The 70,802-nt window shown below is 42.5% G+C and overlaps 2 protein-coding genes, 2 long non-coding RNA genes and 2 other non-coding genes across 11 annotated transcripts; 1 reads left to right on the forward strand and 5 right to left on the reverse strand.

Annotated features, from left to right (window-relative positions):
• Window positions 1–15,766: 15,766 nt before the first annotated feature.
• Window positions 15,767–18,381, reverse strand: LOC131813522 (ras-like protein family member 11A). The gene is made up of 4 exons (XM_059143849.1): window positions 18,097–18,381; window positions 17,617–17,673; window positions 17,432–17,511; window positions 15,767–16,485 (listed from the first exon to the last, which is right to left on the reverse strand). The coding sequence occupies exons 1-4, from the start codon at window positions 18,218–18,220 to the stop codon at window positions 16,018–16,020; spliced, it is 729 nt and encodes a 242-aa protein (XP_058999832.1). The 5' UTR covers window positions 18,221–18,381; the 3' UTR covers window positions 15,767–16,017.
• Window positions 18,382–26,888: 8,507 nt separating this feature from the next.
• On the reverse strand, window positions 26,889–32,168 carry RPL21 (ribosomal protein L21). Of its 3 annotated transcripts, none has more exons than XM_059144037.1 (6): window positions 32,038–32,168; window positions 29,842–29,920; window positions 29,518–29,579; window positions 28,826–28,938; window positions 27,214–27,364; window positions 26,889–27,016 (listed from the first exon to the last, which is right to left on the reverse strand). In XM_059144037.1, the coding sequence occupies exons 2-6, from the start codon at window positions 29,906–29,908 to the stop codon at window positions 26,927–26,929; spliced, it is 483 nt and encodes a 160-aa protein (XP_059000020.1). In that variant the 5' UTR covers window positions 29,909–29,920; window positions 32,038–32,168; the 3' UTR covers window positions 26,889–26,926. The 3 variants fall into 3 exon arrangements, with proteins under 3 accessions (XP_059000020.1, XP_059000021.1, XP_059000023.1); XM_059144038.1 differs by lacking the exon at window positions 32,038–32,168 and adding an exon at window positions 31,767–32,031; XM_059144040.1 differs by lacking the exon at window positions 32,038–32,168 and adding an exon at window positions 31,781–32,030.
• On the reverse strand, window positions 28,655–28,781 carry LOC131814227 (small nucleolar RNA SNORA27). The gene has a single exon (XR_009347218.1). It is a non-coding gene; the product is annotated as a small nucleolar RNA SNORA27 (small nucleolar RNA).
• On the reverse strand, window positions 29,054–29,124 carry LOC131814218 (small nucleolar RNA SNORD102). Its single transcript, XR_009347209.1, has one exon. It is a non-coding gene; the product is annotated as a small nucleolar RNA SNORD102 (small nucleolar RNA).
• A 147-nt stretch (window positions 32,169–32,315) lies between the features above and the next one.
• On the forward strand, window positions 32,316–55,577 carry LOC131813669 (uncharacterized). Of its 4 annotated transcripts, none has more exons than XR_009346883.1 (7): window positions 32,316–32,395; window positions 38,270–38,365; window positions 43,522–43,613; window positions 44,990–45,106; window positions 45,226–45,470; window positions 52,488–52,556; window positions 53,321–55,577. It is a non-coding gene; the product is annotated as an uncharacterized LOC131813669 (long non-coding RNA). The 4 variants fall into 4 exon arrangements; XR_009346882.1 differs by having other exon boundaries at window positions 53,347–55,577; XR_009346885.1 differs by lacking the exon at window positions 53,321–55,577 and adding an exon at window positions 52,738–53,295.
• Window positions 55,578–56,636: 1,059 nt separating this feature from the next.
• LOC131813670 (uncharacterized) lies at window positions 56,637–59,071 on the reverse strand. The gene is made up of 3 exons (XR_009346886.1): window positions 58,921–59,071; window positions 57,990–58,113; window positions 56,637–57,038 (listed from the first exon to the last, which is right to left on the reverse strand). It is a non-coding gene; the product is annotated as an uncharacterized LOC131813670 (long non-coding RNA).
• Window positions 59,072–70,802: the final 11,731 nt, after the last annotated feature.

Below are 70,802 nucleotides of genomic sequence, written 5' to 3' on the forward strand. Positions count from 1 at the left end.
TCTTGATTAACATGAACCCCCAATAGCTTTGGCTGCCATCATCTTGCCACCAAGAAGAGAACCAGTGCTGGAATGAAGTTGATACTAAGGACAGAATGAAGAAATGGCAGGTCCCCCTGAGCTTGCTATTACATGATATGGTGAGTGTTTCCATGCCCAAAAGCAGCTGAAATCAAGTTTATAGCCAAATGCATGCTAACTGATCCACGGAGAGAATCATAAATTCTAGTGCTGAAAGAAATTGTAGAAGTCATCTAATCCAACATCCTCATTTTGTGGGTGAGGACACAGTTTATTCAGGCAGAGTGCTTTGTCCACAGAAATGCAGTGACTGAACATCGGTCCTCTTTCTTGGTCTGCTGGAGCTATGACATGAATGAAGGTGGAATTCTCTTCATGGATCCTCTGGAGACAAACTCCAGTATAAGACTCCAGCGAAGGACTGTGTCAGTTGGTCACACCCAGGAAGGAAGTAGATTGTCCTACACAACCCAAACCTCCCACCCAAGGCAGTACAGAACATTAGCAGTGAACATTTCACCCACTGTCAATCACTTTTCAGTTGGCCAACTAGAATTTCTCCAGCCTCCACATTGAGCCTTACCCTGCAGGACAAGCATAGGGTATTACAAAGAAGGGTATTATTTCCTGATCTCTACAGGTGTAGAAACTGGGTTTGTATAACCCTTCACAGCTAGTGAGATGTTTTCACACACATGAAGTCTTCCGCATTATGCTCTTCAGGCAGAGGATGATGGAATGTTGTCTTATTGAGAAGATCATCATGTATGTGACTATCCACCATAGACCTATGAGGGGGGCATTAGTTGGCTTGGGATGTCATAACAAAGCACCATGGATGGAGAGGCTTAAATAACAAATATATTTTCTCATAGTTCTGGAGGCTAAAGTTTTGTGATCCAGGTGTTGGCTGGGTTAGTATATGCTGAGGCCTCTCCCTTTGGCTTGTAGATGGCCATATTCTCCCTATGTCCTCACATGGCTCTTCCACTGTATATGTTTCTGTCCAGATTTCCTCTTCTTGCAAGGAAATCAGTCATATTGGATTAGGACCCACTCACATGACCTCATTTAACTTAAATACCTCTTTAAAGACCTTATCTTTAAATACAGTCCTATTCTGAGGTACTGGGGGTTAAGACTTCCACATGTGAATCTGGAGGGGACATAATTCAGTCCATAACAGAAGTTATCCTTTTTTTTTAAAAGGATTTTATTTATTTACTTGAGAGAGTGAGAAAGAGCCTGTGCGCAATGCATGAACAGGGGGAGGGGCAGTGAGAGAGGGAGAAGTAGGATCCCCACCGAGCAGTGAGTCCTATGTGGGTCTCTATCCCAGGACCCCAGGATCATGACCTGAGCCTAAGGCAGGTGCTTAACTGACTGAGCCACCCAGGCACCCCTCGAAGGCATCATTTCTGAAGAACCTGACTATCCCACTCTAAGTGCCCAGTACAATTACCTACAGCTACAGAAACTTAGCACCATCCTGGGCAGTGCAGCTTCTATGAGCCATCCAAATCAATGTGGTGGCTGTGGTAGGGGAGTTGGCGGGGGTGGGAGCAGGAGGTGTACATGGCTGCCAGTGACATTGACCATGAAAGGTAGGGGTCTTAATGGATCTGAGAAATTTGGTTTTGCCCTTTGCCACAGTCATGTGATACTCAGGCTCTCAACACTCTTCAGGAAGAATTTATACAAAGAGTCTCTACAACTGATGCTTCCATTCAAAAGAATATTCATAAACATCAGATTTCTGATTCCTGAACAAACCCAGTGTCAGCAAGACCACATTCTTGTCTGCATAAAACAGAAAAATCAGGGCCAAGCGGCCTCATTCAGCAAATCTGTCTCCAGCTTCCTGGCACAAATAGAATAAGAGAGTGTAGAATTCATTAACCTGACAACCATCAACATCCTATAGACTGGATATCCCCCAAGACCACTGTGCTCCAATCTTCTGTCACTCCAATCAGTGTCTCCAAGCAACAGAGGCAATGAACACTTTGTTCCTTCCTTCACTTTCTCACTCAACATGTATTGATCAGCATCTACTATGTGCTTGGTGCTCAGGGTGGAGGGGTAAAAGGTCTACAGAGGGTCCATGGAGGAAGTGACATTTGGGGTTGCCCTTCCAAACAGGCTAAGATCTGGATGAGCAGAAGGGATTCCAGGTGGAAGGAACATGTGCACTGACGCTGGGGAAGAGGAAAGATGAACCATATTAGGGTCAATGAGTAGATAAGGTCTTATAGGAACTGAGGGAGGATTGTGACAGGAGAGCATGGGTTGCCAGTCTAGATGGGTAGGTAAGATCTGATCGTGCCTGAGAGAGGGTACCCTGCCTCACCATCTGTCCTTCACCTCCCACAGGCTTGCAGTCAACTTGCAGAGATCAAGGGAAAAGGGTAGGAAATGGGAGGCAGGCAGGTCCTTTTTGCTTCCAGGAAAGGGTGCAGAGAGGAAGGAAATGGTGACCATACAAGCTCCTCTGACTATAAACAGCCAAGTATTCTGCCAGCTGGAATGTCTAATGCCTCGATTCCGACCATTCTAGTAGGTATTCAGATTGGCATGGCAGTATGGGAAAAGTGACTTGGCCATCTGTTTTTGAGAATCTAAATCTCTCCCCAGTTGAATGATCTTGTCCATGTACCATTCACAGAATGGTATACAAGTTCATGCAGATACTTCCTTTCAAAGCACAGACAGGTTGATGGCTGAGAGAAACTTACACTTGGATTGGCCCCTTAGATGGGAGTTAGTTCCTACTGCAACCCAGCACCGTCCCAAATAACCCTTGAAAGAATCATGGGTGGACACGTCAGCTTTCTGATGTAGGCTGAGGGGCAGGACAATAAAGAAGGGGCTCTCTAGCCTGCACAATGGTCCCTTCTGTGGGGAATTTGAGAGGACTTATGAGGCTCCCAGGAAGCCTGTCCTAACTCTTCAGTGCAGCTGGGTTGTTCAAGGACACAAGGGCTTCCTGGTCCAAAACTGTCAAACAGGCTGTTCCTTCTTTCTTGTTCGTGAGATCCAGCTTTCAGTGCACCCAAGATAAACTCACAGGAAGCTTGTATGATATTTTTGTTTCCCTTCTGACATATGAAAAACAAAACAAAACAAAAAACAAATTGTCTGCTTTGTGTCCAAGTGAGACACTACCATGTGGGAACCCTCAAGTGATGCTGTTCAGGTAGGTTGTGTTAAAAATTCAAAATGCTACTCAAAGTAGATTATTTCCTTTAAAAAATGCCTTCATCAGTAAATGCTGGGCTTGGGAAGAAAGGAATCTAAGAATATTAGTGCTAGAGTAAGGGAGGCTAAGACATGATAATTGAATACATTATGTGATTGGGTCTTCTGCTAGAGAGAAACAAAATACCATAAAAAAATGTTACTAGATAATAGACCCTTATCAAAATTACAGTGAGAAACCACTTCACACCCACTAGAATGGCTCTAACCAAAGATCTAACTAAGGATCACATGTGTTGGCAAGGATGGGGATAAAATGGAGCCCACACTCATTGCTGGTGGGAAGGCAAAATGGTGCCCCTGCTCTGGAGAACAGTCTCTCAGGCCCTCCGAAGGCTAAACAGAGGTACCATGTGACTCGGAAATGGCACTCCAAGGAATATAGCTAAGAGGAATGAAACATAAATGTCCAGACAAAAACATATACATGTGTGTTCATAGCAACATATTTGTAATAGCCCCAAAATGGAAATAACCCCAGGCCCATTAACTGCCCAAAGTGGAAACAACCCCAGGCCCATTAACAAGTAAATAAAATGTGGTACATCAGGCAGCAGTAAAAAGAAATGAGCTAAGAGGCCATGAAAAGACACAGAGGAACCCTAAATGCATATGACTGAGTGAAGGAAGCCAATCTAGAAAGTTACATATAGGATTCCAACTCTATGATGTTCATGAATAAGAAAACTTACCGAGGGGCACCTGCGTGGCTCAGTTCGTTAAGTGTCTCTGCCTTCAGCTTGGGTCATGATCCCAGGGTCCTGAGATGGAACCCCATGTCAGGCTCTCTGCTCTGCTGAGTGGGGAGTCTGTTTCTCCCTCTCCATCTCCCTCTGTCCCTCCTTCTGCTCCTGCTCACATGCTCTCTCCAACAAACAAATAAAATCTTAAAAAGAAAAAAAAACTTACAGAGACAGTAAAAAGATTAGACATTTCCAGGGGTTAACAGAGCAGGCAGGATGGGTGAGAGAATTTTTTAGGGCAGTGGAACTATTCTGTTATGATCCTGCAATAATGGGTACACATCACAAGCATTTGTCAAACCCTGTAGACTGCACGACACCAAGACTGAGCCCCAGCGTAACCTATGGACTTGAGTGACATACCTGTGCAGGTTTTTCAGTTGCAATAAATGTGCTCCTTTGGTGCCAGATGTTGATAGATGAGGGATACTGGCCATATGTGGCAATAGGAGGCTATGGGAGATGTCTGTACTTTCCAATCAATTTTATGATGAACCTAAAACTTCCCCAGAAAGTAAGTCTATTTAAAAAAAAAAAATGGAAGGAGACCTCAAGCCAAGGTACCCAGACAGCCTTGAGTAGCTGGAAGAGACAAATGGGTTCTTCCCAGAGCCCCCAAAAGGAACACAGCCCTGCTAACACTTTGACCTGAGCCCAGTGAGGTAATTAAGGAGATATGAGGCCACAGTTCTGACCTCCAGAACTGTAGCAGAATGCATCTGGTTGTGGCAAAGCTCCACATTGGGGCGACTTGTTACAGGAGCTACGGGAAGCTCATACATCTGCATTGTTTGAAAATGCACCACGGCAGGCACGTAACAGGATAGCAGCAGACAAAGGACACCAGGGCAGCATCTACACCATCTTCACAATACTTCTGTAAATCCAAAATTATCTTTTAAGTTTTTCTTAGAAAGAGACTAGGAGTTGCCAAAAACCAGCAGGCAAGGCCACTTGTATACAGACCCGATGTGCCCGGGCCCTTGCTGGCTTTTTGTTCCCAGTCCCACCCTATCTCCCCACAAGGATCCAGGACAGGAAAACCAAAGAGGAAGAAAACCACCAGGTTCCTGAAGGTGCTGCCCAGAAGGAACCCAAACAACTCATTTTAAACCACCAGTTTTAAAGAAGAGGCAAGTCACCCGTAGCCGTGACCTACAAGCCCCTTGCAAGAGAGAAATGTGGTAATTATTCAAAGGTCCCCCTTCTTGTCAGTCTTAGTGGATTATCATAAAATTAAGTGACTTTACAAGAAAAACAATTAACATTAAATTCTCTTCTAAGGTACCTGACTCTCTTCACGGACAAGACCACCCCCTACTCCAGGGCTGTGGAAGTGCCCACTCCCCAAGGATGCACACCTTCCCAAGGCCACTCCACTCATGGTTCCTGCCTTATGTTCTGAATGGAGGGCATCTTCGTAACTCCTCAACTGCTCACGCTGCCCAGCCCCCTTGGGGTGCCCTCCTTGGTAAAGAATGTTTCTTTTTCTCCAGTTGCCCCATGCTAAACAGGCTGGGTCACCTGTCACGCCCCTGTCTCCCTCACTCTAAACCTCCAGGTGTCCTCTTTCCTGTGAACTCTGACTTTGAGCCTCCCGCCACCTGCTGCTCACTCTTCCTGCCGCCCCGTGATTAGGGAAAGTGGAGATGGCACCTTATTTATTTATTTAAATACAGTTGACATAAAATGTGATGTTAGATTCAGGTGCACGACAGAGTGACTAGACAACTCTGTGTGCTATGCGGGGCCCCCCACCAGCGGAGCTCCCCTCTGTCACCACACAGCGCCATCACAACACCATTGACTGTATTCCCTGTGCTGTGCCTTCCATCCCCATGACTTACTCATTCCGCAACTGAAGTCTGTGTCTCCTGCTCTCCTGCACCCGTTTTGCCCATCTCTCTTCCCCTTTGGCAACCCTCAGTGTGCTCTCTGGAGTTTTGGTCTGATTCTGCTTTTCCTTTGTTCATTTGTGGGGTTCTTTCTTTCTTTTTAAAGGTTCTACTCCAAATACCTCCTTCTCTCTGAGCTTGTTTGAATCCCTTCCATCTGAAAGACGGGAACCCCCGTCACTGGCCATCCTGTCTGCTTCAGGCGCCCATGGCTCATCCCTTGTCGGTAGCTTCTGCCTGAGTTTGCTCTGAACTCTGTGAGATGCTTGACTATCTTACCTTCTTTACGAAAGTGTGAGTCCTATCAGGGAGACTGTCTATTTAAGCCGCCAGCAGAATGGCTGGGTCGTGGCTGATGACAGCCTCTTGGGAAAGTCCTAGCAGAGTGCCAGGGACCCACAGCCAAGGTTGGCTGGGCCTGGATCACAGCTCTGTCTCTCCCAACTGCTCGACCTGGGAAAAGCCTTGCAGCCGTGGTGGGCCCGTTTGCACTCTGGGCATGTTAAATAGTACATGCTGTTAATAATGTATTAGGAACACTAATTAGTACCAGTGTACTAATAATAGTACATGGCACAGAATCCTTGCGGAATAAAATTAGTTAATCCACGAGAAACTCTTCAGAACAGCATTTGGCAGGTGCCAAGCCCTCAATAGGTTTTAGGCATTTTTCTTGGGTGATTTCCTTGGCCGTGTGTCTGGGAATGGGCCCAGGAGACTGCATTTTCAGTGCACATCTCGAGGTGAGCCTACCACAGGCTGGAACTTTTGGACCACTAACGAAATGCAGACCTCTCGATTTATAGCCGAGGAGTTTAAGTGCCAGGAACGATGAGTCACCCACGCTCGGCCAGGACCCGCACAAGCCACTGTCTAGTCTACCTTTCTTCATTCAGGGGCTTGAACAAGCCCAAGGAGACAATTTGTGTTGGTTTTCAGATGCATTCCCCACCAGATTAAAAGGGGTGCTTTTAATCTTGTGGGCAGCCCCAAGGAGACCAGAGGCTATAGATCTGGCCAAGGGGGGAAGACCCATTCAGGGACAAACTTCCCCTTCCTTTCTCAGCCAGACATGAAGGAAACTCTTCTCTTCCTTGTCCTTTACTAACTTGTGAAAACCAAGGCAATGAATCTGTCTAGAGATGGGTTTGGTGCCAGTGACCGCTGGTTGTCTCCAATATCCATTCTCTTGCCCCTTAATAATAAATGGCAGTAGAATTTTTAGCAGGGAGCAAGCTGCCCAGTGGAAGATGGCATCCCTCAGTCCCAGCATAGAAGGTGAGCGGAGGGAAAGGATTCAACGTTTGGGTCTCCATCTTAAAGGGAAGGAGCCTCCCCTTGTCTCGGGCTTCCCAGTGCCTTTGTGCTCTCTAGCTGCAAACTGGCTGAGAGCTATCTTACATCCTAGAAAGAGGGTGACACCAGAAAAGACAGACAGAGTGGGGAGCCCGGACCCCCAACAGAACCTCAGAGCAGAGCTGCACACCCAGCTTGAACCACATACTTGGGGAAGCAAATTCTTTCACACGGGGCCCTTTGGACTTCATGTTGGCTAAGCCCACATCCTGATACAGAGGTCAAGAATGGAAGACAGGGTCACATTTCCTCTGCTCTGGGCTGCCATGCCTGGGGCAGGGGTGCAGTGAATAGAGCTCTGGCTTTAGGTTCAGACTCAAATATGGGCCCAGTTGTTTTTTTAACCAGACTAGTCAGTTCGGGCTGCCATAGCCAAGCGTCCCAGCCTGGATGCTTAAACCACGGAATGGACTGTTTCCTGCTTCTGGGGGCTAGAAGGAGCAGGTCAAGCTGTGGATGGAGCCACACCCACCAGAGTCTATGGAAAGATCTGTCCCCGGCCACTCTCCAGCTTCTGGCAGTTCCTTGGCATGTGGTAAATCACCCCAGTGTCTGCCTTCGTCCTGCTGTGGACTTCCCTCTGCATCTCTTCTTGTCTGTCACCTTCCCTCTGCACATATCTATCTCTGTTTCCAAATATCCCCCCACTCTTTAACTCTTTTTTTTTCCCCTAAAGTAAACTCTATTCCCAATGTGGGGCTTGAACTCACAACCCTGAGATTGAGAGTTGTGTGCTCTACTGACGGGGCCAGCCAGGCACCAAATTTCCCCCTTTCATAAGGACACCAGCCATACTGATTCAGGGTTCATCCTAAATGTGATTTTAATGTGATTATCTCTGTAAAGACCCTATTTCCTAATAAGGTCACATTCTGAGGTACCAGGAGTCCAACATATGGTTTTTGGGAGGAACATGTTTCCACCCTTAATACTAACTCTCTTTGCTAGTAATTTGGGTGTTTACCTAATGTCTGAGAACCTGTTTCCCCAATGTCAGATTTATACGTATTCCCAGGGTCTAGTATTTAGCCAGTCCCTGGGATGTGCCTTAGATCTGGCCTTTGCCAGTGTCACATCTGCAGTGGAGGACAGGCATCCCTTCCTGTCATCCAGGCATCGTTAGATGGGTGTAGTGGCCTTCGCCACCTTCTCTGCCTGCTCAGTCTCTGAACCCCTTTCCAGTGTCGGGGAGAGACTGTGCCCTACAGGGCTGGGTGGGAGGCTGGGACCATCCACCACCGCAGATGCCAAAAATGCCAGCCATGGTTTCAGCAGAGGCTGAAGACGCTGTGCAGCCCCAGAGGGGTTTCTCCCGCTCAGCCACTGATGTTGTAAGCTACTTAGTAGCTTTTTATGGTTGTTGTTGTTTTTAATGATTTTATGTATTTATTTGAGGGAGAGAGATAGCAAGAGAGAGCAGGAAGGAAAGGGAGAAGGAGAAGCAGACTCACCACTGAGCAGGGAGCCAAGGTGGGGCTCGATCCCGGGACCCTCAGGTCATGACTTGAGCTGAAGGCAGATGTTTAACTGACTAAGCCACCCAGGCGGCCCTCAATAACCCTTTAATAAAATCCCTTTTTATTAACCAGGCAGAACCTTTCCTATTGCTTGCAAATGATAGCATTGACCAAGACACCATGTACTTTTCAAGGCCAAAATTGTTGATTAAGAGAATGGTAGCAGCTTCCGGATGACCTCGGACAATTGGCATGGGACGCAATACGGTCTGGTGGCCTTCCAGAGAGATACGGACTGGAATGTCCCGCATGTCCCTTATTAGCCGAGAGATGATAAGGAAGTTAATGAACCTCTCAAGGCCTCATTTTCCTGCTCTGTCCAGTGGTGGTGGGAACAATAAGCCGCTGGAGGTGTTTGGGAAGATTCAGTGAGATAATACAGCTGAGACTCCTATTGTGTATAATGGTTATGTGGACCTTCAACTTGACTGAGCCATGGGCTACCCAGAGATTTGGTCAAATGTTATTCTGGGTGTCTGTGAGAGTGTTCCTACATGAGGTCAACACTGGACCCAGTGAAGCGAAGCGAGCAGACCACCCTCCTTGATATGCAGGGGTCCCATCCAATCCAAGGGGTTCCTGCATAAGATAGAAAGGCTGACCCTCCCTCAAGTTCAAAGGAGTTTGCCCAGCTTGCGTGCCTTGAGCTGGGATCTTCTTCTGCCTTTGGAGTCAGACTGTATCACTAGCTCTTCTCGGATCCTGAGCCTGCTAGCTTTCAAACCAGAAGTTCACCATCTGCTCTCCTGGGTCTCCATCTTGGGACTTCTCAGCCTCCATAATCACGTGAGTCCATTCCTTATAACAAATCTCTTTCAAATCTCTTTATATATATAAAGAGATTCGTTTAGTTTATATGTATATTATATATTATATAAAATTTTATATGTATATTATATATGAGGATGCTACCGTGGTGTCTGAGAGGCCTTTGCTGAGGGCCCTGTGCTGGCTTTGTCATTTGTCGCATAATAAAATTCACACAGCAGATAGCTACCATCATTACTGAGTATTATATATAATATACATATAAAATTTTATATAATATATATTATATATAATATAATTTATATAGATAATATAATAAAATTATATATATAAATTTTATGATATATATAAAATTTTCCTGTTGATTCTATCTCTCTGGAGAGCCCTAACTAATGCATTACATGGGAATACGTGGAACAATAGCGCATACTCAGTAATGATGGCAAAGGCCTCTCAGACACCACGGTAGCATCCTCATATCCCCCCCATCTGGAGAAATTCATTGACCTTTCTCTATAAACCCCGAACCTGTTCCCTCTCTCTTCCCACCCCACTTCCCTCACATAGACACACACACACACACACACACACACACACACACAGCGTGCAATTCCTGGAGATGCCCTGGACCACACTGAGTTGGATTAGGGAGACATCTTTAGCTCCCAGATGTGCATCGGCAACTTCTGCTCTGGCACCTTCCCTCCCTGTAGTGTGCCATCAGCTCCCACAGCCCCTTGGGGACAGTGACTTTCGGTTGTCCCCCTCCTCCTTCGCCAGGTGCTCCAGGAAAAAAGAGAATGCCTGACATTCTGGGGCCCACTGTGGAGGCTGCTTCTCTGGGTGGGTCAGAGAAAAGTCCGAAGTCTGAGGAGAGAGTGCAGCCGGAGGAGGGGGATATCCCAGACCCCACTGACTTAGACAGTGCCCACTGCCCTCCCCCATGGCTTTCAAAGCAGTGACTCAGGGAGAGACACCCCCCCTCCCAACCCCGCCAAAGATGTCTGCACTCTACCAGATGTGCTGAAGATTCCTGGGTGCAGCTCAGTGCGAGTAGCCCACCCCAGCCCCCGGGGCCAGACACAGGGGCTCCCACCCCTCTGGTGTCGCACTGCCGCCTTTCCCCCTCCCAGTCAGACATTCCTCTGGATAAACAGGAAGCATGGGGGAGCCTAGACTGCGATCTTGCTGAAAGCTCCAAACATGAGGCATCAGCCTCAGTACCAGTCAGGGAGCTTTTTAAAAGGCAGACTCCTCCTCCACAGCCGGAACACAGAGCAACAGAATCCCTGGGACTCACTGACTGACTAAATCTTCCTTTTTAACAAGTTCTCCAGAAGACATTGGCAAGCTTATGTCTGGCCAGTAGAAAGAGTCCTGAGCTGAAGGGAGCCCTTTCCCCTTCCTGGAGCCAGGCCTCCTGGTTTCTGGCTTCTGTGCTTTTTGCTCATGGCCTGACCTCTCTGAGCCTCAGTTTCCATGTCTGAAAGATGGGAGTGAGGATAGCTCTACCCCAAAGATCTTATTGAGAAAATAAAATGCCCAGCACAAAAGAAAGGATCAATATAGTTGTGAGGAAATAAGTGCTCCCCAGAAAACTTTCTTTTTCCAACATGTGACATGGAGAAAGTCGTATCTTGTGAAGCAACGACTATAATTTTTAGACTATACATGCAAGTTCGAAAAACATTCTTTTTCCAAAAACAGCTTCATAGTGTACCTTTAAAGGTACTTTTAAAACGACTACAACTACTGAACACCTTCTGTGTGTCAGCTTTGTCAACAGTTCTGCCTGATGAGCAGTATTACGTCCATTTTCAGAGACGGAAACTTAATAGTGCTCTTTGCCCCAGGTAAAGTGGGACTCGAACCTAATCTCAGTCTGGAACCCACAGCTGCCTTCATAAAGCTGGCGAGTGACTGTCTCCTCAGGACTTCCTGAAATGTCCCTGTTTTTCCACAGTCATAAATACATGTTAGTATTTCCAGGCAAAATTTGTTTATGTAAGTAAACATTGCTGTTAACAATGTTCCTCCAGGGGCGCCTGGGTGGCTCAGTGGGTTAAAGCCTCTGCCTTCAGCTCAGGTCATGCCAGAGTCCTGGGATCAAGCCCCGCATTGGGCTCTCTGCTTGGTGGAGAATATTGCTTCCTCCACTCTCTTTCTGCCTGTCTCTCTGCCTAGATCGTGATCTCTGTCTGTCAAATAAATGAATAAAATCTTAAAAAAAAATGTTCTTCCAGTTTAAATAAAGAATGCCAACAAAAAAAGTGGTGTTAAATATTTTACAGTTTTAACTCATTCATCCTCATCTGAGCAAATAATGCTCAAAAAAAAAATCCTTTTTAGTTTGTAAGGTAAGAGATGTCATTTTCTTTGGAAGGGTGCTTTTGCCCCATGTGGAATATTTGCCTCCCCCACCGCCCCCCCCCACCTGCTCAGCTCTGGGATCTGTACCCTCCCCTGATGTTGTCAACACCCTCAGATTTGGGTCGGAATCGTACTTTGCCTTTCATCCCACAGAATCCCGTCCTCGAGGCCGAGCCCCCAGAACTCCCACAGGACTGAATTTCTGGAAAGAGAGCACTATTTTGATCACATTTAGCACAGAGCTTTGTAGGGAGCAAATTCTCATATTTGATGAATCAAGCAAATCACTATTGAGGCAGTCTTTAGACACATGGGAAGCAATAATAAGCCAAAGCAATAATATCTGTTTGTGCAAGCAGGCTGCTGTGGAGAACGGGAAAACCAACTCTGCTAGCTGGACAAAGGGAACTCCGCACACAGATGCGCAGCTCTGCACTCACAGCCACACAGAAGCGACTGGAGGGACGGACTCCTTGATTTTTCTAACGGTTCGCTGTAGCCCATGTTTCTGGGGATCCTCTCTTACAGCGAACACTCCAGCAGGTGCTGTGGAGCCAAAGAAGGTGGAGGACCTGTCCAGCCCCTATGGAGCTCATTCTCTCCTGAGGCAGAAAGACATGGACATGGGGGTGGGACCCCTGAGTGGCTCAGTCACTTGAGTGTCTGCCTTCGGCTCAGGTCAGGATCCCAGGATCCAAGGATTGAGTCCCACATCAGCTCCTAGCTCACTGGGGAGCCTGCTTCTCGCTCAACCTGCCACTCCTCCTGCTTGTGCGCTCTCTAATAAATGAATAAAATCTTTAAAAAGAAGAAGGAGGTGGAGAAGAACAATAACAACAATAACATGGGGGCAATCCAGACATGAGGGCTGGCTGTGCTATCCAGGATAGGCAAATTTCTGCTCTGTTTTTGCTGTTGCAAACTAATCATTTTTTTCTTGAACCCCTAGCTCTCTTCATGGTGTCTGAGTTTTATATATCATCCTTTCTTTCTTTCTTTCTTTCAAGATTTTATTTATTTATTTATTTGACAAAGAGAGAGATCACAAGTACGCAGGGAGGCAGGCAGAGAGAGACGTCCCAGGCGCCCCCTATCATGCCTTTCTTATTGAGTGTCAAGATAGCTTAAGACTCATTTTAACAAAGTCTTTAAAAATATCCCGCCTTTTGGAGACATATCAAATGGTAAGAAAAAATTATCAATCATACAAAATATCATCACATTATACATCTGAATCACTAATATTGCATAGTGAGAAGTAGAAATTACAACACATGCACAGAACAAAAAAGCTATTCGAGCCCCAAGTTCATGACTAAACAGTCGTCTTGTCTTTTCCATTTGCTCTATTGTTTGCTGCTGCCTTCCACAGCTATTTTAATCCAGTCCTCTAAAGAGATATTAAGAAACTTTAGAACTTTAGAACTTCCGTTGTGCCCTTTGCCTCGATACAAGCGAAACAAGTTTATTTTCTTACGTTGTGATAGATTGATTTTCCCATTATTCGAGTTTGCTTTTCATGAGGGGCATGGGAGGCACAGAATGTTGCAGGATGTACAGTTTAGCCATTTGGGTTTCATCTGTATCTCCGGGACCACACCACATAGGCATGTTAATTAAATCATGCTGCAGTTTCAGAACAGAATTCTAACAAAGCCTCGACCAGAAGGAGGATGAGCGGCGGCTGTGGAGATGGAGACAGGGGGGGGGGGGGGGGGGTAGGGTGGTCTCAGAAACAGAGGCAGGAGGTGGTGGAGGGGGCACAGACGGAGGAGGGGCCATGAGGATGGAGAGGACACTGGGGATGACACTGCAGAGGGAAGGTGAAACTGTGATAAAGATCTGGGGATATTCTTACCCACCTGCCCACCTTTCCAATCTCCTGCCCAATGAGCTGTGACCCACCCAGGGCTCTGATGGCTCTGCCCACCCCACTTCTGCAGGAAGGGGAAGTGGGCTCAGAGCTAAGCTTCCTCAAAGGGCTTCCTCAGCATCCAGTCAAGCCCAAATCCTCAGACCCTCTTTCCTACCAGCAAATCTGACAGCTTTCCACCCTAACTGCCTCCTGATAACTCCAGGCTCCCCTCCCCCATCTCCAGGGCCACTATCCCAGGGCTCCTTCCAGATGCATCCCACGCACCTCACCCCCATCAGCAGGAGGCCTGGGGAACGGGAACTGGGGTTCTTCTGACACCAGAGCGCCAGTATGTATGTTGGGTCTGTTCTGGGGACCAGAAATAAAGGAAGCTTTGAGGCCCCGGAGATCAGTTATTTGTGATGCTGAGGACAGGAAAAAATACCATGGGGAGTGCTTTCCGCTTGACCTTCCAGCCTGCCTGAGCCCCAAGAGGCTGCTACCCCCTTTAGAACTGCCCTGTGACTCATCTTTTGACCCTTCTGGTCCCCACTGTGCTCCCCACTGGAGAGCTCAAGGGTACTTCCTGTCCTTACCATTCTCACTTGGAACTTCATCACAGGCTGCCTTGGGACATCTCTCATATTGTTCTTTTTAGCTTTTCCATGATGAATTTTCCCATGGGATGTTCAAAGCTCTTTCCCATGGGATGTCTGATCTCCACTCCTTAGAGGAAAAGGAGCCCTGGGCACTGGGTGGCAGTCTGGGCATGCTGGGGGTGTGGCAATGATTGGGTCAGCCTGTTGCTTCCTGTCCTCTCCTATGAAGTTAAGATGTACGGTAACAGAAGATAATGATGATAGAACTGCTTTTGTTTTGAGGAAGAAGAATTAGGCACTCTTTCAAAGATAATAGATTCAAAATCGTATTTTTCCTTAATTATTTGGAGTGGGAGTGGGAGAAGCAGGCTTCCCGCTGAGCAGGGAGCCCAATGCGGGACTTGATCCCAGGACCCTGGGATCATGATCTAAGCTGAAAGCAGAAGCTTAACCAGAGCCACCCAGGTACTCTGAGGTAGTAAAGAATCTTGATGCCATGCCTCATTTATATTTTATCCGGCAGCTAAGGGAAACACAGCTGAGGTTTTTCAACCTATGGAAATAAATGATTAGGGTTGGTTTTCGTCAGGTTGTTCTGGTGTAAAGAAAGAATTAGAGGGGTGTCAGTCCAGAGGCCAAGAAACCGGTCTCACCTCCACTTGCCTGCCAGTCTAGGCAAGAGAGCTGTACAGGCCTGGACTCTGGCAGAGTGATGCTTCAGAGAAAAACAGGAAAGAGAACTGACAGATAAGGTGCCCTGTTGGATTCGAGGGTCAGGGAGAAAGAGCAGGAAGAAGAATTTGGGGGGTGGGGGAGGAGGGAAGGAACACAGGGAGAGGGAGACCCTTAAGCAGGTTCCATGCCCAGCATGGAGCCCAATACAGGTTCCAACGTGGGGCTCAATCCCACGACCCTGAAATCGTGACCGGAGCCAAAATCAAGAATCTGACACTAAGGGACTGAGCCACCTCGGCACCCTGGGAAGGAGAATGTTTAGGCAACTCTAGGTAGGGTGTACTTACTGACATGAGGAATTTCTGTTTTCTAATGCAGGTAGAGAGGGTAGACTTCCATTTGCACCATAAATAAAACAGCCATTCATGTTTCCAACTTGTTAACACCAGCATACTATGAACCCCTTTCCTTGAAAATCACATGGTATCAATTTCATGCCGGTGGCAAAGTGCCCTAGTTGACAGACATCCTGCAGTTGCTCAAATCTTTTCTCCTCCACATTCTTTCTTCCACAACAGATTCCCTCTACATCAGCCCCCCCTAGTACCACAAGACACGGAGAGGAGTTCAGACTGAGGGCAAGCATGGAGCCGTTCTGGGCTCTGGTGCAAGTCTGATTTCTATAAAAAGGCATTTAGAAAACAAGGAGCAATGTTGCCATTTTGCCTTTAATGGAAAAGTGGCTAGCGGTTAGAGTAAAAAAAAAAAAATCATTTTGTTTAAAAAAATCTCTACCAACTTCTAGGCAATCACTGGGTTTTCAGAAATACACATATACTTGAAAACCAATAGTCTTTATAAAAATAAACTTTGAATGTGCAATTAAAAAGGGAGGTCCCCAGTCTTTTTCAGCTGCACAAATGCACAGTAAAAAAAAAGCCAAATTGGTGTGAGATGGGTTTACCCCAGTGCAGAGGGGGATTTCACTTTGGAAGACAGAGCCTGTTTGAAGCGCCTCTTGAGGTCTTGCATGTTGGGAGAGCGCGGCCGGGGAATGATGGAGGCCCTCCTCCTCTCCCCGCTGAGGCTGTGCAGCTTGCTCACCTCTTTACAGAGATGCTGAAACACATCACAGACATCCTCATAGTTTTCACTGGTGGAAATTTCAAGGAACAGGCTGCCGAGTTCATTGGCCAGTTGAATGCCATCATGCGTTTGCACCTGACGGGCATGGAGAAGGTCTCCCTTGTTGCCCACGATAATGACAGGGGCCCTAGAGTCAGGGTGGACCTTCCGGATGTGGTGGTAAAGGGGACGGATGGACTGGTAGCTGTCGTAGTCTGTGATGGAGTAGACCAGCAGAAAGCCCTCTGCCCACTGCACGCACTTGGACAGGGAATCAACTACTTGGGTCAGGTTGTCTTGGACCTAAGAAAGATCAAAATGAGTCTGGATCAAGGAAGCCCTCAGTGGGAGAGGACTCAAAATAACATCAGAAAAACACTTGCAAAAACGCATTCAAAAGAGAAATGTTAAATACAGTTTGCAGACGCTACCTAGCTTCTGCAGGAGGCCGCTTTGGATGCAGGAAGAGCAAGCTCCCTGCCAGGGTTATTTTATGGCTGTTGCCAATGCATTATCCTTAACCCCCCCCTTGGCGGATATTCTGTGGCAAGCCCTGGCTGACTGCAGAATGACTTCACTGAGAACTTTCAAAGAAGAATGGCGCAATCTTTAGGGAACTGAAAATAAACAAAACTTTGAAAATAAGCCAAGATAAATATCTTTTCCCAAGCCCATAAAAATATTTTTAGCATGTCCTTTTGAGAATGTTACAGAAACAAATTCCTTCTTTCTGTTCTTCCACAAGAAGAACAGAAATTGCTCTCCCTCCAAGGGAGAGCAATTAATAACTTGTTAATCAAGTTAAATTCCTGACTGCTTGCCAGGGGGTTATCTGGTTGCAATTAACTACTTGAGGGAACAGTTACAAACAGAAGCACTCTTGCTGTCCTTGCGAGGGGATAGGACTCGCTCAGGAATCCTACCACCAACAGTTCGGTTAATGGGTTCATGGCCCGGATCTGAAAAACGCGGTGAGCCCCAACCCCGCAAGTTGTGAGTGATGTCTCACCCAGAGCTGCAAAGAGGCTGTTACCTATCTCTCCCCTTTGGAGATGCTGGACTGGAGGAAACTGCCAGTCTAACCATCCACTCACCCTGTCCCCACCAGGAGGGTTGCTAACAGCCCCCCTGCAGACAGCCCAGGCCTTCACGGAAATGCCAAACAGGTGTGTTTACACATCTTGCTCCTGCTGGGGAGCCCCCGGGTGTGTGGGAGGCGGTGAGCTGTTTTGCTCCGGGCTGTCCTTACCTGGATGCCCCCGGGGGTGTCCTGGATCTGCAGGGATAGCTGGTCTCCCTCTATGTAGACCAGCCGTGAATACAATTTGCCTGAAGGATGAAGGAGAGTTTGCTTTAAAATTCGTACACACGTATCAGAAAAAAGAAAATCGGAGCATGCGGCCACAAAAGCACAGAACACGAAATTATTCTAACCTGTATTCGGTTCATAATCGCCGATGAATCTCTTGGTCAGGAAGCGCACGATCATTGCTGAAAAGGAAAAATAGGAAAAACAGTTAAATCAGTTAAACAGAACAAAACAGTAAAGCCGGGACGCTCTCGTGGAAAAGGAGAGGGCACCGGGCCGCAGAACAGCGGGTATTGCCCGCGTTGCAAAGCTCTGCAAAGCCAAAGGTGCGGCCGTGGCAGTCTCCCACGGGTTTTGCGGCGGGTGTGACCGCAGGTGTCCACCTGCCGCGCCAGCCTCCCTCCTCCTGCAGGGGGCAAGCCAGGCGCGAGCCCAGGAGTAGACGCCCCGGGGAAGCAGCGGGGAAAGCGGGCTGGCCGGGGAGAGCCGTGGCTGGCGCGGAAACTTCCAGGTTCTTCCTGGCGCTCCATCCCCCTCCCCTCCGCCCAGAGCTCCGGCTCTTCCCCAACGCCCGGTCGTCCCGGCGCGGCCCCCTGGGTACTCACCGCTCTTGCCCACCCGGCCGGCGCCCAGCACGGCCAGCTTGATGTCCTTGGGCAGGAGGCAGTCGGAGGAGGACTCGGGGATGGGCGCGAGCAAACAGTGCCCAGACATGGTTGGCGGCCGCATGGAGAGCGCGTCTGTCGAGCGGGTCCAGCCACCGAGAGCGCAAGCCGGCCGAGTCCGGCCTCGAGCGCGGCGGAGCGGTTCGCGAGCAGACAGCGTAGGATCACAGGTGCGCGGGGACCGCGGCGTCCGCCAGAGCTTGCAGGGTGGGCGGCTTTTAAAGGGCTGGGCGCGCGCCGTGGGGGCGGGGCGGCCGCCTCCGGCCCCGCCCCTTCCCGCCCCTTCTCTCAGCGGCGGAGAAGGCCGACGCAGGAGTGACGAGTGGCCGGGCCCCGGGGGCGGGCGCACCCCCTCACCGCCTGCCGCGCTCCGCCCCGGGCCCCAGAAGGACCGCCACAGTCCCGCGAGCGCGTGGGAGGCCTCTCGTCAGGCTGTGCCGGCGCCGCCCGGGGGGCCCTCCACCCCGCAGAGGCTAGCCCGTGTCACTAGACCAGTGGGTGAACCCGAGATCAGTTATGAGCTGCGGGAGGGAAGAAAGAGGAAAAAGTGCCATCAGTCGGATGTTTCTGCAACAATGGGAGGGATAAATTCCTGTTGGGTCTGTTGCCCTTTTTATTTTAATAAGATGCTGAGGGGTGAGATTACTGAGGAAAAAGGAGAAGGGTAAAGCCCTGAATTAGGAGCCGAGTAAGGGAATTGCAGTCACTGTGACTGCTCCAGGTTTGTGAAGCCTTGGGTCAGTAATTGCTGCTCAGGCTCCAACCTCAGACCCTCCCTGCTGGCCTTGGTTTAATCCGCTCATTGGTGAACACTCAATACACATTCCATCCTCTGGGAGCTTTGGCTCTTTGGACTAATTCTCTGTCATTAATACTGTCCTATGCACTTGAGTCATGCATTTGCTTTTATTATTCACGTACTTTTTAAAAAAAAAAGATTTTATTTATTTATTTATTTGACAGAGAGACACGGAAACAGAGACAACACAAGCAGGGGAGAGGGAGAGGGAGAAGCAGGCTTCCCACTGAACAGGTAGCCTGATAAGGGGCTGCATCCCAGGTCCTCACTGGGATCATGATCACGAAGGCAGACTCTTAACCAACTGAGCCACCCAGATGCCCCCAAGCATTTACTTCCAAGTGTAAAATGAAGTTTAGGATAAGGATGGGGAGTTGGAAGAAGGGGACACAAAAGAGACAAATGGCCTGGTCTTGGGTTTGGGGAGCCCACCATAGTAAGGCAGAAGGCTTGGGATTTGATCCTTACAGGTTAGAACTTCATGCTTCTGGCCTCCAGTATACCAGCTTCATATGTTGAATTGCCTAATGGAGGGCCCCATCCTTATCGCTTTCTCTGTCTTGGTTGTATTAGTTAGCTTTTGCTGCAAACTGCTGGAAACTTAATGGCTTAAAACAGCAACCCCCCTTAGTTGCTCACCTGTGTAGGTCAGTGGGTACATTATCCTAATCTAGGCCAGACTCAGTTGATCTTGGCTGGGCCCTTTCATGTATCTGCAAAGAGCTGGGAGCCCGGGATGGTAGCTGGCCAGCTGTCAGCAGTGGTGGGGGAGGGGCAGTGGCAGATTCACAAGTTTGAGTCCACCCACCCACCCACACACACACTGGCTGGCTAAGGTTTGCTCTCCCCGTGGCTGAGCAGGTTTCAGAGTGAAAAGGCCCTTTGAGCCTCACTCCAGGGTGGAAACCATAACCTCTGCTGCAGTCACAATTCCAGCCCAAATTCAAGGAGAGGGGAAGGGATCCACTCCACTCCTCCGCGGAGGGCACTGAAATCACATTTGAAAGGGCTGTGTGGCTCAGTCATCGGTTCATCATCGAGATCTTGGTCTCCACTCAGGGGCTCAGGTCATAATCTCTGGGTTGGGAGATGGAGCCCTGCCTTGGACTCACCCCTCAGTGGGGAGTCTGCTTCCTCTCCCTCTGTCCTCCCCTCCCCTCCTCCGGGCTCATGCACTACCTATCTCTCTGAAATAGATATTTTAAAGAAAAAAGAAAGGGCTGGGTGGGATGCAGAGAGGGATAGAGAATGGAATCCACTTTCAGCAACCAGCTACACGAATGCATGTTTCCCTCCATCTACTCAGAATTCCAAACCAGCAACCTAGGAGCCATCCTTGACTCCCAACCACTCTCACTTCAAGTTCCACCATTTCTATTGCCTACACCCCTTGGCATCTCCCCCTTTCCAGCCCCACTGCTTTCTTCACCTCTCAGGTGAATTCTTCAGGACTCCCGCTGTAGACTAGGACTAGATGAGGACTTGTTTACGTGCTCCTCTCTTGGAAGCTTTCTTCGATCAACCATCCCTGCCCCTATCTCCCAGTTGCTCCCTCTTAGGACACTCTTAGCAGCACTGATCTCAACTGTTACTTTCTGTAAAATTTGTTTTATGAGTGTCTCAGCGGATGGGGAGGGGCGCAGGGGCAGAGACTCTAGCTTGTGTCTTTAGCACCAGCACATAGTGACACCCTGGACTTAGAAGGTCCTTTTTCATTGATCAACTTTCTGAATGAATAAATGAATAAATGATGTCTTCACTGTGTGAACTGGAAAAGACAGGAGTCATGTGTGTAACCATTACCCCAATAGCTTGGTTTTGAGAGCAACCTACTCTCTAGAGAAAGTGTTCCAGGAAATGTCCTGAGATGAACTGCTGTATTTCAGTTGCACTGACTTTTGGCAGCTTATAAGGCAATCCCCTTCTGTTCAACTTCAGTTTAACTGGAAAGACTTAAAGCAGGGCACCTCATTCCTTGACAGGGGAGAGAGAACCATAAAGACAGTTACTATTTATAGAACAACCATGAAACTATTAGGCTCCAGGGATCCTTCAGCTCTTCAGTGACAGGGGTCCAAATTGTTGGTCCCAGATGCTCTTGGCTCTCTTTGAACACAAAATGGACCCCGTTTCACCAAACACCAAGTCCTCACCAAAGCAAGGGAGAGTGGGACTCTATTCATCTCCATTATGAAATAAAATAATTCTCAGAACCCAGCAGACTTTCTCTTACCTCTCAGTCTCCAGTACTGAGAAGCTGAGAGTTTATCCAAGTACTAGCAAAAAAGACTGGGATTGTCACTACCTTAGAACAACCCTAACTCCTCCCCAGGAGCTAGCAGACAACTTGCTCCCCCATTAAAAATCAAGAAATAGAAGAACAGAAGAACGGGTCACTGTTGAGCAAGAATCACCCAACTCTGCCACAAACACCTTTCACTCTCCTGGGATTAAAATGCAGAACTGTCAAGGGAAAAGAGAGCACTTTCTTGGCTGAATCTTGGACTTACCGCTACACCTCATTCCATATCCTATATTCCCTGTCAGGAGTAAGATCATTTTAGTTTAAGGTCGCCCAATAAGTAAGATTCCTACGACTGTTCTCTGTCCACTGATAATTACGTTCCATTTTGCATTCACATTCGCACCTTTGCTCAGAGCTCAAAATGTTATTTCATTCTCCTTGGAAAGCTCTTTGCATTTGCAAATAGACAAGATAATCCATGACCTTTTAATACAGACAGTATCTTACTGAACAGTTACTGAACATTATAAATAGCATTGCCTAAATTGTTGCTGCTTGAGTTCTATTTCATCTTGGATTTCTTTGTGTCCAGAGTTATGTAAGTGTACTGCAACCAAAGTAACACAGGCATACTGAAGTGGTTTTTAAAATGATAATGGAAATGCGTAGGCACAGATGTGGATACACAAATCCTATGGGTGTTCAGAATGAGTATGAAGGGCAGAATTCTGTAATTTGCAAATAACAGCCTTGGGAAGTTATTAACCCTTTATCAGCTAAATAAGCTTGATTGCTAGTCCTGAGGCAAAGCTGCCAATGGTCCTCCTCCAGTTCAAGAACCCCTCTCCACCATCCATCCCCTCCTAATACCAACTCTTTGTATGTATCCTAAATCCTTGAACAATGAACTTACTGGAGACTCACAGACTACCTTTAGGTAATTTCACCAGAATAAAAACTGTGCTTTCCTACTAGCTCCCTAGTTTATTTCAACAGTCAAAATTACTGAAAATCTACTCGCTGCAAGGCTCCTCTAACTGCTGGTACAGAATACAAAGAATAGCTAATTTTCTATTACCAATCATCTACTGAGGGAATGACAAGGTATAAGACATTCCTGCCTGGGGTGCCTGGGTGGCTCAGTGGGTTGGGCCGCTGCCTTCGGCTCAGGTCATGATCTCAGGGTCCTGGGATCGAGTCCCGCATCGGGCTCTCTGCTCAACGGGGAGCCTGCTTCCTCCTCTCTCTCTCTCTCTGCCTGCCTCTCTGCCTACTTGTGATCTCTCTCTGTCAAATAAATAAATAAAATCTTAAAAAAAAAAAAAAAAAAGACATTCCTGCCTGCCTTCACAGACATCTCCATAGTGAAATTAATTATTCTTTTTTTTTTTTAAGATTTTATTTGACAGAGAGATCACAAGTACACAGAGAAGCAGGCGGGGGGGGGGGAGGGGAGCAGGCTCCCCGCTGAGAAGAGAGCCCGATACAGGGCTCAATCCCAGGACCCTGAGATCACAACCCGAGCTGAAGGCAGAGGCTCAACCCCCTGAGCCACCCAGGTGCCCCGAAATTAATTATTCTTCATAAATTTGTCAAAAAATTCCATTTCTTTTTTAATCTAAACCTGTAAAGTGGGTTAACAATCTCCTAAATTGAGGTTCAGACAAGGTTAGTTACTTACCCAAAGTCATTGAGCCATTCAGTAGGAGACACTCCAACCCCTCTGATTTCTCATCTTGGCATTTTCCATCAATGCAAAAAGCAGGATGAAAACACTCTGGTCATGTCAAAGGAATGACAAAGCAGGTCGGGGTGCCAACTTCCTATAGACTGCCATAGGGAGAATTAAATCTGAATGGGGGAGGGAGGTGGTGGTAATCAGGGAAAGCTATAGGAAGAAATGGCCTGGTCTCTAGCATGAGTAATATTTGGTAGGTGGAAACAGAAGGTGGGAGATGGCATGTCAAGTTGAAGGAACAGCATGAGCAAAATCCTGAAAGTAGAAGTATGATACAAGTCTGGGGAGCTCTGAGTAGTATCAAACATTAGAAGGATGGGGTGGATGGTCCAAAAAGTTGGGGACCAGACTGTGGATGGCAATGCATTATATGCCCAGGGATTTATCTAGAAATTATGTAAAGCCACTAAACTCTTAAGGAGGGTAACCCTGACTGTAATAGGGTCAGTGTTACGAGCATTTAACGAACAGAGTATCATCTCACTCTCAAGATCTTAGAACTGTTTACTTATTCATTTTCCATAAGCAATTATTTTGAACCTCCTCACTCAGGAGCAAGAAGTTCAATCACATCCTCAATTTGAGCTAGGCCATCACTTCATTTAGAACAGAGTACCTCAATGCATTCTTTTCCCAAACAAATGATTTCCATAAATCCCAATCTTGCAAGGAAGTAGGTGTCAAAGCATTTTCTCTATGCTTTTTCCACTTGGGTCTTTATGAGCTAGCCTGTCAGTTAATCCTCACCACACACATTTGCAGTTTGAAAAGAACCACAATACAGAAACCCTGGGCTTATTCACTCCTCTGTAAATTTTCTGTTTCAGCAATACGAGCTGCAGATGCTACCTCATTGCTATTACTCATAACTGAGTAACTTGTCTCACAGATTCTGGGAAAGCTTTTGTATGAACAATACCAATTGTTTTCCTTTAAGTGGGGATGGGATAAATACATGTATTCCAAATTTAATTGTTTTCTCTTGTTCTCAAAAAGATAAACCTACTTCGTTATCAACTTTTATTTCTAAGTTTTAGCAAAATTGTTTTTTTTCTACTTTTTCCCTCTATCATAGTAGAGAGAAAAGGTTGACTCTAGGGAGAATACAGTAGATATGAAACTGGGGATTTTTTCTGCCACAACATTGAGTGTAATTTTATTCAGCCCTTGGGATCAGGCTCAACTGAACAAAAACAGAAGTTCTCAAAATGTACTTGGCTAGATCAGAAAAGATAAAATCGAAAGTTCAAGGAGCCATGCACCTTCATTTACCATCATGGCTCTAATTTAAGAATAGGGCAGAAAGTTTAACATTTAGAACATTTTTCATCCTCCCCAAGTGTAGAAAAGGGAATTGTACAGTAAGATTCTTTTATAATTCTACAATCTGTAACAATTTCTCATTATTTAAAAGGACCTGCACTTCAAGGCAGGCACATAATTTATCACCACACACACATTACTCAAAGCTAGGGAGTTTGATGCAATTTGTTTCTCCAATAATAAAACCTCTTCAAACTAATCTGTGTGTTTCCAGGATATCCAGATGGAGCTGCCCAAGAGACAACTGGAAATAGAGGTTCAGGGAACTTAAGTTCTGAAATTTGAATCTCAAGTATATTAGAGATGACTAAATACATAGATCAGTGGTTCTCAAACTTGAGCAAGCATCAGTCACCAGAGAGGTTCTGAAGTGTGGGGCTCATCTCCAGAATTTGTTTAGTAGGCCCACATTTTTAACAAGCTCCCAAAAAATGTTGACAACCACTGGAGCCTACAGCGTCTCATGACGCTGAGACCTAAGCCAAAACCAAGTCGGACTGCACTCCAATACTAAAAATAAACTTTATGTACATTCACGGTACCATCGCCATTCACAGTGCATTAGAAAATTGCCACATCATATATCAGTTGGAAGAGTTCCCTTTATGGTGACCTGCCCTAAGAACTCCCCTAAACTAGTTATATTTACAGCCCTTTTTTCTCAATATTCACCTTCACCAGCCCTCCTGAATTGAGGGACCCGATCCTCTGCCAGGTCTTTTGTCACAATTGTCATCTGGTGTCATAGGAATGGAGTCATAGGTCCTATGTGCATAAAGGACCTCTGGGAATCATTTGGTACAATCCCTATACACATATAGATAATACCCTCATTTTACATGGGACAACAGGAAGGTTAATACAAACTGCTGAAAACTGAACAAAGCTTGAGGTTTCCTGATCTTTCCACATCATGTAGGAGACTTAATATCTCAATTACACATGAACAAAACTGTTATGAGACCTTTAAAATCCAAATCACTCTAGTTTGGTGAAGTCCATAGGAAAACAAGATTAAACATACATACAGAAATTAGAAAATGTCTGCCACACCTGGGTGGCTCAACTGGTTAAGCATTTGCCTTTGGCTCAGGTCATGATCCCAGGGTCTTGAGACTGAGGCCCATCAGGTTCCCTGCTGGCAGTGAGCCAGCTTTTCCTTCTCCTCCCAGCTTGTGCTACCTCTCAAATAAATTTTAAAAATCTAAAACAAGGGGCGCCTGGGTGGCTCAGTGGGTTAAGCCGCTGCTTTCGGCTCAGGTCATGATCTCGCATCCCCGGATCGAGTCCCGCATGGGGCTCTGTGCTCGGCAGGGAGCCTGCTTCCTCCTCTCTCTCTGCCTGCCTCTCTGCCTACTTGTGATCTCTCTCTGTCAAATAAATAAATAAAATCTTTATTAAAAAAAAAAAAAAAGAAAGAAAATAGGCAGTGCTTCCCCCAATTCAAAACACATTTATGAAGGGGCACCTGGGTGGCTCAGAGGGTTAAGCCTCTGCCTTCGGCTCAGGTCATGATCTCAGGGTCTTGGGATCTATGCTCTATGTTCAGCAGGGAGCCTGCTTCCTCCTGTCTACTTGTGATCTCTGTCAAATAAATAAATTTTTTTTAAAAAAATTATGAAATACTTATGGGGTGCCTGGGTGGCTCAGTGGGTTAAGCCTCTGCCTTCAGCTTGCATCATGATCTTGGGGTCCTGGGATCAAGTCCTGTGTTGGGCTCTCTGCTTGGTGGGGAGCTTCTTTGCCCCTCTCTGCCTGCCTCCCTGCCTACTTGTGATCTGTCAGATAAATAAAATCTTTAAAAAAAATAAATAAAAGAAATACTTATCATGTGCCAGGACCCAGGAGGAATACTAAGAGTTTTTTAACCCCAGATCTAATGTGAAGATCAAGTTTTTAAAAATTGTGAACACACCTGTAGTGGGAACAGGCATAAGGGATTTATTCTACCATTCCAAACCATAATTTCTCTTCTCTGATTTCAAGCACTTCCATTCATTCCTCTCCATAAATTACTTTTATCAGGGAAGGTTCACCTATGACACTCAAAGTGAACAAAGGACTATCAGGAATTCACCAACTTTTTAAAGTACAGGTATTTCAGGGAAAGATACAAGTACAAAGGAACTGGGGAAAGCAAGCAATTCCAAGAACCAAAATTTTCCCCAAGAGCCAAAAAACCGTAACAGGAAATGATAGGGAAAACAATTTAGTAGGAACCAAACAAAGTGCTTTAAATCATCTATTTTTAAATAGTACTCTTCAAAGGCAAGTTTTTTAACCTCACAACACAGCTATTTAAGGCTATTTAAGGCAGGATACAATTCTAAGACTCAACTTTCCCTAAGCTTAAATGCAATGCAACAGATAACATATTTTAAAAATTCTTTTCTCTTTGGGATTTGGAGAGACTATTTTCCAACTACAAATATTTTTAAAGTAATATCTGGCAGTTTTCTAACCAACGGAGTATATTCTTTTCTATGATAAACCATCTCCGATCTTTCAGCAAGAAAAAAGCCACTAAGTTTAAATAAAGACATCACCCAAAGAATTAGGACACAAAGTTTGCTTTAAATACTTTTTCGGGAAAAGATACTACACTTCTACTCAATTAAGAGAAACAATTTTACAGTCTTGAGGTCTTTTATTTTCTTTTTATTTATCATGCCATGAATTCATAGGGAATGGGTTCCAGCAGTTCGGGCTCTTTTCCATTGGTTCTCACGAAATGTGCTTCTCTGGGTGGAGCAGGCTATTGAAAATTAAAAAAAAAAAAAAAGAAAAAGAAAAAAACAAGGGAACAATTACATCAGGGACATGTTCAGTTTTGAACTGTTCTCAGAAACAAAGAAATAAAATACTCAATTCATTCGCTTTCATATGAAAACTACTGAGCAAGTTTTAAATTTCCGAAGATTAATAGCAAAAACCATCTTGTCAAGCACTTACCTGACGCTTCAGCTGAACCCAAGTACCTTTCTCTTTGGCTTCCTTCTTTTTCTGATCATTTTCCTTTACACGCTTCAGGAAGCTATCTCGGCTCTTTGAATGTTTAATATGCTCAATGCGGACATTAATTCTCTTGGCAAGAATCTTGCCCCTGGGGAGAATCAACATTACTATAAATGCTTCAGCAAAAATTTAACAAATTCCGATTTTATTTAGCAATTTCATTTATTAAATAAACCATAAACCTTTTACCTACAAATAGGATTACACAGCAAGGTGATGGCTAATTTATAATCATTAATCGTGCTAGAAGAAACCTTGAAGCAAACACCTCCACTTTTTTTTCCTTTTTTTTTTTTAATTATTATTATTTTTTTATTTGACAGATGGAGATCACAAGCAGACAGAGAGGCAGGCAGAAAGAGAGAGGGAAGCAGGCTCCCGGCTGAGCAGAGAGCCTGATGTGGGGCTCGATCCCAGGACCCTGGGATCATGACCTGAGCCGAAGGCAAAGGCTTTAACCCACTGAGCCACCCAGGTGCCCCCTTTTTTTTTCCCTTTTTAAACATTTATTCGCTGGGGTGCCTGGGTGGCTCAGCTGTTGAGCATCCCACTCTCAGGTTACCATCCCAGCGTCATGGGACTGAGCCATTTTCAGGATCTACACTCAGCAGGGTGTCTGCTAGAGATTCTTTCTCTTCTCTCCCTCTGCCCCTCCCCATGCTGCTCCCGTTCTCTCTAAAAATAAAAGGTTTATTGGGGGCAGGGGGAGTCTTAAGCAGACTCCATGCTGATTGTGGAGACTGACTCGGGGCTCCATCCCACAAGCCAAGCCAAAACCAAGAGTTAGATACTTAATGGACTGTGCCACCCACACATCACCAAACACCTCCACTTTCAAGCCTTTTTTTTTTTTTTTTAAAGATTTTATTTATTTATTTGACAGAGAGAAATCACAAGTAGGCAGAGAGGCAGGCAGAGAGAGAGAGAGGAGGAAGCAGGCTCCCTGCCGAGCAGAGAGCCCGATGCGGGACTCGATCCCAGGACCCTGAGATCATGACCTGAGCCAAAGGCAGCGGCTTAACCACTGAGCCACCCAGGCGCCCAAGAGTTCTTTTTTAAAAAAGATTTTATTTATGTATTTGACAGATCACAAGTAGGCCGGGGCAGGGGCAGGCTCCCTTCTGAGCAGAGAGGCCGATGCAAGGCTCATGATCCCAGGACTCTGGGATCATGACCTGAGCCGAAGGCAGAGGCTTTAACCCACTGAGCCACCCAGGCACCCCTTAAGCCTCCTTTTGATGAGGTGACAGACCCTGAAATACCATAAGCCAAAACCAAATCAGTAACTGAATTTACTACTTACACTTCTTTTTATATTTTGAAAACTAGAACTGCTTAACACTAAACCCTAACAAAACTTTCCATTAAGTCTAGATCAATGTGTTTCCTCTGACAGGATACAAGGCAAACACCCAGTTTGCTTGAGTTTTAAAAGGATGTTTCCTTTGCCCCACTTGAATGACCAATAAAGACATAAGTCCAATTGGCAAAGTGAAAAGGGGGTATGAAGGAATACTAATCTGCTAAAAAGAACTCTGATATTACTTACTTAACTTGTTTGTTTACAACAATACCAACAGCATGCTGAGTAACATTGTAGACTCTTCCAGTTTTGCCATGGTAACATTTGTGGGGCATTCCCTTTTGAACAGTGCCCATTCCCTGTTAAGAAAGGAGATGAAAGTTATGCCAGCATTTCCCCTTCCTTTTACATCCTGACTCTCATTAAAGTAACTAAGATACTCTAAAAATTTTTTCTTCCAAATGGCAACTCAAGAGCTTTCAGAGCCGGTGAAATGTGTTTTTCACACTGCTTCAAGCAATCAAAAAGACAATCATCATTAAGCTCCAGAGTACCAGGATACATTTAAATACCGGTCACAAAAGAACTTTTACTGTTTATTTTAAAAAATAACAATCTCCATCTCTGTCTCCATCAACAATTACATTTTGCACCAAAGTATTATCCCTTTCTTTTATCAACAAACTCCTTTTTCACAACCCAATATCAAACAAGTTAGGAGAAAATTCTTAGATTCTGGAATAGCACTTCAGAGACTGGTTTCTGAATTAAATGAGCCATTCTACACTTAAGAGGTCTTATTCAGACCAAAGATTTTTCCCTATTCAGGAGAATAAAAAGCCAACAGATGCAACATACATTTGAATTCCAATATTAGATTAAACTTTTCTACCTTCTAATATTATTCTGTAGGTTATTCACCTAATTTTAGAATTTACCTTGATGTCCACAATATCACCTTTCTTGTAGATTCGCATGTATGTGGCCAAAGGAACAACTCCTGCACCGAAAAAAATCAGTATCGTCAGTATAGATTGAAGTCTACCTTATAAAAAAAAAAGTAAGCTTACTAGCTTTCAACATATTTTATCTTTGACAGTTTTATTTTTAAATCTTGTTTGTAAGAAACTACTATATGAAATTTATGCTTTTTATTTATTACAAAAACATGTTAGGTGCTGGTTAATTACTGCCATCTAGTTAAGAATGCATTGTACCAATGTGTGCCATGTTTGCTCTCACAGGAGGGTAAATTTACTTACCATGTTTTCTAAAAGGCCTAGAGAACATGTACCGGGTACCTCTCCTCTTTCCCTTTGTGTTGGTCATTTTGGCAAATTACTGAAAACAAAGTATAAAACAGTCAAATGCAAATGCAAAACTGACATTTGTCTTTTTTTTTTTAAGATTATATTTATTATTTATTTGACAGTAGGCAGAGAGGCGGGCAGAGAGAGAGGGGGAAGCAGGCTCCCCAATGAACAGAGAGCCTGGTGCGGGGCTCCATCCCAGGACCCTGGGATCACAACCTGAGCCAAAGGCAGAGGCTTTAACCCACTGAGCCACCCAGGCACCCCTCAACCCTGCATTTTTATATGGTAGATTAAACCCCTTCTCTTACTGATTTTTTTTCTTTTTTGGTGACAGTGTATCTTACACAACCATCTGTTAACTGTCACGAATCCAAATCACTTCCTATTTATTTCTGACTACTTACCCCATCACTCACTAATAAACATATGCAGAGTTGAAGGGGAAAAACACAGGTTTTATAACTTCTGACCTAATTCTGAGATTCTGCCACTTGTTCCCCTGGGAAATTTATATTTAAACACCGATCCTCATCTGCAAAATGGGAGTTAATACTCTTACAATCAACTGTGGTAAAATCTACAAAGCATTCATGAAGTTCTAGCCTATTTGCTTAACCACAGTAAGTTCATTATCATTATCTAAGAATTCACATACAGGCATTTCACATGGAATCTTTCACTATTTCTCAAAAGTTTGAAACAACAGGTTTTATTGCTCTAGGTCATTCAAGGGCAGAACTACCATGAAAATTACTTCTACCACAAGGTTTGTGGTATGTAAATCAGGCTTAACTGGACTGGATTGTAACATAATTCAATTTCTTATTAACAGTTCTTTTTTTAAAGATTCATTTGAGAGAGAATGAGAGAGCACACAAGAAGGGGGAACAGCAGAGGGAGGAGAAGCCCTGAGTCACCAAGGTACCCTTTTATCAACATTTTTTAAAGAAGAGAGACTCTAAAGTACCTTAACATTTCCTAAAGAAGAGAGACTCCGAAGTACCTTAGTCATTAGCTTGAGAGGTATGGAAACACAATGTTTCACCTAACTCACCAAAGCCAAATCACTGATGCAACAAACGCTTCCATTACTTTTTTAAAAAGATAACTAAGCATCTATCAAGTGCCAGATATTCTACTTTGATCCTCAAATTCTCTACATTTGTGTCAACTCGTACCAAAGTGTCAAGTTCATAAACAAGGAGAGATACTCTGCTGGCTCAAATCACTAGTAATAATTAACGCAGACACAGCAATGCTGTAGATTCTGTAACAGGACCCACTGTAAAATGCAACCGGCAGTCTGCTCAACTCTGGTAGGTACCACTTACAGAAGGGGGGGAGGAGTGAGGAAAAAAAAAAAAGGAAAGAAAAGGATGATTAAGGGGCAATTCAAGGACTTTCTCCTAAAATTCCAAATGAAATCCTAACTATTCACATGCCACCCCAGCGTTAACAAAACCGTATTCGTGGCAACATGGAAGCGCCTGAAAGCACTTTCCGTTTGTCCAAATGCGATCTGGGACCCCCACTTTAAACGGGATTAATTTCACACACTGAAGCCAAGTGGTCTACAGCTCTTATCATGAAAGGCATCCTCTCTGTTCTGGGACCACGAGCCCAGGTTTTCAAACCCCAGGCCTCCTCGGAGGTTAAAGTCCATGTCTTTACACCCGTAAAATCATTCCTATCACCCCATAAGCCCCTTTCCAACAGCATCACAAGTTTAGACTTTACAAGACTAGCAAAAACACCATACTGAAGAGTTCGAAAAGCACTGGGCCATGCGGCTGCACAAAGCCTGTCCGAAGACCTAGAACACTGAGGCTGAAGCCATGGGGACACAGGAAAAACAAATTCTTTCTCAGACTGACCCGCATTGCCTCACCCCAGTGACTCGACTTCGCTTTTCTCGGGTCTCTCCCTTCTTAGAGCCACGGCCTTGGCGTCCGGTCCTCAGCCCCCGGCCGACGCCCGGCGCAGGCCACTCCTGTTCTGGACGAACATAGCTCCACCACCCAGGTCAGTGGGCCCCGGACAGACTAGACCGTCTTTCTAGGACCTGAATGCACGACCGCAGCGGCCTCAGGATCAGTATTCGAGTCTGTGGGACACGCGGCACCAGGAGCCACGCGCTGGTCCTACCTGGAAGATGGCGGTTCCGGCCGAAAGGAAGGAGGGGGGGCCGCAGCTCGCGCCTTACAAGGGCCTCCGGGCTGCCCGGAGCACTGCCTGAAAGAAATGCCAGGGTAAAAGCAACTCTTCTGGGAAAGGGGATCTTCTCAGGGAACAAGGGGAGGCTGGCAGAATATTTTTCTTTCTTGTGAAAAAAAGGCTATAAGCCAACTCAAGCCTGACACTTGGGTCTTTCCGGACAGCCCGGAAAGGGGCCTTGAAGGGCGTCCATCACGACGTCCACGTCCCAAGCGTGCTGACGTTCGCCTTTGCGTCGAGCCTTCGCCGGAAGCGCGCTTGTGTCGGTGTCTCTGGGCACCGGGGAGAGGTTGGTGTGACGGCGTCTAATCATTTTGCGGGGCTTCTAACTGCTCTGTTTGTTTGCAGAAATGATTACGTGGGCACAAAAGAGAAATTGTAATTAGGCAAGCATATTATCCAGTTTCTGTGTCTTTCAAAAGCTTTTTTTCCCGGTGAGCCAAGATATACCACGCTCTTGCTAGTGTGTGCGTAAATGTTCTATCGCTTTGAAAGTAGTTTGGCAAAGTAAAACTGCAGATTTTTAAATCCTGTACCCTAGTATTTTGCTTCTAAGTGTATATCTGGTAGAAACTTTGACAGGGAAATGAGGATGTACGTAACACCACTGTCAGTAAAAGCAGAAAATTAGCACTATCCGCCCAAGAGAATACTGTAATGAGATGTTCATATGAAGGGATATGTCAGTAAATCAATACTAGACCCAGAAATTTGAGACAAAAAGAGGAAGGCGTAGAACGTACATAGTATGACAATCTATATACATAGAATTTTATTTTTATTTTTTTTAATGCTGTGGGTTTTTAAAAATTTTTTTTAAGATTTTATTTATTTGACAGAGAGAGAGATCACAAGCAGGCAGGGAGGCAGGAAGCAGGCTCTCTAATACATGAACATTACTATTTCTTATCTCCTGTTGTGTTTTCACTTTAATCTGATTTCTGCCCTGGTTGTGCCACTAAAGCTGCTTCCACGTTACCTAAACCAGAAGGTATTCTCTCTTCATGTCTTTCTTCACCTCTCAGAGCCTTTGGCCATTCCCTCCTTGAAACACTATCCTTTCTAACCACTTCACAGCCTATTTTGCTGGTTTTCTTTACTCTTCTTGTCTTCTAAATAATGGGCTACCTCAGGACTTGGAACTAGTTCCCCTGCTCTTCTGTTTCTCCATTCTCTTCTTGGGGAATTCTATGTATACCTATAATTTTAAATGTTGTGTTTATCCTGCTTACTACCAGATGTATTTTTTAAATTCAGGACTTTTCTCAAAACTATTCAGAGTAACAACTATTCTTGGATACCCTTCAATATCTCAAAGTTAGTGTCCCCAATAAAACTTATGATTTCCACTCCCATACTGGTTTTCAGTCCAGTGTTTCCCATGTCAGTAAATAACATAAACCAGAATCCTTGGTTTCTTTTTTTTTTTTTTTTAAAGATTTTATTTATTTATTTGACAGAGATCACAAGTAGACAGAGAGGCAGGCAGAGAGAGAGAGAGGAGGAAGCAGGCTCCCCGCTGAGCAGAGAGCCCGATGCGGGACTTGATCCCAGGACCCTGAGATCATGACCTGAGCCGAAGGCAGCGGCTTAACACACTGAGCCACCCAAGTACCCCCTTGGTTTCATTTTTAAGTTTTCCTTCCCCCACCATATCCAGTCCATCAGCAAATTTTGTCCCAGTTCCACCTGCAAATTGTATTTACAGATGGCCTGCCTCTTTCCATCTCTGCCAGCACCACTAGAATCTTGCTCGAACTAGCAATGGACCCATTAAGGTCGCCTTTTTCTCTCTTCCTTCTGCTCTGTGCATTTTCTACATAGTAGCCAAAACATAAGGAATAATGTGGAGGACATTAGGAGAAGGAAAGGAAAAGTGAATTGGGGGAAATCAGAGGGAGAGACAAACCATGAAAGACTGTGGACTCTGAGAAACAAACTGAGGGTTTGGGGGGGTATAGGTGAGCCTGTGGTGGGTATTATGGAGGGCACATATTGCATGGAGCATTAGGAGTGGTGCATAAACAATGAATCTTGGAACACTGAAAAAATAAAATTAAATTAAAAAAAAAAAGAAATGTAAACCTGATTGTGTCATGACTTTGCTTAAAGTCTTCCAGAGACTTTCTCTTAACAGTAAAGTCCAAGTTCATTACCTTGGTTTACAAGGTCCTGCATAAACCAGTTCTTGGTTATCTTCTCAGGTTCACTTGGTTCCTGCCCCAATTCACTGTAGTTGCCACTGCCTTCTGTGTAGTTTCCTGACCCTGGCCTGGTCTTTCTAACCTCAAGGGCTTTGTGCCCCCTCTTCCCTTGCCTTTCAGATGGCTCATTCTTTCTCATCGTTTTGTTTCCTAAACATTAACATCCTACATTGCTTTATATATCTACATGGTTAGGAATTTAGAAAGATACTTAGGTTATAAAGCAAATCCAAATGTGACCAAAATATTTGCAATTACTTCTATTTTAGGTAACTTAAATTTTTTTTAACTTTGTCCTAGGAAAAATTCAATTCTAAGTCAGTAGTTCTGTTTTTTAGCATATTCCTTTATTTACCCACTCATCAGTTGGTCCAGACTAAGTGTAACTAAAATCATATTACTTTTAGCCTAAGAAAATCGTAATTAAGAAAATAAAAATAATAGTAAAACAAATCCAGAATTAAATGTGTCCTTGCTGTGACCCATCATTTTAGACTTTGTACATTGTTTTTTTTGTACATTGTTCTTGACTTAAGTGAATATAAGTAAACATTTGAAGCCTAGTATGATATGTATATATGTGTGTATACATGCATATACATGGACATGTGTATATACATACATATACATAGAAGTGTATGTATGTATACATGAGACATATTTTAATTATACACACTAAAATGTACAGATCCTAACCACAACATTTCTTTCTTTTTTTTTAAAGATTTTATTTATTTATTTTACAGAGAGACAGATCACAAGTAGGTAGAGAGGCAGGCAGAGAGAGAGAGAGAAGCAGGCTCCCTGCCGAGCAGAGAGCCCTATGTGGGACTCGATCCCAGGACCTCAGGATCACGACCCAAGCTGAAGGCAGAGTCTTTAACCCACCGAGCCACCCAGGCTCCCCTAAACATTTTTTTCTAAAAATTTTATTTATTTGTCAGAGAGAGAGAAAGCACACAAGCAGGAGAAGCAGCAGGCAGAGGAAGAAGCAGCCTCCTGGCTGGGCAAGGAGTCTGATGCAGGACTCCATCCCAGGACCCTGGGATCATGATGACCTAAACCAAAAGCAGACTCTTAACCAACTGAGCCACCCTGACATCCCCAAGTGGATAGTTTTTGACTAACTTTTATAATTTTGTAACCAGTATTTCCAACAAAGGTATAGAGCATTGTCATCCATATGGAAAATTCCCTGATTCTCCTTTCCAACCTTTTCAACGGGTCCTCTTCCTCACCAGAACCGCCCATTATTTTGATTTCTATAATTGTGGATTTATTTTGCCTATTCTTAAGTTTCATATAAATGGTACCATACAGTGTGTACTCTTGTTTGTATGGCTCTTTTTGTTTAGCCTGTTTTTAAGATTCCATCATGTCATAGGTACCAATAGTTCAATTCCTTTTTAATGCTAAGTAGTATTCCACTATGTGAATATACTACAAATTATGTATACATTCTTCTCTTCATGGAAATTGGGTTGTTTGCAATTTTTTGATACTATGAATGAAACTGTCGTAAACATTTTGTGAATATGTTATAATCTGTTGGGAAAATATCCAGATTTTACATTGCTTAACCATAAGGTAGGTGTGTGTCTAGCTTCATAAAAAATTACCAAATGGATTTTCAAAGTGAACCCCCCATTATAGTACCATTTTCCTCTAAAGAGAGTAAGGCATTTTACTACAGGCTTTTAAAATCGGTTTGTGTACCTATCTCTTATACACGTCTGAAAACAGAGTGGTTCCCTGACACTCTAATAGTCAGTTTGTCTCTACTTTGAGATCATTAGTGTAAAAAGAATAAGAAAAGCATTGAAACTTAAAAAGAAAAATTGTGAAGTAAATTAAATGTGGTAAGAAGGAAAACTCAAAATTCATTCAATATTTATTAGCGTCTAGATTACATCAGGTTACTGCCCTGAGTGATGAGACTATAAATATGAATAAAACATGACCCTCACCCTCAAGGACTCCACAAAGAGTTTGGTGGAAGACAGAAGTGAGTGCATTCCAATATTCTAAATGGTTTAATAGAGGACACTGAACATGAACAGGATGACCATTCCACGGGTGATGCCATGCACCTACCTTAGAGGAAGGGAATGGATGAGAGACGAACCCCTGGACAGAAAAGAAGTTTCCCTGAGAGGTTGAACTTGATGAAAGAGCAACTCTTTGACCATAGAGCAAGTAGTAAGAGTATTTTAGGCGAAAATATTTTAGGCAGAGGGTATTTTAACTTCATTAGAGCACAGAGGTGAATGACAATTTTAAAAACTCAGAAAAATGAAAGTCATCCAATAGCTTTAGAAAATAAGGTCAACAAATGAATAGGAATGTGACTTATTAAAATGAGGGAAATTAATACTTTTGTAGCAGGCTTGAATAAAATACTAAACAAAACCCATAACTTTTGGTTATTAAACTAAAGTCACATCTCTATTTCTATTTTCGTGTTTCCTCCTGTGAAGGGAGGGATTTTAATAAGGTATATGTTTTGTTTTATTTTGGTTTTCAGAGGACATTGGCAGTTTAGCTCCAGCAGGACAGATTTTCTAAACTAGAAGGAAACCTGGATCCATCCTCTCTGTGTGAGGCTGTGGTGGGGAACTCCATAGGAGTATCAATCAGCTCCTTTCGAGGTGCCCTTTGTCTTGGTAGACTGGTAGGAGAACAATTTCAAATGAGAACTGATTAGGAATTTCTAGTGTAGAAAGTCTATAATGAGAATTCTTGTCTCCAGGGAAATGTCATTGTAATGATAAGTAATGGGGACTGAAATACTATGAATAATTGAAAAACATAGTGAAGAATAATTACATAAAATAATCTTTTTTCCATAAAAATTTTCATTTGAGATCCTCAGAAGCCAGGGGCGGGGTAATGAACAAGATAAAATCCATTTTTTTAATCAAAGAGGGAAAGATTGCACTCTTTCATGGCTTGATTTTCTACTTGAAAATAGTGAAGCATAAACAGACTTGTGACCATGTGAGTGGATGTTCACATAGAATCTTAGCTCCCTAAACAATGGCCTCATTGTCTACATCCAGATTTTTCTGTTCCCAAATCCTGCTTTTTCCTCCAGCTTCTAAAATATCTTCAATACTCTTAGATGTTAAGGCCAGTGCAGCCTGTGGAAGAACCTAGTCAAATATCAAGTGTGCAGACAGGAAAGTGTTGCAATGCGGGTTGGCAAAGCCATTGCAGTGATTCATGGAAGCCCAATTATGTTAAGACTGTAAAACACAATTTGGAAAAGTGAAAACAGATACAATGTAGAATTTTGTGGTAGGTAAAAAACATCTGGTGGACTGTTGAACTTGTAGTAAATTCAGGGAGACTGATCAGTTGGGGTCAACAAATCCTTACTCTGAATGATTACTCCATCCCTTGGAGCTGTCCACATCTCTTCACGGCAAACTTATATTTTGTTTTTGTAACGAATGAGGAGGTTCATGCTCTGTTCCCGCACACATGCTTCATAATGATTTAGAGATGAGGGCTGACAAATAAATTTCATGTCTTTTGTTAGCTCTGATTGATTTATTGATTGATTATGGCTACCTGGACCTGAGTTAAGATGTTTCTGAGGCCAGTTTCAGGCTTACTGAACAGCAAAGATTATTAATGTCCAATGGGGGATCACTGAAGAAAAAGACCTCCTATGCCATGTCCTTGTTACCTCTGGCTTAAAAAACTGGTAGTAAGAGAAGTAGTTCACTGGCAGATTCCAGGGCTGGCCCAGACATGGAAACGGGCTAGAAGATAGTATGGGGATGTGGCTTATTATGGGGGAGGGGTGGGCACATTGCAAGAGGGTCCCTAAATCAAAGCTAGAAAGAAGATCTCTTTTTCCACTGGGGTGGAGGTGGGCAGGAAATAAGAGTTTTGGAGTCAGACCAGATTCTTTATTCTGTCTCTTCCTAAAGTCTGTTTCTTTGTTCTTAAAGGGAAAGCACAGGTCATCATTTGGGAGGAGCTTATATTTATAATTCCACACAAGATAATGTAGAACATCTTTTCCATTTTGTACAGCACTGACACTGGTACGTATAAAGCATCTCATCTCCCTTGCTCTCCTCTATAGCTTCTCCTCTCATAGTCCAAGTGTTTTCACAGTCTGGTCTGTGGACCCCTGGGTGTCTCTGAGACCTTTGCAGGGGATGTGTGAGGTCAAAATTTATTTTCAGAATAGTGTTGAGACATTACTTGCCTTTGATACTAAATTGACATTATTCTGATGATGCAAAAGCAATAATGGGAAAAACAGCCTAAAGCTTTACTATGAATCAAGGCTGTGGCACTGGTCGTTATTGTACTTGTCACCACCATGCACTCTTAGGGTCAAAAAAGAAAAAAAGCCAGTTCCCTTAATAATATGCTAGATAAGGGCAGTAAAAATCATTAATTTTAATTGATCTCCATCCCTGAGTACACATCTTTTTAACAAATTGTATGACATAAAATAGGAACCATGTATAAGACACTTTTGCTATAAAACCAGTACAACAATTGTCTGGAGGGAAAGCACCTGTTTTGTTGTTTGTGTTGAAAGCTGAACTCACCACCACTTTTTGCCACTGAAAACTATTTGTACTTTCAAGAACAGCAGATAAACTATGTCCAGTCAGAGTTGCATGTTTGGCTGACATTTTCTGATCAATGAATTTAGCCAGACTCTTGCTACTCCAAGGGAAACAGCTGACAATAGTGCCAATGAAAACTTGAGCTTTTGAGTAGAGATTACCATTTTAGAAACTTGTATCCACCGCTGTGAGCCTGACAGCTTCCTACAACTTAGATACCTTTCTGATTAGATCATTGGTGATAGGAACAAATAGAGTTGGTTTTATGTAATTAAATGTGTCAACATTTAGATTATCGGCCTGAGTGAGCCATATTTTCAGATGACCGTTACATAATGTTACAAAGGAAGGAATGGGAAAAGACCATTTGCAATGTAAGACCAAGAGATTTTAATGCGCCGGTGTGAAAATGTCACCAATAGCATTTCAGATTTCACACCGCAACTACCCTTTTTTAAAAAAATCTGCCATTTGTTGAGTGTTGGTGTAGTATCTAATAAGATTAGCCGCAATTATCTGAAAAAGTTATGAAAATGCTCCTCCCTCTTATAGCATACCTGTGAGAGACTGGATTTTCTTCATGTACTTCAAACAAATAACATACGACAGTAGATTCAGTGCAGAAGCAGACATGAGTGTCCAGCTGTTTTTGATTGAGGCAGACCTTAAGATTATCCCCAAAAGGTAACAAAATGCCACATTTCTCACCAAGTGATGCAGTGAAGAAGAAATGTAATGAAAAAAGTTTACTGTGGAAAATATGGTTATTTGTCACAAAAAGATGTCATGTTATCATGTATGAGGCTTCTATTTTTAAATAAATTGATGAATATTCTTTTTTAAAAGATTTTTTATTTCCTTATTTGACAGACAAAGATCACAAGTAGGCAGAGAGGCAGGCAGAGAGAGAGAGGAAGAAGCAGGCTCCCCGCTGAGCAGAGAGCCTGATGCGGGGCTCGATCCCAGGACCCCAGGACCATGACCCGAGCCGAAGGCAGAGGTTTTAACCCACTGAGCCACCCAGGCGCCCCTAAATTGATGAATATTCTTAGAAATTACTCAATTTATAATGTGGTAAATAGCGATAGACAAAAATTCTTACAAACAAAAATTTCCAATTGGCCCCTATTCATTTTTAAGAGGTAGAGGGGTTCTAAGACCAAAACGTTTAAGAATACGTTAAGAATACGTCCTAGTCCCCTACTTCAGCAACTGCTGGGTGTGCCTTGACCCCCTGAAGAGAGCCAGGGATGTTACCGTAAGTTCTGGAACTCATCTCCATTCATAGCAAACTTTGACTATTACACTACTAGGGTGGGTCTCAGGTCAAAATATGCAGGTTCCCATAGTAATCTTGCTTCTTCAGAGTTATTCCGGAACATGGACACATGGGGTTATTTCCATTTTACTTTGTGAATTCTGAGCAAGCCATGGTACAGTTTTGCTGACTTGCCTTGAGTGGCCAGTCTTCAATTTTTAATTTATCCCGTAATTAAACTGATCCTGCTTCACTATTACTCTGTCATGTCCCCAGATTGCCAGTGCAACTGCTTATTAGCCAAACATGTCAAATTTTGTGGAAAATCAGGTAGGGAACTAGCACTTGGTTGTGCTTGTTAAAATTCATCTTTGAAACACTTTAAAAAGAAACCCACAAAAGTTTTCTCGAAACCTTTCTGGTTGTCAAATGAAATAGGTGAGCAATTAGGCTTCTGTCCTATGAGAGGTTCAGAATTTTCTGCTGACTGGCATAGTGTCCTGTCTCAACTTCTGAGCTATTACTCAGGTACTTGGCTGTTCTCTGATGCAATAATAAGAATCTGCGGTTGAAGTATTTTAACTACCGTACTTGCAGACAAAAGACTAAAACATTTTTAGCCATTAGAAAAATTACTCTGGCTATGGTTTCATTTATGCCAGGAATTATTGAAAGAGGCTTTCAGGCAGGGCGGGGAGGGGGGCTGACAATAACTTTAACCATTATAATGAACCACAATGACATCAAAGTATTTTTGCAAAATAACATACAAATGCTTTTAAAGGTTCTAGCACTGGGATTTGTAGCTGAAACATAAAATTATGTGAAGAACCTTTGTCAGACATCCGTTTAATGCTGCTAATTTGCACACAGTTTCAAATGTTATGGATACAATTCCATTGCCACTTATTCAAACTAGCTTTCAGGTATCTGTAGTGCTTAAAGCTGGGTTTCAGGGGTATTTGAAAGCTGATTTATGTGCATGAAATTGATAAGGTTCAGTTGAAATCATTTGTTATAATTCTACTTAATTTCAGTTGGTCTAGGGGAATACTGATACTGCAGAGATGGGTGTGCTGACTTTTGCACAATTTCAGAAAACTATAATGTAAGCTTCATAAATGCAAGGACTTTGTTACTGTAGGCTTACCACTTGGCATCCAGCGCTTAGCATACAGTGTAGTAAAGGCTCAAAAAACATTTGGAGACAGGTGGAAAAGATGGAAATAGGAGGGAGCAACAAGCTGACCCAACTAAATCAGTGTTAATATGGGTAATTTTAATAACATGAATGGAATTTTAAGGAAATGATCATTTACAGCTGCAGAGTCTTGTAATAGAATGATTTGATATCTAGGATCCACTTGAAATTGACAATAATCCAACTTAGTCTGCTGCCCAGCTGACTGGTTTCCTCAAGCCATGCTCAGGGCATTTGTTCATTCATTCACGGAGTATACATTCATTGAGCACCTATTATGTGGCAACATTGATCTAGGGCTGGAGATACAGGGGAATAAAACAGACAAAATCCCTATGCTCTTGAAGTTTACATTCTAATAGGAGAAAGATGATGAGGAGTACCCTATTTATAGTATTATGTTATTATATATACATTATGGCAGATGGAGACAAGTGCTATGGAAGAAAAAAAAAATTAAACAAGAAAGAGGAAATGAGATGTTACAACTTAAAATAGAATGATTAGAGAAGACCTCACTGAGAAGGATATTTTCCCAAAGATCTGAAGAATATGAGGAAGGGAGTCACGCGTGTATCTGAGAGAAGAGTGTCAAGCAGAAAGAATAGCAAGTGCAAAGATCCTGTGGACAGTGTGTCAGACATATTTAAGCAACCTTGGGTCAGGGGCGTTTGATTGAACAGAAGATAACTGAAAGGAGATACAGACAATTCAAAAAATAATAGAGACTTCATTACCCCATCTCAATAGTGTGTAGAACAACCAGACAAAATTAGCAAGCATTTAGAACCCTTAATACTATCAGTCAACTAGACCTGACACCTATAGAGTATTCAAACAATAATGGGAAAATAGACATCTTCTTGAGTACACAGAGAACACTACCCAGGATAGACCATATACTAGGCCATAAAACAAGGTTCAAAAAATTTAAAATAATTGAAATCATACAAAGTATGTTCTTAGTCCACAGAAAAACACAAGGAAAATTTTGGAAATCCTAATCATGTGGAAATCAAATAACACACCAAAAGTTACCAATTGGTCAAAAAGAAATCACAACAGAAATTAGAAAATACTTTGAAATTAATGAAAATAAAATATTATAAAACGTATGAGATACCACGAAAGAGTGCTTATAGAGAGACATAGCTTGAATTCTTTTTTAAAAATATTGAGGTATAATTGACTTGTAACATTATGTTAGTTTCAGGTGCACAACATAATGACAGTCTTTGTATGTATTGTGAAATGATCACAAACAGTCTAGTTAACATCTGTCACCATACAGCGTTAAAGATTTTGTAACACAGGACACCAAAATGAGAAATTACTATGATTGTATGTAGTAAAAAGTAAACTTTTCTCTACTTGACATATGACTGGAAGCCAGGAGAGAAAGCAAGCCTCAAATGCTAGAAACTTCCATTTGCTCATGCCTTCCTCAATAGTGCACACCCCGTTCTCCATTCTCACTCTCTATACAAACCAGAAGTAAGACAACTTAAAAAATTGTGGAGTCTGGGGCACCTGGGTGGCTCAGTGGATTAAAGCTTCTGCCTTCGGCTCAGGTCATGATCCCAGGGTGCTGGGACCGAGCCCCGCATCAGGCTCTCTGTTCAGCAGGGAGCCTGCTTTCCCCTCTCTCTCTGCCTGCCTCTCTGCCTACTTGTGATCTCTGTCTGTCAAATAAATAAATGAATCTTTTTTAAAAAAAGAAAAAATTGTGTAGTCTGTTCTTTATAAAATTCTCTGTGGTGTGACATATTTACTCATTAATCTTTTACCAAGCCTTTAATTATGTGCCTGCTTGATACTGGGACCCATTCCTGAGAGGGGAACAAAGTCTATGTCTTTAGGGAAATGAGGTATTCTCCAGGGAAACAGATACTAAACTTGTCATTACATTATTTTTTTTTTTAAGATTTTATTTATTTATTTGACAGAGAGAAATCACAAGTAGGCAGAGAGGCAGGCAGAGAGAGAGGAAGAGAAGCAGGCCCCCTGCCGAGCAGAGAACCCGATTGCGGGACTCGATCCCAGGACCCTGGAATCATGACCTGAGCCGAAGGCAGCGGCTTAACCCACTGAGCCACCCAGGCGTCCCTGTCATTACATTATTTAACAATAATCTTTTTTTGTACCATGAATGACCAGCCGAGACTATGAGAACATCAGTAACACATGATCCTTGTCTAGGAGATCAGGGAGGACTTGCTGGAGGAGGCTGCATCAAGCTCTAGGAATAGGTAAGAGAACATTCTTGGGACACATGTACTCAAACACATTTTGAATTATTACCTGATTTACATGATTATGTTCCTACCCTTGAGAAGTATATTTTATCAGAAGCTACAAAACTGTAAACAAATTATTTTCACTCAGTAATATATGGTCTAGCAAAAGGATCTACACATTTCTAGGGCTAGGTAGATATTTAGGAATTTGTTATATAAATAACAAATGTTGAATTTTTCAGTATGGCGATATTTTTCCAGCTTGCTAATTGTTTTTTATTGTGTTTGTATGTTTAACAATTTGTAAAATGGGTACATATTCTTATTTTGGTGTGGATGTGGATGAGTATTTCATCGTCTTGAAAATGAAATACAGAACCACAAATTAAAGGAAAACCACCTCAACCCTCTGGGCCCTAAGTCCAAGATCAGTAGGAAATCGCTCCTTAGGCCACTAGACTTCTAGACCCATCATCTGTGATGGGAGGCAGAGAGCTGTGTGCATGAAGTTGTACCACAGCTGTAGCTCCTGAGAGAACAATCTGGGTGGAATGAAGGGGACAATCCTAGGAACAATCACATATGAATCTCTTCTGGGATTACTGAGAGACTAGGAGTCAATGATGAATGAGGGACTCGTGTTGGACATTTTACGTGAGGTAAATGGAGAAAAGAAGGTCAGGAGATTTCCCTGAGAAGGTAAGGAAACAGGAGAAACTTTGGACACACTGGGACATCACCCAAATGTTCTGCCTCATTTACTTTCAAAAACTTCAGTGAAAAACAGATGAAACAATGGCAGGATGTTACTATTAAAATGAGACAATGCATATAGGTGGTCATTATTCTAGTCCTGTATGTTCGAAAATTTTTCATTAACAAAAAGAAAAAAGAATCAGATTCCAAAGTGGATCTCTAAAAAGAAGTAAGCAGCTTGTGAGGGAAAGATTAGTCAGTAGTTGGAGCCATTATAGACCATAGAAACCATTTTAAAAATTATCAAAATAATGTATCTGACAATAAGGTTAATAGAAAAGGTAAACACCCTCTTTAACGCACAAAAAGGAAAAAGAAAAAGAAATAAAGTGCTGATCCATGCTCCATCATGAATGAACTTCAGAAACTTTATGCTTAATGAAGAAGACACACGCAGAAGGCCCTATATTGTACGAGTCCATTCATATGAGATGTCCAGAATAGCTAAATCCAGAGACAGAAAGCATAAAAAGGATTTTCAGGGGCCACTTAACTAGTACAGGGTTTCCTTTGGGGTTGATGTTGTGCTCTGGAAGTAGATAGTGGTGATGGTCGAACAATACCCCAAATACACTAAATGCAGCTGAATTGTACATTTAAAGTTTGTGTGTGTGTGTGTGTGTGTTTGACAGAGAGAGATCACAAGTAGGCAGAGATGCAGGCAGAGAGAGAGGAGGAAGCAGGCTCCCAGGACCCTGGGATCATGACCTGAGCGGAAGGCAGAGGCTTTAACCCACTGACCCACCCAGGTGCCCTGAATTGTACATTTAAATAAACATTGAACTTTTAAAAGCTGTTACTCTAAAAAGTTATATATTCAGTCTAACAACATTGCCATTCTTCTTTTTTTTTTTTTTTTTTTTTTAAGATTTTATTTATTTATTTGACAGAGATACAATGAGAGACGGAACACCAAGCAGAGGGAGTGCAAGAGGGAGAAGCAGGCTTCCTGCTGAGCAGGGTGCCCAGTGCGATTGTGGTGGGGCTTGATCCCAGGACTCTGGGATCACGACCTGAGCCGAAGGCAAATGCTGAATGACTGAGACACCCAGGCGTCCTCAGCATTGTCATTCTTGAAATATTTTTGAAGCTGTTTTTCAAGAAGATTCTAGGGTATAATTTTTTTTATGATGGTGTAATGTACACAACATGAAATTTACCGTTTTAAGCATTTGTAGGAGCACAGTTCGGTGGCATTAAGTACATTTACATTGTTGGGCAATCGTCACCACCAGCCATCCCCAGCATGTTGTCATCCTGCAAAACTGAAACTTGGTCCCCATTGAAACTTCCCATTTCCACCCTCCCCCCAGGCCCTGCCAGCCACCATTCTGCTCGCTCTCTCTGTAAATCTGACTATTCCTGGTGCCTGGTACAAATAGGATCGTACAATATTTGTCCTTTTGTGATCTGGCTTATTTCACTTAGCATGATGTTTTTAAGGTCTATGCATGCTGCCCCCTACATAAGAATTTCAGTTCTTTTCATGGCTGAATAATACCCCATTGTATGGATATACCATTTTTGTTTATTCGTTCATTAGCGGATGGACATTGGGGCTGCTCCCACCTTTTGACTCATAAATATTGCGGCAGTTCACATTGACATACGAGGATCTGTTCAAGTTCCTGTTTTCAGTTCTTTTGGAATTCCACAGAGGAGTGTAATTGCTGGGGTTTTTCTTACTTCTTTGTTTAATTTTGGGGGGAACCACCAAACTGTTTTCCATAGCAGCTGTGTCACTTTATGCTCTCACCAGCAATGTATTTTTATATCCTGGCCAACAATTATTTGCCATTTTTTTTCTTGGTATATCCATACTAAAGATATAAAATGGTTTCTCATTGTGGTTTTGGTTTGCATTTCCCTACTGACTGATGCTGTGGAGATCTTCCCATGGCTTAATTGGTCACGGATATGTATCTCAGTTGGAGAACTGTCTATTCAAGTCCTTTGTGTTTTTTTTTTAATTTGGGCTGTCAGTCTTTTTGTGGTTGGGTGGTAAGTGTTCACATACTTTGGATATATATGATCTGAAAATAATTTCTCCCTTTCCATCCATGGGTCGTCCTTTCACTTTCTTTCTTTCTTTTTTTCCCTTTAAGGAAAGGTATGTGTATCTCCAGAGCAGAGATAGGGCAATTATAAGTGTGTGCAAATCCCCTTTCCCGAAATGGATCCTCATTCCATATTCTTTTTAATCCTGCTAACTGCTGTAATGTTATTCCTGCATTTTCAAAATCCAGCCAACATGGGTATCTCTGCTACTGTCTTGGCCTTTGTGGCTGCTTCCTCTTTCAGGCAAGCTTTCTGCTCCAAGTTCAGTCTTGTTAAAGACTCGTTTCCTTTGATGACAGCCTTCTTGCCCTCAGTAACCACCAAAATGCGTCCTGCCACAGGGCAGTCATTACATAGCTGATCTTCCCCCAGATCTTGTTCTTGGCAGCATCAACTGTCTTGAACAAGATAGCCGCTGGGATCTCATCTTCCTTTTTGAAGCAACCTGGTGATATCAGGATCTTCCTCTCCCAACTTGTAGGTTTGTGTAATGGTACTCTGCAGCTCTAAGTGTAGGGTGGAGCTTCTGATCTTTCTTGTGGTTTGGTGCAAAATCCATTTACTGTCTTCAAATCAAGATTTCTGGTAAATCTTAGAGATGAGGAAACATCTCTTTCATATAAACTAAAATAACTTCCCACCGGTCTGTGCAGGCCGCACAAAGCTCCCCATGGCCGCCTACTCCACCCAACCTGCCAGTGCCTCATGGGAGGTGACAGTGCGGGCATGGTCAGTGTCACCAAACGCCACCTGTCTTTTCACTTTTTTAATAGTATTTTTAGATGCAGAAAAGTTTAATTTTGATGTGGTCCAATATATCTGTTTTTTTCTGTTATTGCTTGTGCTTTTTGTTTTGTATCTAAGAAACCATTGCCAAATCCAAGGTCACAAAGATTTGCTTTTATATTTTCTAATACTTGTTATAGTTTTAGCTCTTATACTAAGGATTTCAATGAATTTTGTGATAATTTTTCCATATGGTATAAGTAAGGTCAGAGTCCAATTTCATTTTTTTGCAAATAGCTATCTAATTGTTCAAGCACTATTTGTTGAAGAGAGATTTTTTCCCAACTATATGATCTTGGCATTCATGTCAAAAGTCAGTTGACAGAGATGTTTGGGCTTCTATTTGAATGCTCAGTTCTATTCCATTGATGTATATGTTTATCCTTAAACCAGTACCACACTGTTTTGATCACTGTGGCTTTGCATTATGTTTTGAAGCAGAAAAATCTGAGTCTTTCAACTTTGACCTGATTTTTAATGATTATTTTGGCTATGTAGAGTCCCTTGAAATTTCCTAAAGGTTTTAGGATCAACTTGTCAGTTTCTGGAGAAAAAGGCAGTTGGAATTTTGATAAGGATCATACTGCATTTGTAGATCCCTTTGAGAATTTCTGCCATATTAACAATGTCAAATCTTCCAATCCATGAACACAAGATGGCTTTCCATTTATTTAGGTCTGCTTTTATTTCTTTCAAGAATGTTTTGTAGTTTTGTGGCATGCAAATCTTGAACCTCCATGATTAAATTTATTTCTAAATATTTCATTCTTTTTGATGGTTTTACAAATGAAATTGTTTCCTTACTTTGTCTTTTAGGATTGTTCATTCCTGGAACATAGAAATACATCTAACTTGTATGTTGGTATGGAATCCTATAACACTGCTGAAGTCATTCATTAGCTCGAAACGTTTTTGTGTGGATTCTTTATGAGATACTATATAAAGATGATGTCATCTATGAGTAGTTTTACTTGCTCCTTTCCTATTTGGATGCCTTTATTTCTTTTCCTTGTTGCATTCCTTTGGCTAAGACTTTTAGTAGAAGATGGGGAAAGTGAGCAATTTTGTCTTGCTCCTGATCACAGGGGGAATCTTTTTCAGACTTTCACCACTGTGTATAATGTTAGCTGAGGGTTTTCTAAAATGTCCTTTACTGTGTTGAGGAAGTTGTCTTCTATTTCTACTTTCATGAGTGCTTTTATCATGAAAGTATGCTGAATAGTGTTGAATACTTTTTGTTTGTCAATTGAGATAATCATGAAGTTTTTTTCCCCCTTTATTCTATTTATGTGCTGTATTTTATTGATTCATTTTCAAATGTTGAACCACTTTTGCAATCCTGGGATGAATGAAAGCCAGGACTCTGTTTGGATTCTGTTTTCTAGTATTTTGTTGAGTTTTTGAATCTAATTCATAAAGGGTACTGGTCTGTAGTTTCCTTTTTTTGTGATATCCCTGTGTGGTTTTGGTATTAGGGGAATGCTACCTGATAAAAAGGATAAGCAAGTGTTCTGTTCTGTACTATTTTTTGGAATACTTTGGGAAGGATTGATGTTAATTCTTTTTTAAATATTTGGTAGAATTCACCAGTGAAACAAGCCATCTGTTCCTAGCCTTTTCTTTTTGGGAAACCTCTTAAATACCGATCAAATCTCTTCACTTGTTATAGATTTGTTAAGATTTTCTATTTCTTCTTGAGTCAGTTTTGGTAGTTTCATCTGGGTTCTCTACTTTGCTAGAGTCTGATTGTTCATAATATTTTTTTAGTAGTTTCAGAGGCAGAATTTAATGATTCATCAGTTGCATATAATATCCAGTGCTCATTACATTGAGTGCTCTCCTTAATGCCCATCACCCAGTTACCCCATCCCCCACCCACCTCCCCTCCAGCAACCTTCAGTTTGCTTCCTAGAGTTCAGAGTCCCTTATGGTTTGCCTCTCTCTCAATTTTCATCTTATTTTATTTTTCCTTCCCTTCCCCTATGCTCATTTGTTTTGTTTCTTAAATTCCACATATGATTGAAATCATATGGTATTTGTCTTTTTCTGAGTTATTTATTTCACTTAGCATAAAACCCTCTAATTCTCTCCAGGTTTTTGCAAATGGCAAGGTTTCATTCTTTTTGATGGCTGAGTAATATTCCATCGTGTGTGTGTGTGTGTGTGTGTGTGTGTGTGTGTGTGTATACATATATATATATAATCTCAAATCTTTTTTATCCATTTATCTGTTGATGGACATCTGGGCTATTTCCATAGTTTGGCTATTGTGGGCATTGCTGCTATAACCATTGGGGTGCAGGTGCCCCTTTGAATCACTATGTTGGTATCCTTTGGATTAATACCCAGTAGTACAATTGCTGAGTCCTAGGGTAGCTCTATTTTTAACTTTTTGAGGAACCTCCATACTGTTTCCCAGAGTAGCTGTTCATAGTATTTTCTAATCCTTTTTATTCTTGCAGTGTCAGCAGTTAGGTCCCCACTTTCATTTCTGATTTTAGTAATCCGAGTCTGCTCTCATTTTCTCTAGGTCTTCTGGCTTAAAAATTTGTCATTTTTGTTGAACTGTTTTCAAAGAACTAGACTTTGGTTTCCTTGATTCTTCCTGTTGTTTTCTATTTTCTATTTGGTTTATCTCCACTCTAATCATTATTATTTCCTTTCTCCTTCCAGCTTTTTTTTTTTTTTTTTTTTTTTTTGACAGGCAGAGAGGCAGGCAGAGAGAGAGAGGCTCCCTGCTCTCAGCAGGGAGCCTGACTCGGGGCTCCATCCCAGGACCCTGGGATCATGACCTGAGCCGAAGGTAGAGGCTTTAACGCCACCCAGGCGCCCCTCTCCTTCCAGCTTTAGATTTAATTTGCTTTTATTTATCTAGTTTCTTAAAGTGTGCAATTAGGTTATTGATTTGAGAACTTTTTTTCTTTTTTAACATAGGCATTCACAGCTATACATTCACCTCTGGGTGCTGATTAATTCATTCCATAAATTTGAGGTATATTGTGTTGTCATTTTCATTTGTCTCAAAGTAATTTCTAATTTGTCTTGTGATTTGTTCTTTGACCCAAATGTTTCATGTAATTTTAAAATTTCCAGATTTTCTTCTGTTATTGATTTTAAGTTTTATTCCATTATGATCAGATAAGATACTTTGTTTGATTTTAATCTTTTAAAATTTATTAAGACTTCTTTTGTGGATTAACATATAGTCTATTCTGGAGAATTTTTTATGTACACTTGAGAAGAATGTGTATTCTACTGTTTTTGAATGGAGTGTTCTATATATGTCAGTTGTTCTGGCTGATTTATAGCATTGTTCAAGTCTTCTATTTCATTGATGATCTTTTGTCTAGTTGTTCTATCCATTATTGAAAATGGTATATTGAAATCTCCAACTATTATTATAGCACTGTCTATTTCTCCATTTAATTTTGTCTGTTTTTTCTTCCTATGTCTTGTGGCTCTCTTATTAGGCATTTTTATTAGGTGCTTCATATGCTTTGGAGATATTTTATTAGGATTTATATCTGGAGGTCCTTGTACATTTTGGGGCTTTTTTATTGGGAATCTTTTATTAGATATAATTGTTGTATCTTCCTGATGGCTTGATGCTTTTATAAGTATATAATGTCTGTTTTTCTTTTGTAATAAACTTTTTTTAAAATTCTACTTTATTTGATATTAGTATAGCTACCCAATCTTCTTTTGATTATGATTTACATGACATCTGTTCTCATGAGAAATCAGCTGTTAATTTTATTGATAATCCCTCGTACCTGAGGAGTTGTCTCTCTCTTGCTGCTTTCAAGATTCTCTCTTAGTCCTGGGCTTTTGATAACTTGGCTATGATTTGTCTTAGTGTGTATCTCTTGGATTTTATGTTGCGTGGAGTTCATTGAGCTTCTTGGGTGAGAGCTTCAGGTCTCTCATCAAATTTGGGAGTCTTGGCCATTATTTCTTCAGATTTTCTTTCTGATCCTTTCTCTTTCTTCTTAGCTTCTGGGGATACCTATTCTGTGTATATTGGTATGTTCAGTGGTATTCCACAGGTCTCATGGACTCTGTCCATGTTTTTCATTCTTTTTTCCTTATGCTCCTCAGGCTGGATAATCTCATATTTACTGGTTCTTTCTTCTGCCTACTCAGATCTGCTTTTGAAACTCTCTAGTAGGTTTTTCGTTTCAGTGATTGCACTCTTGAACTGCAGAATTTTGGGGTTTTTTTGTAATTTCTGTGTCTTTGTTAATATTTTCCACTTGATGAGACATCATCCTCCTAGTCCCCCCCCCAATGGTTTCTTTAGCCATTTGAGTATATTTAAGACAGTTCATTTAAATTCTGTATGTTAAATCCAATATCTGGGCTTCCTTAAGATCTATTAATTTCTTTCTTCCTATGAATGGTCCTTTCTTTTGCATGTAATTTTATAATCTTTCATTGAAAACTTGATATTTGGAACGTTATAATGTGGCAACTTTAGAAATCACTCCCCCCTTCATGATATGAATACCATCGAACATACCAATATACACAGAATCCCCAGAATCCCCAGAAGGTAAGAAGAAAGAGAAAGGATCAGAAAGAACATTTGAAGAACTAAGGGCCAAGACTCCCAAATGTGATGAGAGACATGAAGCGCTCACCCAAGAAGCTCAATGAACTCCCAAGTAATATAAAATCTAAGAGATACACTGTTACTGTTACTGTTTGTTGTGACTATTGTTGCTTGTTTTTTAAAATGCCTTTTCTGAGCTAATTTTTAAACTATATTTTTTGTTCTCTGTGGCCACTTACGTTTCTATTCCATTAGCTTACTAGTGAGCTAGTGGTTAGGCAAAGATTTCTTTTAATGCCTGGAGCCAAACAACAGCAACAACACTAAAAACTCTTTTTAGTCTTTTCAGAACCCTATCCTATAATGTATGCGTATAGATTCTGTTTAAGGTGCCTTGATGCCTTGGTGATACAGACTGACAAAAGGCTTTTCACACTCAAAGTGCTTTCAGTTCTGGAATAAGTAAATCTAGGAAAACCTGGTAGCGGGACACTTGAGCCTTTTCAGAGAGTTGGAGTCCAGAATACAGCACTGAACAGGCACCTTACGATGGCAAACTTCTATGTGAGCATAACAGAAAACTCAGAAAAGAATCTATCTCTTTTACTTAACTATTTTTGAAGACCTCTACTTGATACCTTGCAAACAACTTATGCTTCACCTGCCTATAGCATTTGGTGAGAAAGAATCAGAATGGGCTATTCATTTGTCCTCAGTGTCTTGACATTTTTCAGATACAGAAGATCCAGGTCAACATGGCCCTTGGGAGGCTGGTGACTGAGACCAGGGTGCTCATGCCTGTGGTAAGCATTTGATGCTATATACTCAAATTTTATGGGGATATGATTTTGGGTCCACTAACCACCAGTTGTCTCACTTTCTCTGAGACATGTGGGGTGTCAGATGTTGGGGTGGGATAGAAATAGGATACAAGTGTTTGCTTGGAGTCTGCCCATTGTCAAGGAACATTCCCTATGTCTTCAGAGCTTGGATTCCGAGTTGTGAGCCTCAGAGGAGGATATGAAGTTGTGTTATCTAAACCCAGCACCATTCTCCACATGAACCTAAACTTGCAGAAGGTGGATATGTTCCAGGTTTGACCTAAAAGCCAATTCATTTTGTGATGCCCCTGACGGTTTCCATCTGTACACATTCAAAAATGTGTCTACCTTAGGGCATCTGCATCAACCATATGTCCTAGGACCCCAGGCAAGGGTGAGAATGTGAAGATCTGTCCCAAGGGAGCCACAGATATTGCAGTTTGGCTACAGCCATCCTAAGAAGACAAGTAAACTCTGTCCAAGATAAAAAGCAAATGAGAAAAAACTGCTGACTCATATAGGCCCAAGATCTTTCATTATTACAGGTGTTTATGAGGTTGAAAATACTGGTTTTTTTTTTTTTCCTACTGATAAGGAAGCCTTCAGATTTAAAAAAAAAAAAATAGCTAAAATAAGTCATTAATTTAATGACTGACTTAATTCTAACTGCAAGGTTTTGCTTAGGTTCAGACAGAACAAAAAGCATTATAAGTGTGGTTTTGTTTCCTCTTACATGTTTCTGAGAGAACATATCCATGGATTGCTGCTTTAGGAGGAAGCCAAGAGCTCGTTTGTGGACAGTATCCAGGATGAATCTGTGTAAAATGCCAATGAAAATACTCCCAGTCAAAACATGAGGTGTGTGGGTGAGCTGTGAACAAAGAAAACGTCATCACACTGAGAGCTTGAAGTACCAGGCAAGAAAGATGACCAAGAAGCAAATGAAGCATCCGACTGAACAATGCCAAGGAGGGCTCAGAGACACAATTTTTAAAAGGGAAAGTACTTGCAAAGGAAACAGAGAAATCAGACTTCAGAAGGATTGGCTCCCCAAATAGAGGACCTAGTAAACATTTGATCACATAAACAACAGAGTTATCAAGGTTTGCAAGTTTATACTAGTGTGTTAATGCTGGCCATGGTCAACTTCCTTACATGACTATAGTCATAAAGACCAAGGCATATTCTCAGATATCAACATAGCAAAATCACCAGTAGAATTGCTTTTGTTTGGAAACCAGGTTTACAGGATATTCAATATTTTAATTGCTTGGTGGTCCAAGCCAGTTAGGGTGGCCTTGTTATTTTTATTTTAGAAGGCAAAGTACTTTACTTTTTTCCCAATTGCTGTCTGTGAAATGCTCAGTTCTGTTGGCAATAGCATAATGTGTCAGTGTTGGCTTCTTGCATCCCTCCTTTGGTCAAGTTCCTGCCATTAAGATGTAGATTTGACGGAAGAGTTGGCTTGTAGTTGTTGTTTTTAAATTCAGTATCATTAATTGGTTGTTTTGTGTTATTTGGTGCAATTACATAGGAGTTACTAGAGTTGTTGTTTTCATAGAAAGTCCTTTTAATGGTTATCAAAACTATAGTCTTATAACATAGAGGCCTCAAAGTACACTTTTTGAGGGCATTTTTTGTTCAGTGCTTAGGGTTTATGTTCAGAAGTATTTTATTGCCCTCATCAGATCTGTTGGGATTGAGAACTGGGAAACTCCTTCACTCTACCAGGTCAAGCTGAAGTAACTATGACAGTAAGGGTACCCATGTTGGTCACGGCTCTTGACTTGCAAGGAAGTGAGACTCAAAATATGTGTAAGAGTGGGATTTCATAAGCCATAGAGCAGACACCAGGCAAGTTTTCCTGGGAGACATTTGTGGCTATCTTTTCCACATGTGAATAGTCCTTATGAGTGGGCATTTGACACTGAATTCCAGAAGAATTAAACATTTAAATGTATAAAATCTTCTAGAAGTAGAAGACTATCTTTTTTTAATCTTTGTGTAAGTAAAAATAATTAAGACATAAGAAGTTCTAATCAGAAAGATAGACACCTCTGACCTTATTAAAATTGAGAACTTCTGGGGCGCCTGGGTGGCTCAGTGGGTTAAATCCGCTGCCTTCGGCTCGGGTCGTGATCCCAGGGTCCTGTGATCGAGCCCCACATCGGGCTCTCTGCTCAGCGGGGAGCCTGCTTCTTCCTCTCTCTCTGCCTGCCTCTCTGCCTACTTGTGATCTCTCTGTCAAATAGATAAATAAAATCTTTAAAAAAAAAAAATTGAGAACTTCTGTTCATCAGGAGACACCAAAAAGGAAGGGCAAAAACAAATTACGAACTGGGAGAAGATATTTGCAATGCCTGTAGCGGAGGAAGATGGTAGTATTCAGATTAATCCTATAAAACAAACAGAAAAAGACAACCAATGCAGGAACTGTCCAAACAGAGATTTCACAGGGAGAAGAAATACAAAACGTGAATAAACATGAAAAATTACTCAACTTCTTTAGTAACGAAGGAAATACAAATCCATTCTGTAATGATATAGCACATAAAACCCACTAAAGGAGCTAAAGTTAAGAATCGTATAATCACAAATCTCAAAAATGAATAGAAACTCTTATACACTGCTGATGGGGCGATAAATATACCCACCCACTTTGGACACAATTTGGTAATATATTAGTAGTTGAACACTCACATACACTATAATCCAGCAATTCCACCAGTACACATGACTTTTGCATGTGTGCATAGGGAGACTCCGTAAGGACATCCATGGCAAGAATAAAATATCATATTTCTACCTTCCTTTCTGAAAACATTGGATAGATGCAGACTGCTGAAGTCACCTAGAAGGTTCCTTCTGCATAATAACTCAGGGAAGTTCTTGAGAATGAACAAAGAAGATGTTCATACAACTACCCATTCTTTTTTTATTCTGGATAATTTTAAATATCATCCGACTGGCAAGTCACCTCCAATAAAATATAAACTGAAAATAGATGTTTCTTTTTCCTTGTCTAGACTATTTAATTTTGTTCTCCTGTGCTATTGTCTACTTCCAAAAGCAGCAGCTTAGTGTGAAATTTGTGGGAAGAATGCTATTCAGAGTTTAACTTCATTATGTAGTAGGTAACCCAGTGAAAATCCAGTATAAAGAATGTACATATTTCTAGAAGATGCTAGAAACATGAAGAATTCATAGACATAATTTCTCTAAAATAGAACATTAATAGTCATTAGAGCTGGAAATTGAATAAATGAATGGATGACTGAATGAATGCTTCATTCAAAATGCATCATCAGTGCATTGGAAATAATAGACTATGTCACTTGGTCCTAAAAATATTCCTCTAAGGAATTGTTAAGAATATATGGGAGACTTTAAAAAAATAATACCCAAGCTCTAGTTAAATTGAATCAGAATCTCTAGAAGTACTTAGCCATTAGCCCTTCTTAAAAGCCCCCAGGTAATTCTAAACTGTAACAGCTCTGTGCACCACAGAGCCATGGCCTGTGCTCCAAGTGGGGTCCAAAGACAACATCACCTGGAATGTGGTTAGAATTTAGAATCTGGGCCTTGACCCAGACCTGTTTGACCAAGTCCCCAGGTGATGCGTAACATAGCTTAAGAAGTTCTGGGTAGTCAGAATTGCTTTCCTTCCTGCATGCCATTTTTCCATATCTTCGATCAGGAAGATTGGGGGAAAGGTCTTTCTTTTTAAGATTCTTGTTCCCACTTTAATCCGGAAGCAGCTCAAATTACCATTTTGGTATTTAGTACCAAATACTAGACCTGGTAAATCTGATCATAAAGAAATAATTGAATAAAAAGGTACATGAAAGAGCTCAACATCATTCATCAGAGAAATGCAATCAAAACTGCAATGAAATATCACCTTACACCACTTAGAATGACTGTATCAAAAAGACAAGAAATAGTAAGTATTGACAAGGATGTGGAGAAAGGAGAACCATAGCAGCCACTGTGGAAAACAGTATGAAGGTTCCTCAAAAAAAAAAAAAAAAATAGAACTACCATATGACACAGCAATTTCACTTTTGGGTATTTATTTGAAGGAAATGAAACACTAAGTTGAAATATATGTGCACCCCTATGATCATTGTAACATTATTTACAATAGTCAAGATATGGAAACAACCTAAGTCGATGTTGAATTTTTTCTCTTTATCCATTATGGCTGAATGGATAAAGAGAAAAAATATATAAAATTCAGTCAAAACACAAGAAAATCCTGCCATTTGTGACAACATGGATGGATCTTGAGGGCATTATGCTAAATGAAATAAGCCGGGGTGCCTGGGTGGCTCAGTGGGTTAAAGCCTCTGCCTTCGGCTCAGGTCATGATCCCAGAGTCCTGGGATCGAGTCCCGCATCGGGCTCTCTGCTCAGCAGGGAGCCTGCTTCCTCTTCTCTTCTCTGCCTGCTTCTCTGTGATCTCTGTCAAATAAATAAATAAAATCTTCAAAAAAAATGAAATGAGCCAAAGATAGAATGATAAATAGTACATGGCCTCACGTATACCTAGAATCTAAAGAAATAAAAGCAAAACAAAACTCACTGAGAAGAGAGTGGTGGTTGCCAGAGGAAGCAGTTCGGGGGTGGGGAAAATGGGTGTAGGGGGTCAAAAGTTACAATCTTCCAGTTATAAAGTAAATAAGTCCCGGGATGTAATGTACAGCATGGTGACTATTGTTAACAGTACTGTATTGTGTATTTAGAAGTTCCTAAAGGGGTACCTGGGAGATTCAGTGGATTAAAGCCTCTGCTTTTGGCTTGGGTCGTGATCCAGGGTCCTGGGATCGAGCCCTGCATCGGACTCTCTGCTCCGTGGGGAGCCTGCTTCCTCCTCTCTCTGCCTGCCTCTCTGCCTACTTGTGATCTTTGTCTGTCGAATAAATAAATAAAATCTTTAAAAAAATTTTTTTTAATTAAAAAAAAAAAAAAACGTTCCTAAAGAGGCAATCTTAAAAGTTTTTATCACAAGGAAAAAAAATATAACTACATGTGGTGATAGCGTTAGCTAGATTTCTTGTGGCAATCATTTTACAGTATATACCTATATTAAATCCTTATGTTGTAAACCCAAGACTAATACAATGTTACATGTCCATTATATCACAATTTATCTTTTTAAAAAAGATTTTATTTATGTATTTGCGGGGGAGGGGAAAGGGCTGAGGGAGAGAATCTCAATTAGACTCCATGCTGAGTGCGGAGCCCAATACAGGGCTCAGCCTCACTGTCTTGGATCATGAACTGAGCCGAAATCAAGAGTTGGGCGCTTAACTGACTGAGCCACCAAGGCACCCCTATGTCTCACTTTAAAAAAATAAAGAAATAATCTGCATTCCACCTCCCCATGGGAAAAGTCAGTATCTACAAACTAACTTTGAGAGAAAGTGCCAAGTAGCATCCTCTTGTCCAGCGGCTCCAACATTCTCACCCCATCCCAGGATGACTTTCCTTTGAACTCCACTTTAAGTGTCAATGCTTTATATTTTTACACCGATTGCTGAAGATTAAGAAAAAAAATTTTTTTTAAGATTTTTATTTATTTATTTGATAGACAGAGAGAGATCACAAGTAGCCAGAGAGGCAGGCAGAGAGAGAGAGGGAAGCAGGCTCCCTGCTGAGCAGAGAGCCTGATGTGGGGCTCCATCCCAGGACCCTGAGATCATGACCTGAGCTGAAGGCAGAGGCTTAAACCACTGAGCCACCCAGGCGCCCCAAGAAAAAAAATTTTTATTACAGTAAACTTCAGACATATATAAAATTGTCTAGTATAATGAACCTTCATGTACTAATGACCCACCGTCAGTAATTACCAACTCATGGCTAATCTCATTTCATCCATGCCAGCACCCACTTCCTCCTCTTCTAAATTGTTCTGAAGCAAATCCAGTCATAATAAGCTCATTCATCAATAAATATTTCGGTGTGCATCTCTAAAGGACATAACCTAAATACCATTATGACACTTTAAAAAATGAACAACAGCTCCTTAATACCATCAGTATCCAGTTACTGATCACATTTCCCCAAATGTTATACAATTTTTTCATGTGTTGAAACCCTAACCCTCAGTGTTTCTGCATTCGGAGATATAGTCGTAAGGAGGAAATAAGGTTAAATGAAGTCATAAGAGTGGGGCCCTGAATGAGTAGGACTATTGTCCTTTTAAGAAGAGGAAGATTCTATGTCAATTATGTCTTAATAACTCAGGGGGGAAGGTTATAAAGAAATACAGAAATATAGAAATAAATGAAGAAACAAAGAAATATCAAAAAGCAAAAGACATCAAAGAGCTCTTTCTACTCACATGTGAGGACACAGAAAGAAGGCAGCCTTCTACAGGAAGAGAGGTCTTACCAGCAACCGACCGTGACAACAATTTGATCTTGGACGTAAAACTTTCACAACAGTGAAAAAGGAAATGTCTGTTGCTTAAGCCACCCAGTCTGTGGAATTTTATTATGGTGGCCTGAGATGACTCATACAATTACTGAGCACCTCCTTCCCAGTAGATGCTCTGGTGGGTATTTACGTGGGAGATACATATCTTTACGCTCCATGCACATTCCAGAAGCCCATCCACATACCGGTGCCTCAGCCATATCACCGAACATGCAGTTTTCTCCAAGTCCCTAACAACCTGGTGCACCTGTTAGCCTCTGGCTAGGAATCAGACGGTTAGTCTTCAGACCACTTTCCCTTCCATACAAAGTTAACCAGATGTAATAGCTGAGGCTTTGCCCACTGGGGAGGATTACCTTCACTCTTCTCTAGAAGCCATCCCTGAGTGGGGCTATAGTTGGGTGGCTTATCCCTTCTGTCTGGGTCCATCATACCACGTACATCCATTAATAAATTTGACTTCCACTTTTTCCTCCGTAAGTGGCTACAGGGAACTCCCCTTTAAAGCCATCAGTGTGTGTTGAGAGAGGGGCACTGAGGCGGTGGGAAGAGGCACCATGGCAGCCTAAAGCACCCGATCCTGAAGTCTGTGGTTTCCAGATCTGCCAGAGATTGGCCTTGCATATATCATTTACATTTTACAATGAATCCCCCTGAGTACAACCAGGTCATGATAGTTCAACTCACATAGTCATTTGTGACCCAGGGCTAGATGTTCAGGCTCTGTTGGGACTCTCAAGCAGTCCAGGAGCTGCTTTTCAAGTGAAAATAATTGTCAGCAGTTGACTTTATCTGTTTCTTTGTGGGTGTGAACAAGGGCTCTCACAGCGTCTCTGTTGGCCACAGATTCTCCTTCTCTATTGGGTCAGCTGCTCAGACTGCTTGTAATGCAGCCTGGACCTGTTTCAAGATCTCCTTATAGGGCACAAGACCTGTGTCCTCTCAAAACTGGGAGCCTTGGGCTTCTGGGTGGGTTGGTCAGTTAAGCATCTGCCTTCAGCTCATGTCATAATCTCAGGGTCTAGGGATCGAGTCACACATTGGGCTCCCCTCTCAGCAGGGAGTCTGCTTCTCCCTCTGCATCCCCTGTCATGTTCTCTCTCGCTCTCAAAAATAAATGAAATCTTAAAAAAAAAAAAAAGAAAAAGAAAACTGGGAGCCTTGTAAGCTACCCAATAATTAGGTCAGAGCAACATATCAAAAAACTATGGTTTGTGTTGCATCTAAAATCCAAAGAAACCCATGACGTGTTGTACTTCCTGTGTAGCATTTAGGGTAAGGTGCAAGAACTGTGCCTCTCTTGTAGGAGGAGGTATCCCAGCATGCTCCAGACCACTGGATCCCTATGAACCCCATCAGTATAGCAGCCCTGGGGGGTTTATATAACTTCCAGGGGGTTATCTCCCAACTCCTTGGCAGGCTCGTGTCTCACCAGTGTGCCTAAGATGTGTGTCCCCTCCTGCTCCCTGGATCCAGTTAGCATAATGCCATACACGTAATGGACCAGTGTGATGTTTTGCAGAATAGCAAGACAAACAAGTCCCTCCAGATCATATTACAACAGCAGAATTTGATTTAGCCCTGAGGCAAGACAGTTAAGATACAGTGCTGTCCCTGACACGGGAAGGCTCACCACTTTTAATTATTTTTTGCTGATCGAGAAGGGGAGTAGTGAAAGCATTTTCTAGGTCATTAGCTGCATACCAGGTGCCAGAAAAGTGTTGCCTTTGGAACAGCCAACCCACAGCAACCCTGTGGAGAGAAAGCCAGGATAATAAATATGCCAACCACTCTCTAGTCTCCTGCTAGTGCCTCCTGAGCCAAATCCCACTGAAAGCCAACCCGGCGGGTCAGCCTGTAGGATGCGAGGCAGAGAGGAGAAAGTGGCGATGGGGTCTGCAGATGCAGATGGCAACCACCTCCCCATACTGGTATGTGGAACAGTACAGTTCATTGGTATGTGCCCACCATACTGGTACCTTTGTATATGAATGAATGAATGAATGAGTGAACCATGATTCAATGTTAAAGGAGGGTTCTTTCTCAGACATTGAATTTAAAGAGGTCACTGAGCAGGAAGCTCTCTGGATCACATTGATTAAAGTTATAATGCCAGGACGTGGTGTACTTTCTGACTTTTTAACATATAGTGGAGACAGATCGTATACACTAGTCACTGCAAGATTCGAGGGTTGACAAAGTCTGGGGTCCTGTGCGGATTCATCGTAGTTTCAGTGGTTTTCTTAATAATATCAAGTTTTATCAAAACCCGGTCCTCCCCATTGCCGCTCAGGCTGGGACACATTCTTCCTTTTAGAGATTATCAGGAAGTACAGGGGATGAAAAAGATATTGGCATTTGTGGATGAACCTTGAGGGTATTATGCTGAGCGAAATAAGCCAGTCACAAAAAGACAAATGCAACGCGCAGTTCCGATGAGATGAGGTCCCTGGAGCCATCAGTCACATAGAGGCAGAAGTTAGACTAGTGGTTGCCAGGGCTGGAAGGAGGGGGAGTGGGGAGTTGTTGTGAAAAGGGTAGAAAGTTTCAGTTTTGCAAGATGGGAAGAGTTCTGCAGGTGGATGGTGTTAGTAGCCGGACCACTGTGTGACTGTCCTTATTGCCCATGAGCTGTTATACTTAAGAATGGTCAAGATGGTGAATTTTGGGGCGCCTGGGTGGCTCAGTGGGTTAAGTCTCTGCCTTTGGGTCGGGTCATGATCTCAGGGTCCTGGGATCAAGCCCCCCATCGGGCTCTCTGCTCAGCAGGGAGCCTGCTTCCCCCTCTTTCTGCCTGCCTTTCTGCCCACTTGTGATCTCTCTGTCTGTCAAATAAATAAATAAAATCTTAAAAAAAAAAAAAAGATAGTGAATTTCACGTTATGTGTGTTTTACCACAATTTTTAAAGTTGAAAAAACAAACAAACAAAAAAAGAAATTGGCACCTAATGCAGAAAAGCATGTAGATTTTAGAGATGTTCTAACTGATTCAAATCCCAGCATTACCACTTCCTAGCTGCGTGATTCGAGCAAGTTACTTAACCTCTCGGATCCTCAATTTCCTTACTTCTAAACTGGTATCGATAATGTTTATGTCACCAGATTACTGAGAGAATTAGGGGGATACTGTGCACAAACAAGCATCTCCAGCAGAAGCCATTTATAGATGCTGATGGCTTTGCCATAATACTTGCTCTTTCTTCAGATCTCAGCTGAGACACCCTTTCCCCCCCTCCAGGCCTTTTCTTACCCACAAATCTGGACTGGTGTGATGTTCTGCAGACTGCAATGCTGACTGTGTGCAGGCCGGAGTTGTCTGTTTAACTCTAATTGCTTATTTACTGCTCAAGAACATAAACTCCATGCAAGAAGGGACAGTGTCTCTTTTCTTCTCAGTTGTAACCCCAGAGCTGAGCAGATCCCACCAAAATGGGAAACGATATAGGAAAGCGGTGGAATGACAATGGGAGCCTTGAATATAAGAAAGCACCATCCACAGACAAGACATTTTGAAAAGTTTATAGAGGATAGAAAGTAGATGGGATCGTAGCAGGATAAAATGGTAACCCTCGGCCACCACAGAAGTAGTGGCTGTTTCTCCTGGCAGAATTCTGGAGAAATTCCAAGACATGGAGACAGCAGGTTGGGAGGAAAGAGGTGGTGGATAGAAAGACCATGTATAGAATGGCTCAGCCAGGGAAGCCTGGGTGGCTCAGTTGGTTAAGCAGCTGCTCAGGTCATGATCCCAGCGTCCTGGGATCGAGTCCCACATCGGGCTCCTTGCTCTGCAGGGAGCCTGCTTCTCCCTCTGACTCTGCCTTCCACTCTGTCTGCCTATGCTCGCTTTCGCTCGCTCTCTCTCGCTCTCTCTCTGACAAATAAATAAATAAAATCTTAAAAAAAAAAAAAAAAAGAATGGCTCAGCCACTCAGTCCCTGCCCTCCATTAAATGTCTGGAGCAGCATCATTTGCCCCAGGTACAGCCCTATGCACCCCTCCTCCAGCAAAGTAAAAGCTATGAGGGTGAGGGAGGGGGGAGGAGCTGTAGATGGAGGCAGAGCAGGTGCTGAGAGACTCAGGGCCCCCACAAAAAGCCACAGGTAGGAGACACCCCTCTCAGACTCTCCAAGGCAATTCTTCTTTATTCTGGCAATTGAGAATCCTGCCTGTGGGAAGGACACTCCCATGTACCCAGAGTCCTCCTGCTTGCCTCTTGTGCTAATGGGGGTGTGGAGGATGGGAATGGGGTAAAGGAGAAGGCTTTTGGGTAAACAGGCCTGCCTATCTGCAAAGGCAGCTCAGGTGAGTCGACCGGAAAAGTCAATATATCCCATCATCCATCGTCCATGTCAATCAAAATCACGAGGCATTTAGAAGAAATTCATGCTGTGAAAGACCAATTTGCACAAACAGAACACATCGTTTCAGAGAGTGGGAGACAGATAATGGCAAGAAATAGAACTTGAAAACACTTTCTAATCCAAGCTCCAAAGACATACTATCTATTGAAGAAAAGAATAGAAACAGATGGCCATGAAAAAAGAACACTCAGAAAGTGAAAAACTCAAAAATTAAAAGCATGATTACTAACATGGAAACTCTGAATAAAAGAACTGAATGAAGCAAAGGGTCAAAGAGTGACCTGGAAGGGCGCCTAGGTGTCTCAGTGGGTTAAGCCTCCGCTCAAGTCGTGATTCCAGGGTCCTGGGTCCGAGCAGGGAGCCTGCTTCCCCACATCTCTATCTGCCTGTCTCTTTGCCTACTTGTGATCTCTCTCTCTCTCTCTCTCTCTCAAATAAATACATAAAATCTTAAAAAAAAAAAAAAAAAAAAAAAAAAAAAAAGACCCGGAAGAGATGGACAGAGGGGGTTCTAGAATATGGAGCAGCAACGAGGGAAGGTTAAGAAACGTGGATCTAGGGACGCCTGGGCGTCCTTCGGCTCAGGTCATGATCTCAGGGTCCTGGGATCGAGTCCCGCATGGGGCTCTCTGCTAGGCGGGGAGCCTGCTTCTCTCTCTCTCTCTCTCTCTCTCTCTGCCTGCCTCTCTACTTACCTGTGATCTCTCTCTGTCAAATAAATAAATAAAATCTTAAAAAAAAAAAAGAAAAGAAAAGAAACGTGGATCTAACGTCTCTCCGTGAAGAGCCCCAGGTGGAGAGATTAGTGAATGAAGAGCAAGTATTTAAGGAAACAGCAGCATGTAATTCTCCAGAAGTGAAGAAATCCAAGTGTTTGGATTAAAAAAACTTCTTGCCCACCTCCCATTCTGGTGAAGGCAGAGGGTGGTCTGTATCAACATTTAGATGTGTTCAGAGGAAAGAAAAATACTAATGTTTTGCAGAAAGGAAAGAAAATAAGTATCTCAGGTGAAAATGAAGAATACGTCGGCCCCAGATTTATCTGAAGAAATGTTGCCTGCTAGAAGACAGTGAAACAATGTCTCGGAATTTTTAAGGAAAAATTATTTCAACAAGAATCCTATATCCGTGCATGGAGCACTGGGTGTGGTGAAAAAATAATGAATACTGTTTTTCTGAAAATAAATAAATTAATTAAAAAAAAAAAAAAAGAATCCTATATCCGGTCAAACAAGTAAGGTGAGGATAAACTAAAAATGGTAAGCACCCACAAAAGTTACCTCTACATCCACCCTTTCTGGGGGAAAAAAAATCATTGAGGATGTACTCCTCTCAAGCAGAGAAGGAATCCAAGAAGAGGGCAACGGGAGAAGCTGAGAATCAAGGGAACTAGCTCAGGAAATCATTGAAAAGAAACCTCAGGGGGTCATTTGTGCAACAGGCCTGGAAAGTTGTCAGTTCAAATTAAAGCAGGAAGTGAAAAGTCTCCATGAAGAACTTTAAGAACAAAATAGATTTCATTACACAGGCTGAATACTGAAGAACCTGCAAGTTCTTAACGATAAAGCGAAGACATTTCAACAACCACATATAAAAAAAGACGCACACACAGACAAGAAGATGAGAAACTTTGTTGCGGAAAACAAACACTCTGTAAGAAAGCCATGATCCAACAGGAAGCTAACTAAAGCACGACATGATTCTGAGTATATCTAGAATTCAGAAAAATCTTCTGTTTTGTTTAATCGTGACCCGGGTTTAATGACATAGGGTGCTTTTCCTTTTCTGTGGATTCAGTCACATTACTTGTTTTTGTAACAAACATGAATCCAGAGCACAAAAGACTTCATCGGAGTTCTAGAAGAGGATGAAAATGTCAGAAAGGCGGCAGACTTGACGGGAAGGAGAGGGAGGGGAAGAGAGGCAGGAAGGCCTGTAGGTGCCTGTGTGTCTTCATGCACTGTGTGACCACCAGGAGAACCCAAAAGGGAAAGTCACCAGCCCCTGGGGAGTGGGGTTTGGAGAAGAGAAAGGGGAAAGGGGAGGAAGGGGGTTTGGTGTCCCAGCCTCCGGCTTCAGCCAGCAGTGTGACCAGGGTCTGCAGCCCCAGGTGGAACCCTAGAGAGGAGCCAGATTCTCATCCACAACTCCCTGTTTTGAGACCCAGGGCCCGGGACCCAGTTTCCTCCTCCCCAGGCCCTTAGTGTTTTCTCTTCTGTGTCTGGCCCGCCTAAGCGATTACCCGATTTCTAAGCCATGCGGTCTCTCTTCGATCTTTCCTCCTCGCATATTTTGTTTGGCATTGCTTACTGTTTGCAGTGGGTGAAATGCTCCTTACTGTACCATCTTGACTAGCAAGCAATGGCATCTTTTTTTTTTTTTTTTTAAAGATTTTTTATTTATTTATTTGACAGAGAGAGAGATCACAGTAGACAGAGAGGCAGGAAGGCAGAGAGAGAGAGGAGGAAGCGGGCTCCCTGCTGAGCGGAGAGCCTGATGCGGGACTCGATCCCAGGACCCTGAGATCATGACCTGAGCCAAAGGCAGTGGCTTAACCCACTGAGCCACCCAGGTGCCCCCAAGCAATGGTATCTTAACCCAGAAAATTCATTCCTCTCTCCTTGTAGCGTCTGTTTCGTGACATACTGACACTGGGTAGTTACCATTCTTTGGTACCCATGCAAACCAGGTCTTAACTTTCAGGTCAACGCAGCCAACCCCTGCCAGCACGTTTCTCCTCACGAGTCACCCTAAGTCACTTCTGCCCCCCCGGTTCCCCTCCTCAGTCCTCAGTGGAGAGGAGCAGCCGGCCGGCCTCCTTGTCGTCCTCCCTCTCCCCCTCTTCCTCTGCGTCAGAATCCTTTCTGCAGCAGAACATCATTATGTAGTCACCTTCTCCCCATTCCTTTCTCTGACTGACTCATTCCCATTCCTGAAAGTCCATCCTATATTGTTTTGAGCTGTTAGTCATTCTGGTGCTTTTTCTTTGAGATCCTCCCAAGAGCTTTTCTTCTCTTTTAAGCCAAGGAGAGCAGAATAGGAAGGACACTCTGGTGAGCATTTCTAGGGGGACCGAGAACATAATCCTTTTTATGATTTTTTGGACCGCAGCATAAAACATAATAAAATAAACCATTGACAGTTGTGTCCCTAACAGATTAAGTAAGCAAATACATAAATCTTGGGGTTGTCTTCATTTCCCTTGAATATTGTCATTATGTTTCTCTCTCAGAGCCATTTTGTTATCTATTAGGCTGTGGTAGGGAACCCTATTTTCCTCCCAATAGTCATTCTCTCCTTTGTTATTCCCCAGCCCCCAATTTTTGGCTGGGCACAGGACCAATCAGAGTAAAGAATACTTCTTAGCCTTCCTTGTAGCTGGATGGGACTCTGAGACCAAGTTCTGGCCAATGGAATGTTCACGGAAGTGTTGGATGCAGCTACTGGCAGATGTTTTTAGAGGATCAGGGCAGGGCCATCCACCTACCCCTCTTCTCCTTTCCACTGCTTGGACAAGATCACATGGTCAAGCTATCTTCCAGAGCCATGAGCAGATCACTAAACAGGGAGAAGCAGTTCGAGAAAAGGAATTTGGATCCAGATAACAGTGAACCCACTGACCAGCCCTGGGCTGCCTACCTCCTGGTTTATTTTATGCATGAGAGAAATTAATTTCTGTTTTCCTAAACTGCTGGTTTGAATGTATGTATGTGGGAAAGGGTATTTATTTATTTCATGCAGCTAAACCTAACCCTGACGGATTCAGTAGCCTTGAGAATGTATTATATATACTTTGTTTTGTTTTGTTTTGTTTTGTTTTACTTGCATAGGCTAATACAGATAGGAAATACCTAGCAGATTATGCTTTTCTTTCCTCTGTGTGTGAATAGCTCAAGTATACCAAATACTTTCTGCCAGTTATTTTTTATGCTTTGTCTCATTTCATCCTGACACAAAGCTATGATGCTATGGTTATTTTCGTTTTCAATGACAGTAAACCAAAACTCAGAAGTTAGGCAAGTATGTTCAAGGTCACACGATGGGTAAATAGCAGATCTGGGATTTGCCTCTGGACAGCCTGACCCCAGAGCCCACCTTCTTGGTATACCTTTTCAATGTGGATTCCATTCCCAGAGGACGTACCAAAAGGCGTTCCTAATAGCTGCCATTTACTGAGCTCCCACTCTAAGCAGGTACTGTGCTGGTACAGAAAGCAAATTCTAGAAACGCTGAACTGAACAGGGGGGAAGCAGAGTCAGCCAAGCAGCCAGGGTCCTTAACATGTTCAGAGTATCTTTCAGCTGGGCTGCTGAGAGCAATTTTCTTCTTCCGCTGATGTGTTTGGAAATTGTGAATGATGAATTCTTTTTGAAGTTCAGTAATCTAGGACCCTTTTTTTGGTACTTTTATCTGAACTATTCTTTTACATTGCTTCATCTGGACTTTCCCTTTGTTTTATGGTGAGCATCTAGCTATCATAAAAATCTTATTCATCATATGCTTATAATAATTCTGGAAAATAGTTACTCTGAGGTACATCTTGTCTCATTGGCTCACATCCAACTCATCACACAAAAGAATATGAGATGTAGTAAAAATGGGGTAGTTTAGCAGTTATTAACCTGGAGGTATTCTATACGAGTTAAGCTCTGAATAAAGTAAAATAAAAGATTCTTTAGAGTCACTTTTACAAACAGGCAAATACTTAAATAATTATCCCCTTTTAGAATAACAACCTTTGACAAATTCAATACTCAGTATACTCAGGAAACTATCGATTGATGACACATGAACACAACTTCTTACTTGTTCTCCTTACTCTGGAGCTATTCTTGAACAGGAGAAAACACTTCTTTATTTCCATATTGAACAGTTCATGAAGTGAAATTTCCATCCAAATTCAACTATTTTTCCCTGTGAAGTTCTATCATATAATTTTATGTTTATATATAGTTTTTTTAAAGATTTTATTTATTTATTTGACAGACAGAGATCACAGGTAGGCAGAGAGGCAGCTAGAGAGAGAGGAGGAAGCAGGCTCCCTGCTGAGCAGAGAGCCTGATGTGGGGCTCGATCCCAGGACCCGGGGACCATGACCCAAGCCGAAGGGAGAGGCTTTAACCCACTGAGCCAGCCAGACACGCCTATATATAATTTTTTAAAAAGGTTTCAGCTCTATTTTATTGGTTCAGACAAGAAAAGATGATGCTCCTTTGCTATACATGATTCTCAAATATCAATCTCATCATTTTAATTGAGTTTTATGGATGAAAACATTACCCAGAACTGAGCATGGATAATCCTACACATCATAACTTTGAACCAATATTGAAAACTGGATTCTCCAAACCATTCTTTTTCCTGTTGATGCACCATAATGACACAGATAACACCAGTTGCAAGATCAAGATGTGAGAACTACTTTTCATAGAAAAATTGGTTATTGAAATCATAGGGCAGTGTACTAGCCAACTAGCCTTGAATATAGAAGCGAAACAGGTTCTGTAGTACCGTGTGGTACTGTTTTTTTTTTTTTTTTAAGGTTATTCTCTGGGCTGGGACCCAGTTTGCAGCAACTTGGTAAAACACACCAAGAAGGTAGAAATCGTTGATAAATATGGGATTCCCCTTCGCCTCTATATGATGCCTCCCTCAGGAAAATGGTGGCAAAAATCGGAAGAAGCCAGCATGCCAAGTACTCCTGCTCTCTTTGTGGCAAAACCAAGATGAAGGGACAAGCTTTGGGGTTGTGGCACCATGGTTCCCACATGGAATGGTAGTCCGTGGTGCCTGGACACTCAGCACCATTCCTGCTACCACCAGCAAGTCAGCTGGCAGAAGACTGAAAGAGTTGAGGGGATGCCTGCCTGGCTCACTCAGTAGACGTGGGACTCAATCTCAGGGTTGTGAGTTCAAGCCCCACGTTGCGTGTGGAGCCGACTTAAAAAAATAGTAATAATAATTAAATACTGGAGAATTTGGAAGACCAGTAGCAGCTCCACTGTTGAAACCTGGCTAGCCTATAATAAATGTGTCGATTTATGTAACAACAACAACAAAAAGAAGACATGGTTAAGCATGAACACATTCTAAAAGAGACACTTCAATAGTTTCTCTCACAAAAAATAAAATGAAGTGAAATAAACTTCTGTGTAGCAAAAATATGGCATTCAAAAAAAGGCAAACAAAATTTGTAGCAATAAATATTTAAGACAAAAATTCAGACAGCTTATAGAAATAACTTAAATAGCTCTAGGATACCAACGGGCAAAGACTATAGGTACATAATTCACAGAAGAGAAAAGGCAAATTGCTAATAAACAAGTTATTCTGGCAAAGAAATGCAAATTAAAGAGTACAGTGGATTTAAATATCTCCTATTAATAAATATTAAAAATAATACGCTGTTGAATAAAAGTGGTGGGAGTGGACATCCCTGCTTTGTTCCTGATCTTGGGGGGAAAGCATCTGGTCTGTCATTGTTAAGAATGGCACTCGCTGTACATTTTTCACAGATGCTGTCGATTACATTGAAAGCTCTTTTCTATTCCTAAATTCCTTTTTGTTCTCTATTTTAACAATAATGCACCATGTTGGCAACAATTGAAAAGAAAGGCATAGTATGCTTCGCTGGGGGAGTGCTAAGGTCACACACTTTCTAGAATCAAGTTAGCAATATGTATCAATTGTTTTGGGGCCATATTTTATGTCAGTACATTTACTTTGACATATCTGAGTTAAGAAAGTCATCTGATACATGCTTAAAGGTTGTTTACAAAGATGTTCATTACAAAGTTCACCATGATACTGACAAACTGAAACTGACGTAAGGTCAATATCAGGAGAATGGTTGAGATAGTAAAGTGAATAAAATGCAACTATTCAGGGCACCTGGGTGGCTCAGTGGGTTAAGCCTCTGCCTTTGGCTCAGGTCATGGTCCTGGGATTGAGCTCCACATCGGGCTCTCTTCTCAGCAGGAAGCCTGCTTCCTCTTCCCTCTCTTCCTGCCTCCCTGCCTACTTGTGATCTCTCTCTTGTCAAATAATTAAATAAAAAAAATCTTTTAAAAAAATGCAATTATTCAACTTTAATTTACAAATGCTTTTTTAACATCACGGGAAAATGCAGATATATGTAAAAAATCATAGTAAAGGTTGGGGTGGCCCAAGAACTTGGTTTCAAATCAAAGTGGAAAAGTAAATGTATACAAGGTGATGGAGCTCTGAGATCCTGATTGGGGCCACGATGTCAGGACCAGAGACTGGAGTAAAGACTCCGGTTAGGGTCATAGGATCAGAACTCTGGGTAGGGTGGGAAAAGGGTGAGAACAAAAGGTGGGAAAAAAAGAGTCATCAGTGAGGAAAGTCAGAGCAAAGACACCACTGCTTTAATATGGAATACAAAATGTTCTCCATGTATAAGCCT

This window comes from Mustela lutreola, chromosome 13 (assembly GCF_030435805.1).
Source record: "Mustela lutreola isolate mMusLut2 chromosome 13, mMusLut2.pri, whole genome shotgun sequence".
Taxonomy (NCBI): Eukaryota; Metazoa; Chordata; class Mammalia; order Carnivora; family Mustelidae; genus Mustela; species Mustela lutreola.

Bases quoted from the DNA above. Each gene is read 5' to 3' on its own strand.
- LOC131813522 (XM_059143849.1), bottom strand. From the start codon at position 18,220: ATGCGGCCGCCAACCATGTCTGGGCACTGTTTGCTCGCGCCCATCCCC. The intron at 17,674-18,096 runs GTGAGTACCCAG...TTTCCTTTTCAG, and splicing joins CGGCCGGGTGGGCAAGAGCG to CAATGATCGTGCGCTTCCTG. The intron at 17,512-17,616 runs GTTAGAATAATT...TTCATCCTTCAG, and splicing joins CGATTATGAACCGAATACAG to GCAAATTGTATTCACGGCTG.
- RPL21 (XM_059144037.1), bottom strand. From the start codon at position 29,908: ATGACCAACACAAAGGGAAAGAGGAGAGGTACCCGGTACATGTTCTCT. The intron at 28,939-29,517 runs GTAAATTCTAAA...CTTTCTTAACAG, and splicing joins GTGATATTGTGGACATCAAG to GGAATGGGCACTGTTCAAAA. The intron at 27,017-27,213 runs GTAAGTGCTTGA...AATTTTCAATAG, and splicing joins GGGTTCAGCTGAAGCGTCAG to CCTGCTCCACCCAGAGAAGC.